Below are 70,009 nucleotides of genomic sequence, written 5' to 3'. Positions count from 1 at the left end.
GGAACTCCTCCCCACCCCCAGCCCAGCAGTACTGAGGATCCCTGTCCCACGTGTCAACAGAGGCCAATGATGGACTGGGACTTCCAACACCAACGTATAGTCATAAGGCAGTGTCCCCGCAACCCTTTCCACCAGAGCAGTGTCAGAGGAAGGCTGCCCAGACAGAAGCTCCAAACAGAGTCAGAGCCTCGTAATACTCAAAATGTCCAGATTTCAATGGAAAATCACTCATCACACAAAGAACCAGGAAAATCTCAACCTGAGTGAAATGATCCACAGATGCCAACACTGACATGGCACAGATGTGTGAATTACTTGACAAGGATTTTAAAACAGTCATTATAACAATGCCTCGGTGAGCAATTACAAACACACTTGACACAAATTTAAAAAATAGAAGTCTCAGCAGAGAAATAGAATAGAGAATCAAATGCAAGTGAAAAATACAATAACTGACGTAAAACCCAATAATGAGCTCAAATAGTAGAATGGAAGGGACAGAGGAACCAGTGAACTTGAAGACAGAACAATAGAAAATACCCAATCTGAAAAACAAAGAGAAAATTGCTATGGACTGAAATGTGTCCCCCAAATTTATATGTTGAAGCCCTAACCCCCAATATAACTGTATTTAGAGATGGGGCTTTTAGAAGGTAATTAGGTTAAATGAGGTTATAAATATGGGGTCTTAATGTGATAAGACTAGTAGACTTCTAAGAAAAGGGAGAAAGAATTCTCTCTCTCCACACCCATGCACTGAGCGAAGGCCGTGAGAACACAGCAGGAAGGTGGCCACCTGCAAGCCAGGAAGAGAGCTCCTACCAGAAACCAAATCAGCTGGCCCCTTGAAACCAAATCATCTTGGCCTTCCCAGCTCCAGAGCTGTGAGAATTAAATCTCTGTTGTTTGAGCCACCCAGCCTATGGTACAGGCACACCTCAGAGATATTGTGGGTTCAGTTCCAGAAAGCCACAATAAAGTGAATATCGCAACAGTGAGTCACATACTGTTTTTGGTTTCCCAGTGCATATAAAAGTTATCTTTATACTGTAGTCTATTGAGTGTGCAATGGTATTATGTCTAAAAAACAAGTACGTACTTTAATTTAAAAATACTTTATTGCTAAAAGATGCTAACTTTCAGCGAGTCATACTGGTAACATCAAAGACCACTGTTCACAGATCACCATAACACATATAATAATAATGAAAAAGTTTGAAATATTGAGAGAATTACCAAAATATGACACAGAGACACGAACTGAGCAAATGCTGTTGGAAAAATGGCGCCAATAGAGTTGCTCAACACTGGGTTGCCACAAACCTTAAATTTGTAAAACAAAAAACAAAAAACAATCCCACAATAACTGCAAAGTGCAATAAAATGAAAAACAATAAAACGAGGTCTGCCTGTATTTTGTTTTGGAACCCAAACAGATTAAGACAGGTTTTGGTACCTAGAAGAGAGATGCTGCTCTAACAAATACCTAAGAATGTGGAAGTAGCTTTGAAACTGGGTTACGGATAGAGGCTGGAAGAGTTTTGAGGTGCCTCCTAGAAATATGGGTACTAAAGGCCATTCTGGTGAGGTCTCAGACCTCAGAAATGAGGAACACATCGTTGGAAATGGGAAGAAAGGCAATCCTTGTTGTAAAGTGGCAAAGAACTTCACTGCACTGTGTTCCAGTGTTCTGTGGAATGTAGAACGTGTGAGCAATGAAACTGGATGTTAAACAGAGGAGCTTTCCAAGCAAAGTATTGAAGGCACAGCTTGGGTCCTCCTTACTGATTAGAGCAAAATTCGAGAGGAGAGGGACTTTCCTGGTGGCGCAGTGGTTAAGAATCTGCCTGTCAATGCAGGGGACACTGGTTTGAGCCCTGGTCCAGGAAGATCCCACATGCCGCAGAGCAACTAAGGCCGTGTGCCACAACTACTGAGCCCGCACGCCACAACTACTGAAGCCCACGCGTCTAGAGCCCACTCTCAGCAACAAGAGAAGCCACCACAATGAGTAGCCTGTGCACCGCAACGAAGAATAGCCCCCACTCGCCACAACTAGAGAAAGCCTGTGCGCAGCAACAAAGACCCAACCCAGCCAAGAAAAAAAAAATTCGAGAGGAGAGAGATGAATGAAAAAGGAATTGTTAACCCAAAAGGAACTAGAACTTGGAGGTTTGGTAAATTCTATCCATGTTGCAAAACAGGAGAAAACTTGTTCTGAAGAGAACACTAAGGGCGAGGCTGAGCAACCATTTGATAAAGAGATCATGGGTGTGACTCATAGATTTAATCAGCCATCTCAGCAGAAGCCAGGGACAGAAATGGGACTATACCAGCAGAAACACAGCCAGCTGGGACTAAAGGGGATAGAAAAACCAGACAAATGAAGGAAGGCTGTTGGACTTCTTAGATCCTATAGGGTCAGACAATAGAGCTTATTCAGCTGCAAACGTGCGCCATGCTTCAAGAAAGGGAAGAATGACTCTGAAGTCGACTCAGAGACCTTGAGGCTGCCTCCTCAGTTTCAAAGGGTGGGGACATCACCTTGGTTTCAACAGGCCAGACAGCCTCCAGCCACAGTTTGGAGGCAGGGCTGCCCAGCAGAGCTTGGCAGCAGGATGGCTGCACGAGCAGGTCTGGAAGGTGGGACACAAAGCCAGAAAGGTTTATCCTCACCTGAAGATCTCATGGAGTTTGCTTTGCTAGGTTTTGGGCTTGCTTAGGATCCATCACCCCTTCCCTTCCTTCTTTCCTATTTCTCCCTTTTGGAGTGAGAATGTCTACCTTATGCTGTCCCACAATCGAATTTTGGAAGCACATCACCTATCTGGTGTCACAGGTTCACAGTTGGACATAAATTTTGCCTCAGGATGAATGATACTTCAAGTCTCACCTATATCTCATTTATGTGATATTTAGATGAGACTTTGAACTTGACTTTAGAGTTGATGCTGCAATAAGTTAAGACTTCGGAGGTTGTTGGGAGGGAGTGGATGTATTTTGCGCGTGAGAACATGAATTTGGGGGTCAGGGACTGAAATGCTATGGACTGAATTGTATCCCACCAAAATTCATATGTTGAAGTGCTAACTTCCAATGAGACTGTATTTGGAGATAGGGTTTTTCAGAGTAAATTAAGGCTACATGAGGTCATAAGGCTGGATTCCTAAGCGGATAGGACTGGTGGTTTTACAAGAGGAAGAGAGCAAGCGCTTTCTTTCTCTCTTTCCATGCTCAGGCCCCAAGAAAAGGCCATGTGAGGACACAGCAAGAAGGCAGCCATCTGCAAGCCAGGAAGAGAGCCCTTATCAGAGACCAAGGCCGACACCTTTATCTTGGACTTCCAGCCTCCAAAACTGTGAGAAATTAATCTCTGTTGTTTGAGTACCCAAGCTATGGCATTTTGCTATGGCAACCCATGCAGACTAAGATAAAAACGTACCGAAAAGTAAGTAAACAGAGTCTCAGGAACCTGTGAGACTAAAGATCTAACATTTGTTAGAAGGGGCGGGGGTGGGGGCTGAAAATGTATTCAAAGAAATGGTGGCTGAGAATCCCCCAAATCTGGCAAAAGACACACACCTACAGCCTCAAGAAGCACAGAAAGCAGGATAAACTGAAAGAAATGCACACTAAGACATCACAGTCAAACCTGTAACCACTAAAAACACAGTACTCAAAATGTTCGCAAAAATAATCTTCAAAGTTTCAGTGAAAAAAAACCAAATATAAAGATGTCACCTGCCTCTATTCAAGAGTAAAATGATGAAAGGTAAGTATTTCTAGTTTTTTCAAGTTGTTTACAACCTAATATGCAGCGTCAGTTCAGGTATACGGCTAAATTAAACGACGGTATGAAAAAGCCTAGGGTACAAACTACATACAACTGAGGCAAATTTTTATAAATATGCACATTCTCAGGTAACTCAGCTTAAAACAGGTTGAAAGCATCAGAGGTCCCTTCTGTAGTCTCCCTTTCTAGGTTGTCAGTCTTGACCGTTGGAGTTAATGTGATTCTTAGTAGGTAACTTCTCAATGAACATGGTCTAAAAGACCAAAAGTGCAGAAGTGGACTTGCCAGGCCAACATTCCTTGGCTCCAAGGTGGAAACTTTGTGACCAACTAAGAAGCCTGACTGATATTTTTCCTGGTTCTTGGTACTCATTTGAGTAGTTATCTCAATCAACATTTCTTGAGTTCATCCCCCAGCTCTTTTTGTCTATTCTTTCTATCCACCTCCTAAGTGCTCTGGTATTTAAGACCACGGACAACGTCCCTTCCACCACCACTCTCAACCCTGTACAGGTTCATTGTGAATTGCCAACCTCTTATTTCCACCCTTGCAATTTGCCTAAAAGGACCATTTATCCCTTCAAAACTTCATCTCCTTAGCATTATGAGACCACCTACCCCAGCCAAGATGGCTTCTTTCCATCATGGCACACCCTATTTCTCTTGCAAGGATTTGGTAGCTTACATACACATTAGGGTGTTGGAAATAATTTTCCCCTCTCCCCAGGGAAATACACAACGTCCTCTGTTACTTTAAAAAATGTAAAACCCTTCTTTCACACTCTAAATAAGCTATGTCCCATATCAACAATGACTTCTCAATTAAATCTTTTTTTGTAACACAGTCTTAAATTCCTTTGAAGCCCTCACAGCATGTATAGTAATTGTTCAATAAATGTGTTCTGAACATACTACATGTACATGACCTTTATCCAGTATGAATTCTCTTTTGCTGGCCAAAGGCTGAATGCTCACTAAAGGCTTTTCCATATTCCTTGGTTTTCCCTCCAGAATGAGTTTTCTGATGTTGAGAAAGGGATGAACTCTGGCTGAAAGCTTTTCCACATTCCTTACACTTATAAGGTTTTTCTCCAGTGTGAGTTTTCTGATGCTTTGTAAGAGATGAGCTCTGGCTGAAAGCTTTTCCACAATCCTTACACTTGTAAGGTTTCTCTCCAGTGTGTGTTCTCTGATGACGAATAAGGGCTGAGCGGTCACTGAAAGCTTTGGCACAATCATTGCATTTGTAGGGTTTCTCCCCAGTGTGAGTTCTCTGGTGTTGAGTCAGGGCTGAACAGTAGCCAAAGGCTTTCCCACATTCATTACACTCATAAGGCCTCTCCCCAGTATGAGTTCTCTGGTGCTGAATAAGGCCTGAACGATCACTAAAAGCTTTCCTGCATTCATTACACTTATAGGGTTTTTCTCCAGTGTGAATGACCTGATGCTGGGTAAGGAATGTGCTTTGGCTGAAGGCCTTCCCACATTCATTACACTCATAAGGTTTCTCTCCAGTATGAATTCGCTGATGTTGAGTGAGGTATGAACTCTGATTAAAGGCCTTCCCACATGCATTGCATTCATAGGGTTTCTCCCCAGTATGGATTATATGATGCCGAATAAGGGCTGAGCGGTGACTGAAGGCTTTCCCACATTCGTGACATTTGTAAGGTTTCTCTCCCGTATGAATTCTCTGGTGTAGAGTAAGGTGTATGCTCTGACTAAAGGCTTTACCACATTCATTACATTCATAGGGTTTTTCTCCTGTGTGAATTCTCTGATGTAAGACAAAAGCTGAGTAGTAACTAAAGGCCTTTTCACACTCATTACACTTCCAAGGCTTCTTTTCTGCACAAATTTTCTCATGTTTCATTAGATCTGAATTTTGTTTCAAGTTCTTTTTAAATGAATCACAATTGTGTCGTCGCTCTCCTTGCTGCTGAACAAGTAATGTCCTCCGACTAAAATTTCTTCCAAATCCATCACACTGGTAACTTCTCTCCCCAGAAGGTTTCTTCTGAGGGACAACCTCTTGTATTAAATGTTTCTCATGGTTTTCCTGCTGACTCTCTAAAGAATCCTCACATTCACTGGAACTTTCCTTTGGACATCTCTCTATTAACACCCCGGTGTTAACAGGGGCTGATTCTTCTTCAGAAATGTCCTGCTCTGGAGTTAGCTCCTTGCATTCTGGTCCTGTATCCCAGTCTCAAAGAAACAAAAATACAATGTATCATTTCCTACACTGACAGAAAAATAATTGCTGTGGTAGGAAAATAACGAAACAAACAAAAAATGCTTACAGGGGACAGAGGAACTTGTAAGTTCTCAAAAATAGCCCTGCAACCTTGAGAGAGCATGAGAAAAGAAAGATGACTGGGCAAAGCAGTGCTCAACATTCCTGTATCCAGCAGGGGGGGAAATGAGAAAGAATAACAGAAAAAGACTAAACAGAGGTGATGGGGGAAATAGCAGATAAGAAACAGGGTCTGGTGGAGACTGGACTGGGATCTGAAAACGATGGTCTCCCATGGATTGCCCACTGTCACCATCTCACCAGAGCATCATGCCCTGAGAATGTCCATCATTAGCTGATCTTACCACCAATCTTTTCTTGTTCCAATATGTGCCAATCACTGCTAGCAGACTAACCTTTTAAAAGCCTACCTCTTACACAAAAATCTCTGTTGGTTCCACTGTCTCAAGGTGAGACACAAATCCTAGAAGCTAGCATTCAAGGTAGTCCAGATCTACAAATTCAATTAGTAATGAAAAAGCAACTGATCATCTCTGATCGCGCCACACTGAACAACTTGGAAACAGCAAAACAGAACCAACCTTTACAAAAAAATAAGTAGTGTGTGGGGAGGGGGAGGTCAAATCCCCACATGCTCAGATTAGTCCCCAACCTGTCCCCAACCTGGGGGGGAATTAGCCCCCCAAATTCCAGGCTTCTTAGGAAGAGTTTGGGGGAAAAACCTGCATGCTAGAAATGTTTAAATATTCTAGGCTTAAATGGTCATTAATATCCATTCCAACCATGACTCTACATGAAATAAATCAATACAATATAACATTCTCAATTACGTATCATAATCAAGGAAGTGGCTAGGATTTTAAGGATAAATAGGTAGAAACAGCTTAAAGGCAAATGGACTTTTAGCTAAGGGGAGTGGAAGAATTGAAGCCCCAAACATTTGCAGAAAACACATGGTTAGTGGAGGATAGTCAGAGACTTGCCTGTCTCGTGTTAAGGGTTCAAGTTGAACAGAGAAGATAAAATGACTAGGCAGGTAGGTCTTGAAGGCAGGTAGAGGAATACAGAACAGGCAGAGTAAACAACTCACTGTGGGAAATCTGGCAGTATTATGCTGCTTAATTAGACAAGGATAAGAAAGTATAATTAAAAGCTAAAGAAAGTATAATTAGCTGGTAGTCTACTGCAGTATCCAGTTTGACAGAAGTGATAGGCTCAAATCCATGACATCTTTCAAAAGAAAAGTTAGCAGGACTTAATCATTAGCTATCATTTGCTTAGCATATAGCCAGGTACTGTTCTAAGCATTCCCTTGGATTATTTCATTTGATCCTCACAACAACCGTATGAGTTAAGTGCTATCATTACCCGCATTTTACAGTTGGGGAATTTGAGTCACAGAAAGAATAATTAATCTGTTAAAGCTCACAGAGCTAGTAAGTAGTTCAGATTGGCTTTGAACCCAGGAAGAGTGGTTCCAAAGTCTGCATTCTTAACCACTATGCTATGCTACCTCCACTTAGAGAAGAAGGCAAGGGACGACTCAGAGATCAATTTATAGTCATTGTTCTGAGACAAAAAGTCACGTTATCCTGCAGAGATAAAATAACATATATGAAAAAACCTGTTTAGAGCCTTGCACCCAAACAAATTATTAACAAACATTAAAATGTTGATTTCATTTCACCTTATTTGGGAAAAAGAATTGGTTTGAAAGGGTGGAAAGTACCGACTTTCTAAAAAATAAAATTATGACTCTATAACAGATCAGCATCCACAGAGCTGGAGTATGGCCCAGGAAAAAGGCACTTCACTTCAACCTTTCCATGAGTCTAGCGAAATCTGGAAAGGCTCCTCCACAAGTATTGCAAAGATGCTTTTCCCACTGACCATCTAGGTTTTACGTTCACTGTTTCCAAAAATCACTCACCTGGACTAGTTGCTTTTGAGACTTCTCTCTCCAGCTCCTCCCCACACTCCAACCGAGAGATTACATCAGGCTTGGAAATTGGAAGCCCTGTTCGTGGGGAAAGAAAAAGGAGTCTGGTAAAGAGCTCAGTGTTAGCTCCTTGGTCGTTAGAAAAGACAGTCAGTATAAGAGAGAGAAAGGTCGGTTCTGGATTTCTCCCTCAACAGCGCTCAGAAGAAGGTAGGAAGATTGATATGGGGTCTATTTGAGTTCAGAATAATTGAATCACTTGTTTTTACCTCTCCCTATTAAAAGAATAAGCACCCATCTCTTAAGAGGTGTTTTTATTAGAACTTTGTCTCAACATCCTTGGTCAGGGAGTAGGGAAGAAGGACGCTACTGCCTAGGCAATTACGATATAAAGGTGTCCACTTCTAACTCTAGAAAGTTTAAACTTATATACAGAAACAAAAAGAAGAAATTGCCTGCATCAGGCCTTACATAGGGATTAAGAATCTTTGAATCTAAGAACCTCAGAGCTCCTAGGAACTGAGGAAGCAAAGGTACCACACTGGGTAAATTCCCACACTGGGTGTGGGCCGGGGTGATGCTTACCCAGCAAGACCAGATTCCTATGCTTCTCAGGCACATCTCCTTGAGGAGCGTTCAGCTGCCCCCACTGGGTGACAGCCTCAGCCATATCCCTGATCATCGACTCCTGAAAAACCGAACACATCAAGTGCTCACCAAGGGACGTCTTTCCAGAAGCCTCTGGGAAGGACTCAAACAGACGGCATAAGAGGAGAAAGACAGGAAGGACAGGAAGGTTAGACAAAATGACCTCTACCATCCCTTCCAATACTAAGATTCTGTGGTGTATTTGGAGTCACAGACTCGCTCCTTACCTCCACGCATCAGAATCGCATGTAACCTGCAAGTGGGAAGGAACACCTGCAGGGTAAAATCTGAAGGTACCAAGTTCCTAGTTTATGTGGTGGAAAGTTAAATTATAGAACTACAGAAATCCTTACTATTTGGCAATAGTGGAGATATGGGAAAGTGGAGATATGGGATATCTCCCAATATGGGATATGGGAAAGTGGAGAAAATATAATTATGAATGAAGTATTTTCTTTATGGTATGGTTTTAGGATACAAGAGATTCAAGAAATATGAATTATTTTTCTCTCTCGTTTTTCTTTGAGAATAAAATCAGTCCAATATATTTTCTAAAAATTAAGATGTTTGCTACACATGTCACAGTATATAGATTTGTAAAACAGTATTTCAGGCCCAAATTATCAGAGTTCCGAAAGTGTTCTTGCCATTTCTCCCCAGTCAGTCTGACCACTCTCCCACCCGCCTCCACCATCTACTCTCTACCCCATCATACACTTCTCCTCCTGCATTCTCTGTGCTCCAGCTGCCGGCTGCCCTTTGGCTGCTTGAAATGTATGTCATACTCCCTCCCTTCTGCCCCTTTACACACATTGCTTCCTGTCCCTGAATGTTCTCCCCTTGCCCCATCCTTTCAGCTATTTTAATCCTACTCACACTTCGGATCTCAGCTCAGGGGTTACCTCCTCAGGGAAGCCTTCCCTGACTCTCTGGGTGGTAGCACCATGTTCCTTCCCTCCTCTTGGGTTATGCACACATCAAGGGAACTTTGTGATTAACGTCTGTCTGTCCCATTAGACGCTAACCTCCAAGAGAGTAGAGGCCAGGTTTAATTTTGCTCAGTGAAGCAGCCCTAGTCTCTGGCACAGAGCAGGAACACTGTGAATATTTGTCAAAGAATTAAAAGAAGGTGAAACACTTGAACAAGAATTAAGTTTAAATGGGGTGTTCTATAAAAGTGTGCCTGGGGACAGAGGTGGGAGGGGAAGAGAAGTGTATCAAACATTGAAAACATTACAGGAGTGTTTACTTTACCTTACCTTGACCTAGATGACAGGCACAAAGTTTAGATCGTCTACTAAAATGTAGGGAGAGTGAGCAGGGTGGGTCATGCTCCTTTGAATCTAGAGCTGAATCGGTTTACTGCTGATAAAACAAATGTCTAATAATTGTTCTAACTCTATTAAAAATTTTTTCTATACAACTTCAATGTAATGGAGTCACATTGAAACAGACCAGTCCCTGGGATGTTAGCAAATGAACCAGTCATGGCTTTCTTTGAAACACCACTTTTGCCATAGCCCCTGAATATATATGTATATACATATATACATGTATATATGTATACACACACACGTATATATATATACATATCCTCCAAAACCAACTGGTAAAATAATTCACATAATGACATAAAATTAAGAGAACTACCTACTTTGAAAATCCCCTGCTCAAAATAATTTAAATCTTTTTCTAATACTTGAACTATGAAATCACTTCCCTTTTTATTTAAGTTATGGTCCCTTAAGGCCACATGCCTCAGGAGTGCTCAACACAAGCCATGTAATTTGTACAGTCTCTTTTCTTTACAAACAATGCAGCAGTAACAGACTACCTAGCAGTTCCTTTCAGACTTTAGTTCTGAGAAAACCTCAGCAATCATACTCATTTAAGGAGCTGCTGCTCAGTGTGAGTATGTGGGGGGCTTGAGGGCACAGGCAGACCAATCACACACTGTCCAGCAGATGCTACTGCCTCTCTCTCCTCTTCCCTCTGAAAGAGATCTACCAATTCAGATCAGAATCAGTACTGGTGTTTCTTCCTAGCGTTTTGCATGGATTGTCAGCACCTGGATGCTGTGAGGCAGGTCTGAGGTTGACAGGCAGTCCCAATGCCTTTACCACGGGGTCTGCCATTCTGCCAGTATCCTAGGCCAGATCCTACAGAAGCATCTTGACTAATCTTCTCTCTCCAATCATTCACAGCATGTTTCGTCTTGCTGGGCCTCTAAAAACTTTCATGGGGCCTCATCTGCCTTTAGAATAAGATCCTGTGTGGATTTTTCCTGTGGTCTGGCTACAACACACCTACACTTCCCTCATCACACTCCAGCTCACTCCACAGTGACACACATTCTCCCTGAAGACCTCTGACTCTCTCATCACTTGGAGACTTTTTGCCAAAGCTGTTCTCCCTCTTGGAATATTCCTATATTCTATTTTCCAATTACCTACTCTCTCTTGTCTTCCAAAATGCAGCTTTTATCCCAGCATTTTACCCCCGAATACTCTAGAGGATGGAAAACCTTTTCTAAGGTCTTTTATGACTTGTCTGTACTAGTAATTTCTCTACTAAAAAAAAAATATATATATATATATATTTCTTCTTGCTGTTTAACTATTTTACTTATCTATATCATTTCCTCAGTAAACTTCACAAGGCAGAGGCAACTGGCTTTTATTCCTTTGCATCTCGCCAGGAGGCCAATTACAGCACTGAAGAGCTTTTAAGTGTGCATCTAGCACTAAGCGGATAGAGAAGTGATGCCAGGAAGGAAAGTTCTGTCTATGTGAGGAGCATTTACTATCAGGTTCACTGCTCATCATTTTATTAGGATGAAGCCAGTGGTCTAGGAACCACGGCTGAGCAAGTCCATAACAATGCTAGAAACCATATTCACGTTCTGAGAACAGAAAAAAAAAAAGAAGAAATTTAAACCCACCTGAGATGCAGGGGTCAGCAGCACAGTGGTCAGGCCATTTTCTTTTGGGTTTCCAGCATGGGGAAGGTCTGAATTCTCAGAAAGTGACCCTACAAGTGGAAATAGGAGCCACAGTGATTACGCTTGCTTGCAGTACACTCACAGAAACTGCCACACACAACTACTTGTCACCTAAGAAGAGTCAACACAGGGAACCAAGGGACAATCCCACAACATCTCTTATACAAGACAGTCATGACCATGGCTGCCTCAGGTTCCTCCTATGCGCCTCTGCCCTTAAACTCCAGTAGAACTCTGCTACGAGATCCTGGACACTTAAATACATATTTCCATTTCTCATCTGCTGAGTGTAGTCAAAATAATCTCAAAGTCTCGGTGTGTCAATCCGTGCCTCAATGAGTCATTCCTGTTCTATTCCAGGCTCACAGGATGAAAGACTAGTTAAATTCTTTTTGAACATTGGCTTTTCAGATACAAAACTGGCTTTCTCAGAAAAGCAATGGGCCTGTGGGGAAAAAAATCCAAGTACTCTAAACAAATCCTGTGACTTCTCGAATCCTCACTTTCCCCATCTGCCAAATGGGTCTATTTGATAGTCTCCTTCCTCCATAACCGCCTTACGAGGTTCCTGTGAGAACAAAAGAAAGTCATTATCAAAAGCCAAATTGTCAGATCTGGTGATTTGGGGGTGCAAAAGAGGCATACGTCATCCTAAAGACCAGCAGGGCAATGTAGGTAGCGGGCTCCCCTTAAACCCCAACGTGAAACCAACTGGTAGGAATGGGCTCTCTCCCAGAGAAGACGTGATGCTTGTCCTTCCAGAGCTTGCCCCAGCCAGAGGGCAGCCTTTCTCCTTTTTTCTCTCCAGCAGGCGGCATCCCTCTGAAATTCTCACCTCTGCCCTTAGGCTCCATGGCGACTTCCTCCCCGCCGGCGCAAGTGACGACCGTGGGAGAATGGCGCGACGAACGCACTAGGGGCCGGGGGTCCACAGCTCTAGTCCACCCCGAGGCCCGGGAACACGCGCGCGCGACCCTATAGCTGGGCAGCCCGGTGTCCTCCACCCGGGGGCCCTCCACCGCCCTCCTTCCGGCCACTCAGACTCAGAAGGACACGCGCTCAGCCCTCCTGGAGCCCAGGCTCGACCTCGCGAACAACACTGTGGAGGCCCGGCTAGCGACAAAGGCATCTAGGAGCCGGCCGGGCCGAGTCGCGCCGGCCCGAACTCGCTAATGAACTACAACTCCCAGAATCCTCCGCAGGGCGCGGCGCGCGTCACCGGAGGACGCTTCCCAGAGGACCCCGCGGGGCCGCCTCTGCCTCCGGCCCTGCGTCTCTGCGATGGCGGGCGGCCGTGCTGGGTCTTTAGGAGGGCTCGGCTCCTCGGAGAGCTCTTTCCTGGACGCTCCAGGGGCCGCCCCTTCCTCAGTGTGTACTCTGGGCTCCGACACCGGAGGACGTGTTCGGCTGCGCCAAACCCAGCCTCGAGAGGGAAACTCACTCCCCGCAACTGTAACTGGCAGAGGGCGGCGCCCCCCTACCCACCCAGGATTCCTCCCTGGCTGCTGTGCTCCCTCGGAGGGGAGGCGCCCGTGTTCCAAGGATGTTCACCCCACCACGTCGCTTCCCCTGTACTGCGCCTCCACGACCCATTGTCGGGGGGCAGAGATTACCTCAAGTAACCAGAGATGTTTATTCCATGCTGCACCTCGAAATAATGAAAGCAGAATCTCAGTCCCGGAAAGCACCTCAGTCCGGTCCCCAAGAAGCTATTAGTTAATAGTTGGTACCGCTGACCTTAAGGTGCCTGGAACATGAAAGTCTTTCAAACTCCCAAGGAGCTCTAGGAAACGTCAGCTGGGAGTGGGGTTATCATCAGGCTGGTGCATGTTCTCACCTTCCTTCCCACAATAAAGTGGCCAATTTGGTATCCAAGAAAGTTCCCAAGAAAGAAAATCAAAGTACCTAACTGTCCCTGCTTGGGTATAAGCCACAACGTCTGTTTGTCCTTTCTCTAATAGAATCCCCAACTTTTAGCTAGGCTTAAGGCTGCCTGGAGTAAAAATGACATCTCTCATCGTCCCTACCTCTTGCCAGGGGGATGAGAGCCAAGTGATTCTTAAAGGGAAGAAGAAACTCCTCCATGCTGGCTGGAACGCAGGCTAGTCATTGTGGATGGTGTGGACAAGGTTAATACCCTAGGAACGGCAAACCAATAAGACAGAAGGAACTGAGCCCCTAACATTTTGGTGGAACAGAGCTTGGGCTTTAATGTGGGAGAGATGTAAACTTCTGTTTTGTAGAAGCCACTATTATACTGGGTTTCTGCTATACAGATAATTATGCTTATCTCCTAATTCATCTCTAGATTGGCTGATTTTGGTCCAATCAGCTAGGGCTGGGAGGAGAGGGTGCATGTGATAGAGAACACAGCCCTGCCAGCTCAAGCTGGAGGGAACCAACACCCCCCTCTCCACCGCCCGCCCCCCACCAGCAGGAGATATGGAGTGGGCAGTTTCTTTCAAAAAATAGTGTGTGAAGGGTACCACCAGTTGACATATCTGGAACAGCTGGGAATACCTTTCTTCCTTTTGTTAACTATCACCATGAAATTCCCTTTAGTTACCAGATCAATGGGCAGTTCTCAGTCCTCTCACTTTACCTATGAACAGTAGTTGATAAAACTGACTAGTCCCTCCTGGAAACACTCTGGTTTTCCTCCTTGACTGGCCACTCCTTCTCAGTCTCCTTAAGTAGTTCTTCCTCCTCTTCTCCCTAGCCTCTAAACCATGGCCCGGGTCTGTGCGGTGCAGCCAGAAAAAAAAAAGTCTGTATTACCCACACCCACTAACTCTCTGATCTCATCTTCGACTACTTTCCCCTCCTTTGTTCTGCTGCAGCGACACTGGCCTCTTTGTCACTTGTCAGTCAAGTGAACATGCTTCCACTACGGAACCTTTGTGCTTGTTCCCCTGTCTGGATATCCTTCCCCAGATGCCCACATGGCTTGCTCTCTCACCTCCTCCCAGCCTTTGTTCATCTTCCCTGTGAAGCCTTCTCTGACCACACTATTTTTTTTCCCATAGCACTTATCGCTTGCTAACATATGATTATTAATTTTGTTTACTAGGTGTCTCCAACACACATGCACCACAGATTAAGCTCCATGGGGCAAGGAGTATCACTAGAGTATTAACTGGTACTTAGATGATCAACAGCTGAATGAGAGTATGCTCTGTACTTGTAGAGAAGGAATAAATGTCTGCAACTAATATGGCCCTCGTTGCTTTTCTTGGCTCTCATTTGTGTGCTGTTGGAAAACCTGGACTTCCTTTATAACTCTGCTTTTATTTGCACAGGCCCAACGTTTGAACGGACACTACCAGCTGGCCCAAGTGCATAAATTGGTGTCACAAAGCAGCGCAGAGGAGTTGAAACCCCTTGGGATTAAAAACCCATTGGTCCCCAGTGAGTCCCCATTGTCTCTTAAGGGTGGATTGACCTTGAGCTTTCCTAAATTTATTAAAGTTCCTAAGTTTAAATTTGAGAGTCACTGTTTCCTTCTAGTCTGTCTTTGTGTTTGCCAAAACAACCTGCCAGGAAGGCATCCTTGCCTTCCTCAAGAAGCTACGGTGCCATCAAAGGCCATGAACTTTGACGTGAAAGTTGACGTAAAGAGAGGTAAACAAGGAATCCGTTAATAACCATGGAAGAGGGAAAAACCGAAAAGTAAAGAAAGGGTTTGGGTGGCAAACAGGTGGAGGTTTGAGGGACATGAGATTCAAGAGAAGAGAGAGGTGCTAAAGGTCTCAGGCAGTCAGAGAGGAAGGCAGACTTGAGACAGGAAATCGAGCTTGGATTGAAATAGCAAAGGGAATAAATCAGGCGTGAGTCCTGTGCCTGGTCACGTTACCTCTGGGCCTCTGCACAGACCCTCAGCTCTTTGCTCCATCTCAGCTGCCAGAGCCTGGAAGCGCGCTCAGCCTTGTGACTGCACCACCTGCAGCGGGACAGTTATTGGCCTGGGCAGGCCAGTCTCTCCCCTTGCTTGCCACAGGCCAAATAACTGCACACTGCAGGTTCCTGGCTTCTGGTACCACGCCCAGACTTGTTGATGTGCCACACGATGGGTTGTGGGATCTGGCTATGATGCAACCTGAAAATGCGAGGAAGATGGGAGGGATCTGATCAGATAAAATCCTTCTGCTTCTCTGCCCATCACCTGCTCCAAGGCATGGTTTCTCCACGTAGACTGTCTGGAGAATTCTTTTTTTTTTTTTTTTAATTTTTAAATTTAATTTTATTTATTTTTTTATACAGCAGGTTCTTATTAGTTATCTATTTTATACATATTAGTGTATACATGTCAATCCCAATCTCCCAGTTCATCCCACTACCACCACCCCTCCCCGCCACTTTCCCCCTTTGGTGTCCATACATTTGTTCTCTACAAATGTGTCTCTATTTCTGCCCTGCAAACTGGTTCATCTGTACCATTTTTCTAGGTTCCACATATATGCGTTAATATACGATATTTGTTTTTCTCTTTCTGGCTTACTTCACTCTGTATGACAGTCTCTAGATCCATCCACGTCTCTACAAATGACCCAATTTCATTCCTTTTATGGCTGAGTAATATTCCGTTGTATATGTGTACCACATCTTCATCCATTCGTCTGTCGATGGGCATTTTGGTTGCTTCCATGTCCTGGCTATTGTAAATAGTGCTGCAATGAACATTGTGGTACATGACTCTTTTTGAATTATGGTTTTCTCAGGGTATATGCCCAGTAGTGGGATTGCTGAGTCGTATGGTAGTTCTATTTGTAGTTTTTTAAGGAAGCTCCATACTGTTCTCCATAGTGGCTGTATCCATTTACATTCCCACCAACAGTGCGAGAGGGTTCCCTTTCCTCCACACCCTCTTGTCTGGAGAATTCCTGCAGAGCCAAGCAGATGCACTTGCTGAATAACCTACCATCTCTCTCCTCAGCCCATTGTGAGGCAGTGGCCAATGGGGAATAGATTGCCTTGCTTTTCTTCCCATCCCTCCCTGTTTCACATCCTTTTCTTCACTCTTGCTGCCCTAGGTTTGTACCTCACAAAGCACCAGCTCTTAATTCTTGCCTCAAGCTCTGCTTCCTAGGAAATTTGGGCGAAGACTGGGAACGTGGTCTCTGACTCCCCCATCCCTCTAATGGCCTCATTGTTTCAGGGGAGCACTGGGGGGGCATGAGCGGTGTGATTCATGCTGGAAGTAGGAGCAGTTGTTAGGACCAGCTGAGTAAGGCTGAGGCCCAGGCTGAGACTCAGCTCAACTAAGGAGGAGCTGGAGACATTGGGAGAGAATGATAGAGGATCTCTAGTCCTAGCACCAGGAGTTTCAAGGAAGCAAATACCTTAGTGTCAGCGGCCAGATGCTTAAGGAATGTATATTCTCTAATATGAAGTAGCAGAATTTGCACATAAAATTTCTGACCATTCACCAGAATGAAGGAGTCACACTGATGGGAGAGGAGAAGTTGCAAACAGCAGTCCAGCAAAGAGCCACAGAAGGAAGCCAAGGTGGCTGGTGACTTCACAAGCAACAACCAGGAGAGACTTCTGGAACCTGACAAATGCTGATTAGGCATTTAATCTGGAATTTGGGAGGGGCAATCCTGAAGACTGAAGAACTTGAAGGTGTCTGAGACTTGGAGGTCTATCTAGGCAGTTTACATCAAACCAAGTGATACAGTGGCTTGCACCAACTTTGTCCAGACAGGATATTCAGGGCTGGTTTCAGCCCATCCTTGGTTTGTTTGCTGGTATATGTTTGCTTTGTTCACCCACAACAAATAAATAATAATAACAGTATTATGGATTCTTTGAAACTCATCAAGTTACTTATTCAATTGAAGGAGGTCTTACTCCATCTTACCCTTCTATCAGATAGACTTACCAATGAGGCTTTTCAAGGGAGTTAGGGAAAATTCCCGTTTCCTAGCAGGGTGGCTGCTGGGGGGTTAATGGGAAAGAAATAGTGGGAAAGGGCATTTGCATGGTGAGAGAAACCAACAGACCTTTAGATGAGAAACAGCTTTCAGCCAACTCCACGTCATCCTTTTGCACCAAGACACACCATGTCCCTCCCTTTCACACACCCCCCAAACAGAAAGAGACAAGCAGTAGACCTGGAGGATCATTAGGTCCTCGCCACAACCAGGTTCAATAACAGCCAAGAGCTACATATGGAACCGACTCTTGGCAACAAGTTAGCCAACTTCGAAGAGTGTGATTGTATGTTTTTAATTTATAATTCATTCTCTGTGTACTTAAAAAAGATAGTTGTATATGGATAAATTGTTTGTTTGTTTAAGTAAGTGGCAGAGAATTAGCCTGAAGAAAAACAGCCCTGCAAAAGGATATTTGAAGGATTCTAGGGTTGAATTGCCAGATCCTTATGAAGGATTTGCAAAGAATTATGCTGGGCTACAGGGACAGGAAAGATGTACCTCTTTCTCTGTTACCACTACTTTGCTACAATTAGCAAAACCCTGGAGGCATCAGCGCTCCAGAGCTGATTATAAAAGATGTGGTCTGTTACAATTCTGAGGTCAGGCCAGCCTCACAGTGAGGTACACTGCCTCCCCTCTGGTCCTGGTCTGAGGTGGTATTCTCTCTGGGTGGAAGAGTTAGTTCCTTTTCTGTTGACTCTATGTACTGCTTTGAAAAGTTTAATAGAAATTTCCTGGGGCTTCCCTGGTGGCGCAGTGGTTGAGAATCTGCCTGCCAATGCAGGGGACACGGGTTCGAGCCCTGGTTTGGGAAGATCCCACATGCCGTGGAGCAACTGGGCCCGTGAGCCACAACTACTGAGCCTGCGCGTCTGGAGCCTGTGCTCCGCAACGAGAGGCCGCGACAGTGAGAGGCCCGCGCACTGCGATGAAGAGCGGCCCCCGCTCGCCGCAACTAGAGAAAGCCCTCGCACAGAAACGAAGACCCAACACAGCCAAAAATAAATAAATAAATAAATAAATTAATTAATTAATTAAAAAAAAAAAAGAGAAATTTCCTTTGGCTGTGAATATAGTGGTTAAATACATAAGGCTTTAATCTCTCTCATTCAAGATCAGAAGTAGGCAGTCCAGGGCTGGTATGGAGGCTCCATAAGATCATCGAGGAATCAGATGTCTTCTGTTTGTTTCCTCTCCCATTCTTCAGGCATGGCTTATATCCTCAAAGTCACAGATGGCTGCTGGAATTCCAGCCATTAAGTCCACATTTCAGGTAGAAAGAAGGGAAGGACAAGGGCAAAAGGGAGTTTCCTAGCTGTCCCTCTCTTTTTTTTTTTTTTTTTTTTTTGATGTGGACCATCTTTTAAAGTCTTTATTGAATTTGTTACAGTATTTCTTCTGTTTTACGTGTTGTTTTTTTGGCTGCGAGGCATGTGGGATCTTAGCTCCCCAACCAGGGATCGAACCTGCACCCCCTGCACTGGAAGGTGAAGTCTTAACCACTGGACCACCAGGGAAGTCCCTGTCCCTCTCTCTTAAGGTGCCTTTCCTGAAGTTCTGTCCAACAAATTCCAATTATGTCAGTATACCATTGGTCTGGTAATTGGTATATCAGTATTTCATTGGCTTCATCAGCCATACCTCACTGCAAGAGAGGCTGAGAAATACAGTTGAGCACTCTGCTGCTCAGAGTACACTCAGATTTTCTATTGTTAAAGAAGACAAAAGGAATGACTACAAGTTAGGCAACTAACAGCTTCTGCCATAATAAGCATTACCCACTGCTCACTATCAATGCTTTAGCTATTGCAAGTTACTTTAGCATGAGGTTCTATAGCATGGCTCAGTAAGTTGAACTGCTGATCCTAGGGTATTTGGAATTGCTGCTTTATTACTAAGCAGGGATTCTCAGAGATGTAGGTGTAAGGAAGCCAATCTATGTCCCCACTGTGTAGGTGAAGATAGGACAGTCTTCATTTTGGTTTCACAGATACTTATGTTGAGGGCAAGAAGGACATCACGTCTAATAGGACATGGTGGCCCTGCTTTCAGTTACATCCTCATGTCAGCTGCTTTAGTCCTGAAGGATGACCCCTCGTGGGTGAGCTATGTCTGGAGTTAACTTTGGCTTTGTGGTATTCTTTGAGATTAGACGAGGCCGCATCTCCTGGTTCACTGTGGTTGACTTCTTCAGCCTGGGACCCCACCCAGCTGCCATGGCTGCAGCTGGCTGTTGCAACTGGACTTTGAACTTCTGGTATGAATGTGTTTCCCTTCAACAGCTATGAGTGAATATATGATGAGAAAGGGAAGGTATTGTGTCCAGGGTATTGATGGAATGACAGAGCCAGGCTAAGGCATCTTAAGTACCAATGAGATTAAAGATAAAAACAACCACTACCCTAGAAACAAGAGCAGTTGGGTAGAAACAAGAATAGTTGGGTGATGGGTTACTCTACCAGAGCCCAGAGGTCAGGTAAGAGGGCAAAAGAGGCAAACTCCAGGGAAACTGAAGGTCCTGAGGAGCTAAAGTGAAGAACAAGAGCATATAAACCAAATCAGAGCTCCAAGAAGCTCCAAGAAGAATGGATTAAGAGCTAATAGCACAACTACAGTGAAGGTATTTGCATTGCTAAATATATTAGCTTGATGTTTATTTTCTTACTGAAGTTTCTGGTTCTAGAAAGTGCATTGGATTTGGGACTCAAGTTTTCACGACTAGACAGGTATTCATTCATTCGGGAAATATGTAGTAAGTGTCAGGCACCACACTGGGGACACAGCAGTGCACAGATATGAAATAGTTCCTGTCTCATGGAGTAGTCAGTCTAGAAAAAATAAATGCATGCATGAATGAATAAAATATATGATGCCTATCTTAGAGTCCCCTTCAGACACTTACAGAGCATATTGATTGGAGAGGTTATGACCAATTTGGGGATCCTCAGAGTATGATCTTAAATTTGAAGCATCCTAGGGGAAGTCTATGGCACAGTCCATTGAGGCTATTTATTGAGACCGTGGTACCAAATGGAGGCATGAGAATAAGCAGTAGTCAGAAGTGCTCAGACATAAATCTTTGTTATTTTGAATAAGAGCATCCTAAGTCTCTACGGGGGTCCCATGTCTGGCAGAAGCACCTCTATGATATTCTGAAGCCTGTTTGGTATAACGTCGCTAATGCTGGATGATAGATGATTTGCAACTGAACACTTTCCCACACACACCGCATTCGTAGGGCTTCTCCCCAGTGTGCACCCTCTGATGTTGAATGAGTCGTCTTTTCTGGAGAAAGGCTTTCCCACATTCAGTGCATTTATAGGGCTTGTCTCTATTATGAATATTCTGATGCTGATTAAGGGATGAGTGGTCAAAGAAAATTTTTTCACACTCACAACATCCAAAAGGAGTCCCTCCAGTGTGGGCTCTCCTGTGGCGGAGGAGCGAGGAGCGGTCAGAGCTTTGTCGCACCCCTTGCACCCACAGGGCTGCTCTCCGCTGTGAGTGAGCTGGTGGCGGGCAAGGATGCTCTTCTGGCTAAAGGATGTCCCACATTCTGTACGCTCATAAGGCCTTTCTCCAATATGGGTTCTCTGATGTCGTGTAAAAGAGGATTGGACAAAAAAAGCCTTGCCAAACTTGTTACATTTAAAGGGCTTCTCTCCCGTGTGAGTTCGCCGATGTTCAGTGAGGGTTAATCGGTCATAGAAAGTTTTCCCACATTTGCTGCATTCAAAGGGGTTCTTCCCAGAGTGAGACATCAGATGTTTCTAAGACTACTCAGATAGCTGAAGGCTTTCCCGCACTCTTTACAATCATAGGGCTTCTCTCCAGTGTGAGACCTCTGATTGCAAGTGCGGGACAAGTGGTTGAATAAGGTCTTCCTACATATGCTGCAAAGCTTCTCCCTTTACTGTTGGTTTTCTTAGCAGGAGTGGATCCTTGCCTGGAGTCCTTTTCCTTGGGGGAGGATTTCTTCAAAGTCTCCCCTGAAGGATTTTCCTTCATCGTGCCCACAGGGTTTTCTGGGCCAAGTACAGGGCCCAGAGGACCATCTTCTCTGAGTTTTTCCATTAATGTCTCTCATGACTTTATTTTTTTAGAAACATCCTGCCTTTGAGTTGAGTCCTGGCTCTCAAGTCTAGCCTTCTGGTCTAAAACAAATAGAAAACAGAGATATAACTGGGTTTAGTGCAAGAGAGAAAGAAAACATTGTATATGTTAAGAAAAGAACGAATACAAAATATTGCCTGGTTTATTGGTAGCTCCTCAAGAGAAAGACATCATGGAGAGGGTGAAAAATGGCAGAAGAAAAGAGAGGAATAGAGACTGGAAGTGGAGGGTGGGCATTTAGTCCACTAAAAAAGTTTCAGTTATTCATTCATAGATATTTACTAGGTTCCTACTAAGTGCTAGGCGCTTGTAAAAGTCACTGGGATTCTAGGGGCTTCCCTAGTGGTCCAGCAGTTGAGACTCTGTGTTTCCAATGCAGGTGGCACGGGTTCGATCCCTGGTCGGGGAACAAAGATCCCACATGCCTTGGTGGCACGGCCAAATAAATAAATACATAAAAGAAGATTTTAAAAAAAGTCACTGGGATTCTAATAAACAAGATAGACACGGTCCCTCTCCTTGTGATGCTTGTATTCTACCAGACAGAAGACAAAGAATAAACAAACAAAATAGAACAGACGGTGAAAAGCACAGTGAAGGAAATAATGAATGGGAGTTGGAGTGGGGCCTTCATTAGAGGGACCCTTAAGAATGGTCATCTAGAAGCGACATTTAAGCTGAGATCTGAAAGACAAGGTAACCATATGAACAGCCAAAAGAAGAGCATTTCAGAGGGAGATACAGATGCAGAAAAATAGGAGAGACACAAAGAAGCACAGAAATGACCGGGCAGTTTGTTATGTGTCCGTGAGTGTAAACAGCAGAGAGTAAGTGGGGAGACAGGCTAGCACCTGAGCAAGGGAACTGTCAGTGACTATGAACGGTGTTTTAGAGGAAGAGGAGGGAGATATGGTAAAGGGTAAGCAGGAAAGATAAGAAATGTTAGCAGAGCTGAGATAAAGATAGGTCTCGGAACTTCCCTGGTGGTCCCGTGGTTGGGACTTCACCTTCCGGTGCAGCGGTGTGGGTTTGATCCCTGGTCAAGGAGCTGGGATCCTGCCTGCCTCATGGCCAAAAAGCCAGGGTATGGAACAGAAGCAGTGTTGTAATAGGTTCCAATAAAGACTTTAAAAATGGTCCACATCAAAAAAAAAAAAAAAATCTTAAAAAAAAAAAAAAGATAGGTCTCAACCCACCCTCAGAAAAAAACCAAGAGAAAGGGCCTTGTTATGCACAGCTCCACTAATTCATTCCTCTGACAAGTATCTGAGTGTGTGCTACATACCAGGTACTGTTCAAAACACTGGGGATACAGTAATGAACAATATAAAACAAGAATCTCTCATGGAGTTTACATTTTAATCGGAGAGTAGGTGTGGACAGACAATAAACAAAATAAAGAAGTAAAGATATAGTATGTTAGGAAGACAGCTGGGAAAAGAGCTAGGTCGTGCAGGGGCTGGAGACGGGAAAAGGATGGAGAGAGTTCACTTTTAGTTAGGCTGGTCAGGGCAGGCCTGACTGAGAAGGTGGCACATTTGAGCAAGAACTTGAGAAAGGTGACAAGAAAGCCATGTTTCGATCTGGGGGACAGGTTTTCCAGGCCAAGGCCTGGTATGGCAGGGACCATCCCCACAGGCCTATGAGACCCCAAGGAGCAGGATCTAAGTGAACTGTCCAGCACAGTCCCACCTGCCTGGCTCACACATACCTAGAGAAGTACCTCCTGGGACTTCTTTCTCTTCCGCTTCCTGAAAATCAAGTTTCCACGGCTCTTCACCTCTCTTCAACTGGAAAATCACATCAGGTTTAGGGGCTAGAAGTCCTGTTCACAAAGAACAGAATGAGAAATGGCCGTTTAGGATGGAAATTCATTCATCTCAGGGTTTAATAACAGCCCCTTACTCTCTAGAGAGGAAGATGGAACTGTCCAGAAAGCATACGTTAATTTCTAGAATAAGACACTAATTTCTATTCTCTGAAGGTAAGTCAGGACTGACTTTATAGAAAATCTGAATTAGATCTTTTGAAGTAGTTCACTTCTTTTTCCCAATAAATATCTAGGAACCTCCCCCCCTATGGAATTGGTATTCCTGGGGGTTTTGGGGAAATTATTGGCCTAGAGGAGTGGAATATGGAGAAGGTTCTGCACCTCAAGGAACTACGGTGATGAAGGCACCCCGTGTCCTTTGGTAGTTTTTTAAATAATAAATTTTATTCCCTTAATTATCCTTCTGTGCAACTGTACTGAATTTGATGAAACTACAAATCAAACTGGAAGAGTTTTAGAAATATAATTCACCTTTTGTACAGTTAATATAAAACACTCAAAACTGAAAACATCAATAAATTTTTTTTTAATTCTCAAAAGATAAATTATGATGTCTTTGGCTTTTAAAATTTTCAAGTAGTGGCATTTATAAAGCCTTGATTTTCTACATTTAGTTTTTAAATGCATGATTAAATATTTAAGACATACAAAAGGCATAAAAACTAAAACAAACACCTATGAACCCACCATCTAACTTAAGAAATAAACATTAAAGCTAAGATTGAAGACCTTCCCTCATCCCCTCCCCCCTTCCCCCCATGAGGTAAACACTACACTAAATTTGATGCTAATCACTCTATGCATTTAAAAATGTGTTTCCTCATCTTCTTTGCACTTTTAAAAATACTTTAAAATATTGTGTATTCATTGTAGATAATTGAGAAATGCAAAAAAGAGAAAAGGAAAAGCCACCCGCAAGCCTGCTAGTCAAATTAGGGGTAAAATTTTGGTGTAGATTCGTCCAGACTTTTTCTATGCATATAGATATATGTTGTAAATGTACTCAAGTTCCAATCATTTTGTATCCTGCTTGTATCACTTAACAATATATCATTACTGTTTTTCTAACCCTATAAATATCATCATTGTCAAGGCCCATATTATACTGTAGTCCATCATGGATATACAACAATTCATTTATCTAAATGCCTATTACAAAGAATGTATGTTGTTTCCATTTTTCACAATTTTAGGCAAAACTGAAATAAACATTTATCTGACTTTTCTCCCCTTAGGACAATTTCCCGAAGAGAGGGTACCCATTTTCAGTTTTATATGATATAATTTTTTTACTTAAAGCTAGGGTCTCAGTCCAACCTTCACGTATCCTATAGACTCCATCCAGATCAAAAGGAAAGTCTTGGCCTGGGGTTTCCCTCAGGCTGAATGATGAAACTTCACTGGCATGACAGCCACATCCTTGGCCAGTTTCCTGCACTTTCTTGTCCCTGGCCTTAGGAACTTCTGTGGCTTGGACTCAGCAGTCTTCCTTAATGCTGTTCAGATGTCCTGTTCTGCTTGCCATTCTTTTGGTCCATTACTGTGGTCTAGGGAGTTCTGGGATTATCTCAGGCTTTCCTCTCTCATTTTAAAAACTGTAGGTGGTTCCTTTTCCTACAAGATGCTGTATGTTTTCTCTATATCTTACCTTTCCTTTATTGTTGTTCTTTTTTTTAAATTATTGTTGTTCTTTATGACTGTATTTCAATTTCTTTTTTTTTTTTGGCTGCATTGGTCTTCATTGCTGCACGTGGGCTTTCTCTAGTTGCGGTGAGCGGGGGCTGCTCTTCGTTGCGGTGCGCGGGCTTCTCATTGCGGTGGCTTCTCTTATTGCAGAGCACGGGCTCGAGGTGTGCGGGCTTCAGTAGCTGTGGCACGCGGGCTTAGTTGCTCCGGGGCATGTGGGATCTTCCCGGACCAGGGATCGAACCTGTGTCCCCTGCATTGGCAAGAGGATTCTTAACCACTGCACCACCAGGGAAGTCCCTTTAATGTCTTTTGAGTGAGTTTTGACATCAACAGGAACCTGCTCTTTACCTCTTGGCAAGGAGGTAGGATTTCATTACTACTTTGCAATATATTTTTAAAGCAGCTCCTTGAGGCATCTACCAAATCCCAGTAGTACTAGGATGTCACTAGTTAAACACAAACAAACAACAAAAAGTATATAAACTCACAAAGCATTCTTTTATCCTTCCCGGGGATCTATTCAAAGATGTACAATTCTGTCCCAGTAAGAAAGGAAGGGCCATATTATTTACACACACACTGGATGGCAGATTCTGAGTCACTGAGGAAAGTCATGCTCACCCAAAGAAACAAAATCCTGATAGTTCTCCAGCATCACCTCCCTGTAAAGGGCTCTTTGAATAGGAATCAGCTGCTTCCACTCATCCTTTGAGAACTTCACAGCCACATCCTTAAACTTGAGTAACTTCTAAAAAGACAAACATATTCTTACTTATGTGTCTTCTTTTATGTATCACTGAGGAGGCATAAAGACCACAGCACTGGAAGATAATGGAATGGATAAGGAATGGTTTTGATGATGTCAAGGGGACTGGATATTTTAAGGAAGAGGTACAGGTCTGTGACCTGAGGCATGAAACTCTTGGTTATGGCCTCATACCATCGTATCCATGGCAGAACCTCCAAATTTCAGGGACACTGTTATGTAGCCTCAATTTTTTAAACTATAAAATGAAAGAATTAGATTAGATCATCTTAAAGTCCCTTCCAGCTCGAACATTTATGGATCCATGAGATCTGAGCCTGACCAACTGGTTCTCAAGTCAAGGGAAGACCCATGATGGGTGTACCCTCAGTTGAGGATACTTTAAAGCAGGGGTCCCCAACCCCCAGGCCGCAGACCGGTACCAGTCCATTGCCTGTTAGGAACCGGGCCGCACCGCAGGAGGTGAGCGGCAGGTGAGTGAGCAAAGCTTCATCTGTATTTACAGCCGCTCCCCATTGCTCTCATTACCGCCTGAACTACACCCCCGCTCCCGCCCCCGGTCTGTGGAAAAAGTGTCTTCCACGAAATCGTTCTCTGGAGCCAGAAAGGTTGGGGACTGCTGCTCTAAAGAACCGAAACTAGAGAAATGGCATCAAAGACACAGCGCCTCTTTGAAAGGCAAGATAACATCCTGTCCAGACTAGAAGATTCAGATTATTTATATTCTCATGAAAGAGAGCCCGTGGACCACCAGACTCATTGCCATGGACAGAGCTGCCTCAACCCACTGCTCCCCAATGATGATCAACTCATGAGGGGGCCGGTTGCCAAGGCTTTATGAAGCGTGACTCAGAAGGAAGGTCTCTGCAGCTGTGTTGTATGGTTTGAGAGGAGAGAATCTGGAGCCAGACAGGGTACTAGTGAGTATTCTCTACAGAGCCCACCTTTACCAGAACGGGACCAGTCTCCAAGGCATTCACTCTCTGGCTGGCAAGGAAGCTTCAGACTGAAGGAGGTCCAACTCACCTGCCATCTGGCTGTTAGCGGCACAGCTGCCATTCTCTCCTCTTCTGTGTTCTCTTGGAAAAGGACCAGTCCAGGGATGGCAGAGCTATGGACAAGGAAACATGGAGAACAATCCCATTTTGCAGTTGTCAGACCCAGGCTAGAAAATCTCTACCTACCAGTGAGGTGTGAAAGGGCCTTTACTCCCAATACCCTACCAAGAGCAAAGCAAACCCAGAAATAAACTCACCCTTTCCCAGGGGGTGTATATTATGGATATTGCCACAACTTTGTTCTGGAGTTGGCAGATTCCTGGGAACAGAACTCTATTCCCACATCGGAAAACTATTAAAAATCAAATAGTTTACACTGAGGTTAATTTTTACCCCATTTAACATATCTACAATCAGCATTGTGCTCTGTAGTATTTTGACATAAATAAACATTTAATAAATAACTCAATTGGACTTTTCAGTTATGACCCGGAGGATGCTTCTACTAATATTTTCTTTAAAGCTAATGCCTGTATGGTCAAGAATAAAAAAAAGTAAAAGCAAATAGACGACAGTGTATTAGTCAAGTTTTGTTTAGTTCTAAGGACCAGAAATATATTCAAGCCAGTTCAGGCAAGTGAGGTGTTATTTTTAGGGTACAGTGGGCATTATAAGGACACTATAATCAAACTGTATCCAGGCCTCCTGAAAGTTGTAGCCCCTACTGGGGTTTAAAGAGCATTGGCCTCCTGTCCTAATTCCTTTGATTGCCAGGGGTCTCAAGTACAGGTTTAGGAAACTGACTGGGTCCCATCCAGCCAAGAGAAAGGGAATCAGGGACTTCCCTGGCGGTCCAGTGGTTAAGACTCTGCGCTTCCACTGCAGGGGGCGCGGGTTGTATCCCTAGTTGGGGAATTAAGATCCTGCATGCTGTGCCATGTGGCCAAAAAAAAAAAAAAGAAAAAAAAACAAGAAAAGAAAGGGAATCAGAAGGCAGATGCTAGAAATTCCAGCCAGTTTCTTTGTTAGGGTCATTTTTAAAGTTCTCACAGAACTAGGAGGCTGTACTCAAAATAATACTACTCAATGGTCAGTCCAAGACAATATAATTGCTTCTCCAGCAACAGACAAAGGGCAGCAGAACCAAGCAAGATGGACAGACTGACCAGAGCCCTGCAGCATTGGCTGTTATCACAGAGGACCATGGGAGATAACATATTAGCCAGAGAGCTAGGGACTGTTATAGTCACCTGCAGAGGCAGGTGGACCCCACCCAAACTTTGGTGCCAATGTTGAGACTGATGATGCTACACCCACACACACCAAGAGTATGAAAAAGATTATTACTTATTTAATTGAGGTCTCTGGGGAGAGCAGGACAGGCCTCTCAAGCAGGTTCAAAATGGCTTGGGAGAGCAAGAAGACTGGCTTGGGTTTTTATCATGGTTAGGAGATGGGGCCAAGGTGAGGGTTCCCACATGCCCATAGAAATGGACTTGTGTGGTTTGAATCTCCTGCTGATGTCAAAGGAGAGAACATTCAGGCTTCCTCATCAGCTTGTTCAGGTGTGGGGCGTAAGGGGAAAAGGGAGAGGTGAGGCTTTAAAAAGCTGTCAGCAGTCAAATATCAAAAAATGGAGGCAGGCTACACAGAGTAACGATACATCCAGGGAAGGAGGGAGAATCTATATCCCCTTCTCTCCAGTCCTTCTTAACCTTATGACATTACAGCACCTGGAAGACATAAGAGGTAATAATATTCTCAAGGGAAAGATTCGTTCATCTGTCAGAAGTTTTAAAATGAAAATCTGAAAGACTCCTCGAGGAGTAGAGCCAAGAATAATGGTCTCCCCAAGCTAGTCCACAAAGAATGCCAGAAAAATATTCTCCTGGGCTTTCATCACAAATGCTATTGCAAGATGTAGTCAGTAGGCAGTAGAGAGGGCAGAAGGGTAGAAAGAGGAAAAGGAATAAGGGGTAAAGGCACCCATCAGTACCCACCTGAGGCTGACTCCATGTGATACACTGCTATACAATCCAACGGGATAAGTCACATTTGGCACCATCTTCTGGATTCCAACTATGGTTATGACCCACTACCAATCAGATTTTATTTCTATTTTTTAAAATTTCTTTTGTTAGTAGACTTGTGTGCCTGCTGGATATGGAAGAAACAATGATGGTGCTATACATCTTTATCTCTTGCTCCTTGAGATCTCTAGACAGAGAACCCGGATATACCATTTTGAACCTTTAGAGTGGCCAATAGCAAGATTACATTTATACTTTCTGTGTGTGCAGGGCATCTGACACGTGCCTGGAGGTGACTGCAAATGAGAATGGTGCTGGAACAAAGGCTGCTCTCTAAAGCCATCAGGGAACATGAGTCTTGTGTCTTTTCATCCCTCAAGAGAACGTTCTCAAAATTCTCCTCTGTACAGACAAGTCCTCCTGGACTTATTGATGTAATACCCACAATTAACTGGCCCTGGTCTCTGTGTCTCCTACTTGAAATTTTTGAGACACTATTGATTGTTGGCCATTGAGAGCCTAATGACCTTAAATCATGTTTCCACTTCTTGCCCAATCAGCTGTGGCCAAGGAGCGAGGTTGGGGGGGTGAGGAGTTCTTGGAGAAAGGGATTACAGCCAGGCCTGGCCAGGCTTACTATTCTATATAAAGTAGCTTTCTTAGTAGCAGTATTTCAAGGTGAGTGACAGGCAGCTATTGTTCTGTCTCTTGAGATCTGCCAACAACACTTCACACTTTTTAAGGAAAATCTTTACCCACAACTGAACATTTATAAAAAATGACTTCACTTCCTGGCCAAAGCTGATTGGCATCTGAACCAATGAGAGTCTTTCCCCTGGAATTTTGGAAGTGGAACCAAGAAGAGGTCAGTCTCTTCTCATGAGGTTCCACTTGAGGGAATGAAAACTTGGGAGCCCTTGACAGTCACATTTTGTCACGCCATCCGAGAGCAGAAAAAGCTAGTCAGCAGTGACAAGAAAATATGAAACTTAAGTATATACAGAAGTAGAGGCGAGGGGTTACAAGAGGGCCCTGAATTTGTTCCGGCCCCTGATTCCAGTTTACAGGCACACCTGCAGTCTTCTCCTTGGGTTCCGTGACCTATCAAGTATTCTCAAAATGAATCCCCTTTATACTAGTTTGAACTGAGTTTCTGCAATTTTCAACCCAAAGAGACCTAAGACAAGGAGCAAAACCTCCCAGTTCCCTCACCTGAGGTTTCATTGTTCGTGTTCTGCTACCAAGACCTCTCTTCTTAGAGCTCTTCGGGGTCCTGAGGATACAGAGAAGACACAGCGTCCAACGTGGCTCACAAAATCAATCGTAAGATGCCCACCAGTGCCATGAAAAGAAACTATGCAAGTTTCCAGCCAAGCCTATAAACTCGTTTCCAATCTACTCCCAGGTGAATCCTCATCAAGAAATAAAGGGTCAGGATCATTTATCTTCTTTGAACTCTCAGATTTCTGTCTCAATCACCTAATATATCCTATCTTATACTATAGTTATTTGTATTTTTGTTTTATCTTTCTAAGTAGATGATGAATCTTGGGAGCCAAATCTTGCTTTCCTCAAAGAAAAACTACTTCCACATATTTGGTACTCAAGAAATCTTTGCGGACTAACTGAAATGCCAAGTTTTGCAAGAAAGCCTGACCAACACCAATGTTGGAAAGCGGCACGGAGGATGAGACGAGGGAGAGCCTCTGGGCAGCTGCAAGAGGCCGGGTGTAAGGGGTTGAAACCCTGGACCACGTCCAGGGAACCCAGAGAAATGACCCATCAGGTGCTTTCCGGGAAAGTTGGATCAGCAGGATTCAGCGGAGCCAGTTCAATCCAGGTGTACTGGGCCCCCAGGACGGGTAAGCAGGGGGACTGCACGGCGAGTTTCGGTCTGGAAGGCTAGGGGAGGGAATGTGCCGTCCCACCCGGCGGACAGCACTGCTGACCGTGGCCCTGCGCACCCCCAAACACGACATCTATCACTCGGGGGCCAGGCTATCGTGACCTCGCTTCACCTTCACCCTGAGTCGTGCTGGGCCCGCAGCTAGCGCTTGCTCCCCTGCCCCGCCGCGGGCCGGTTCAAGGTCAGCCGGGGAAGCGGCGGCCAAGGATAGTTCGAAAACACCCCATTTCGGTTCCACCCTCAGGTCATGGCGCTACGCATCCCTCCCTACCTCCCGGCCCCTTCCTCAACACATCCCTCCCCGGCCGCCTCTCCCACCACACCCAATCCTAAGTCCTCACCCTGGTGGCCAACCCGCTCGCGACGCCGCGTGAGGCGCAAAGAGCGCAAAGCGCCTGCGCAAAATGCGCTCGGAAAACTACGATTCCCCAGAAGGCCTCCGGCGTAGCGGGGATACTAGGCCACGCCCACTGAAGACGCCCCGCCCCCTAAGGTAGCAACGGGGTATTCGTGTCCATCACTTAAAAGGTGCAACCTCGCCGTTTTTAGTAAATATGGAGGAAAGCCGATGAGTAAAGAGCCAAAGCGGTCTCATAGCCCTGTTCGCTTGCCCCAGCTTGGCCCGTCACCCTACCGCGGATGGCTCTGTTTCCTAGGCAGCTTGCTATCCAATTCTCCAGAAGGATATTTTAAAACATTTTCTACCCTTCTCAGGCACCTGCTACTTCATCGTCTCCCTCACTTCGGGAGGGTGTGGGTGGGGAAGACGCCTCAGAGAGTTTCCATACTTGCCCGTAATCAAATCTACAAATTTGCCTTTCTTCACCTCCATTCTTTCTGCCTTCTGTAATTGTAACAATAAACAGAGCTACACCCGGGGTTCGCAATTGTAAAAGTCAATAAAACACCTTCAGGCTTAAGCAAGTTGGGGAAGCATTTTCTGTCTCCTATACCTAAAGCATCCTGATAAATGTTCACATCTCTAACATTTTAAAAGAAATCTTCCCTCAGTGTCACATCCGCCTCCAACTACCATCCTCTCTCCTTCTTATCAAAGCCAAACTATTCAGCATTGCGGATACTTGCTATTTTTACCATACACATCCCACTCATTCCTCAACCAAGTTTATTCCAATATGACTTTGGCGCAACCATTTAAGTTACCGACAAATGCCAATAGACTCTTTGTCCCTTTTGACCTCTTGGCAACATTGAATGCTTTTTTTGGCAACATTGAATTTTTTTTGGCAACATTGAATGCTTTTTGACTATTCCCTTTCTTGAGAGTCTTTTCTCTTGAATTCTGTGACACTGCTCTCACCTGGTGTTCCTCTTACCTCTTCTATTCACTCTGCTTTAAGGGCTCTTCCTCTCTTCATGCCCCTTAAATGTTGGTGTTCCCCAAGGACCTGTCCTAGACCCTGGTCTCTTCCTACACTACACCTTCATGAGCAATTTCCCTCCACTCACATAGTTCCAGATATCACCTATATGTCTGGGATCACTCTTTTCCATTTCAGTCTGCCTATAGAACATTCCCATATATGTTTGGATATTTCACAAGCATCTCAAACTCAATATATTCAAATGAAATCACTCTCTACCCTCATGTGGAACACTTTGGGTGCACCACCTTATTCCTTGGCCCAAATTTTACCCCAGCCATGCTATAGCAATCACTTTTGCACAGATATAATCAGATAACACCTCATCTTGGTTGTATCCCATACTTCTCACTTTCCTCTTGGAGCTTCTCTGACTCTGCAACCAGGGAAGACTACAGAAATCCCTGGTGTTCGTTCAGCAGCACTTAACCAATTGGGTGTGGGAGCTGGTAGTTAAACACTCTCCACTTCCATATCAAGGGCTGACAGTTCTGAGGCTCACTCACCATGACTCCTTAGGTCCCAGCAGGATCGAGCCTCAGTTGCCCACAGCAGTGACCAACGTGATCATATACTTTTGTATTGGCTTTTTCTTCTTTTTTTGTAGGTACTTGTTATTAATAATGTAATGAGTAACTTCAGTATTTTAATATTCAAATCTTGCTTTATCATATTATATAATGCAAAAAAATTAAATATCTCAGTGACAGGACAATAAAAGCAAATTGCTAGTGTGTTAAGTGAAGTTACATTTATGCTGCTATTAGTGGATCAGCTACTGGGTATAGACAAGAATGTGTTAGCTAGATCCATGGCTGCATATCAGTCAAGGGGTGACTTGCAACTATCTTCTGATACAGAAACAAGATGAAGCAGAGAACTAGCTGCAGGTGGCTCCACTTCATTAACTTTACTGTGATAACTGTAGTAGTTAACTTCCAGGATCTAGCTTTTTAACCAGCCAAACCAAGGAATCAGAAAGGAAACAGTGGGGCAAATCCTTCCACTTTATCATCATGGCTATAATTTTCCTCACTGTTTTATATTTACAGTTTTGGAGCGTCCATTGCCAGCACCCATTCATGCTTTGCCCATTCTAATAGAGCTTCCTCCTCCCTCCAGAATCATAATAAACAGATTCTAATATCCTGCTCAGAAAGAGATAAAATACATGATCACATGAAGTATCTTTTAACTTTCCCTAACTAGCAACCTTGGATACTTCCTCCTCCATATCCTCATTGGGTTGTTAGAGGTTCATCAGGTAACATCTTTTCCCCACTTGAGTTCTGATCGAACTCAGAACAAAGGAGGCAGGCACATAGAGATCAGAACAGCTGTTTTGAGAGCTGTTGAAAAATGTGTCTGAGGGACAGTGACAACAGGTTTCCCCAGCCTGGACCCCACCCAGATATTTGTCCTACTGGAAGCAGAAGACTGCCTTCTGCAGGTACACAGTGCTTGCCACGTGGCCAGGAGCAAGCATCCCTCTAACGTCTCCAATGATCAAAATAATCCCTTACCTTTTACGTCTAACAGCCCCTGATGATTTTGCAAAACTGTGCTATACAATACAATAGCAGCTAGCCCAGGGTGGCTACTGAGCACTTGAAATGTGGCTAGTCCAAATTTGAGATGTGCTGTAAGAATAAAGTATTTGAAGACTTAGTTTTTAAAAAATGTAGTATCTATCTCAATGCTTTTTATATTGACTATATTTTGAAGTTTCTAAAATATTTGAATGAAATTCAAATATTGATTGAAATGAAATATTAAAATTAGCTTTTGCTGTTTCATTTTAACCTTTAAAATATGGCATTATATTCCTGTTGGGCAGCACTGATCTAAAATGCCTGGACTAAGGTATAGGGCTTAGAGTCTCTTCAAGTTGATTTCATATTTAATGGTCCTGGAGGGGAAAGGTACTGCAGTTTTCCAGGGCCAGATCTGGGTCCTTTTCTCCCACATTGGTGCCATATGATCTTCACGCTTCTACTATCAATATAAGCTGAGACATACATTTCCCCTGTACATTCAGGCTCTTGTTAATGCATAGTCAAGGAAGACTCTCACCAGGATCCCCATCACCCCAACATGGGTACTTCAACTACTTTCTGCCTTTTTACCGCAGAAGTCCCACCTCAATAAGAGAGACCACTTAGGAACTTGACATCCACAGCCAGCTTTCTCTTGGACTTTCTGAGGAATCACGATTCTGGCTTTATCAATATGTTATCTAGGGACTTCCCTGGTGGTCCAGTGGCTAAGATTCTGCGCTCCCAATGCAGGGGGCCCGGGTTCAATCCCTGGTCGGGAAACTAGAACCCGCACGCATGGCGCAACTAAGAGTTCGCATGTCGCAACGAAGATCCCGCGTGCCGCAACGAAGACCCGGCGCAGCCAAAATTAAAAAAAAAAAAAAAAAAGTTATCTACTGACCGGCACCCAGTAGCCTTGCTCCCCATCTCCTCCTCACCTCTGTCTTATTTATGTGAGACTTGGGGGTTATTTATTCTTATAAGCACAGGCTTGGGGGTGAGATAAATTTGTGGGATTAGTAGTCCCACCAATTCTCTGTCCCAGGCTTCAGTGCACCGGTTTTCTCTATTTACCATATTGTCTTCATCTCAAAGTTCCCTAGCATTGCTTACCCTTTTCTTTAAAGCGTTGATTCATGGTGTGCTTCTATTGATTTGTGTGGTAAGTGTTCAATTCTCTTAAACTTAGATAGGACTTATTTAAACACCAGAGAGATTATTTCATTTTTTTGAAACCCCTTTTAAAGTATTTTGCCTTGTATCTTAAGAATGTTGGCATAGGGACTTCCCTGGTGGTCCAGTGGGTAAGACTCTGCGCTCCCAATGCAGGGGCCCAGGTTCCATCCCTGGTCAGGGAACTAGATCCCGAGTGCCGCAGCCAAAAAAAAAGATAGATAAATAGATTAAAAAAAAGAATGCTGGCATACTTCCAGTTTGTCCAATTTCTGATTCGAAGATTTCACCCTACTAATGGCCATTCAGTGAAGCTAAAACCTCAAAATTTAAGACCTCCACTACTCCATACCCTATTGAGAGGTAAAATGGCCCTTTCCTCAGAATTTTTAGCAGGAGATGGAACAGTACTCCACCTTTTAAAAATGCTCTGCAGATCACCAAATTTTAGAAGGGAACAAAGGGAGAACTGCTGACTTTATGTCCCCACTCTGTTTCGATTACCACTTTACTCAAAAGTCCATTCTAGTCTCATCTTGCTGACAATGGCAGAGTATCTTAGGGGAATACCTGACCTTCAATTTACTTTTTTTTTTTTTAAAAGAAGATAACATATTTTACCAGTTTCTTTTTTTAAAATTATTTATTTATTTATGGCTGTGTTGGGTCTTCGTTTCCGTGCGAGGGCTTTCTCTAGTTGCAGCAAGTGGGGGCCATTCTTCATCGCGGTGCGCGGGCCTCTCACTATCGCGGCCTCTCTTGTTGCGGAGCACAGGCTCCAGACGCGCAGGCTCAGTAGCTGTGGCTCACGGGCCTAGTTGCTCCGCGGCATGTGGGATCTTCCCATACCAGGGCTCGAACCCGTGTCCCCTGCATTGGCAGGCAGATTCTCAACCACTGCGCCACCAGGGAAGCCCTCAATTTACTTTTAACAAGGCAATAAATTAAAGATTCAGAACTCTTAGAGACAGTCATCAGCCAAAAGTTTGTCAGTAGTTTCTTTTATTTTGTACTTGACATTATTAAATAATATTATCCATTTCAGTAGATTCTGCACTCTGTTTTTCCTCAAGTTACTTTGAAAGTCCACATGTGAAAAGTCTTCCTGCCGCTCATCTGCTTTAAGAAAGGTGGACCAATAGGGTTGTGAGTAAATTAGGGAAGGGTCTGTTTGGAATTCCAGCTTCTTGAATCAGACTTTTACTCCCAGGGAGAAATGCATGTTGGTCCACTGGGATTCATGCAGGGCGAGGTAAGTTCCAGACAGCCTTTCAGAATCAAGTCCTCTTCTGGGTTTCACCTTAAGCAAATAGAAAGGGAATGCAGATGCCTAGAGTCAAAGTTGCCTGGAGGCTGACTGTCAATAAAGTAAAAATATAGGACTGGGCCCAGGGAATAGAAGGGTTTTGGGAGTCGACATTTCAAGTTTAGCAATGTGGGATCACCTCATGGCAGACCTTTAATATTCAGAGACGTTTTCATTAAACAGGGAGCTATTTTAGGTCTTGAGTAAGGCAATGATGGGCAGGAAGGGATCATTTGGAAAGACTGGCCTAACAGTAATATGGAAAATGTAACTTGTGACAGAGGCTGTTTATATTAACCAAATGCTGAGGTGCCTGTTGACTTTCCTAGTCTCTTGGTGCTGGGTTCTGGTTTATGAGATATAAACAGAAGTGATGGCCCTTAAAAATATCCCAGCATACCCCCCAGCTTTCTCTTCCATAATGACCTTTGAGGCAACATGTTCTAAATGATGAGGATGAAGGAAGACAGACTCACATCTGAGTTTATGTGAGAAATGAATCTTTGTTTTCTTGGGGTTTACTTATTGCCCCATAGCTTAACATCCCCCTCCTCAATAATGAAGAGGAAAGAATTCGAATCAAGGAGTGTCTACTGCAGTAATGGGAGCCTGAGATGATAAAGCCTGAGATGATAAAGGCTAGACTGTGAAATTCAGAGAAAGGATGTGAATCTAAGAGGTGTTTTAAATAGAACTTGGTAAGTCAAAGAGTCATTAATTCAGATAAATATTTATTGAGCACCTATTATTTGCAAGGCACTGTGTGAGATACAAAGACATGTAAGTCACAACTCGGAGTGCTTACAATCTGGTTGAGGAGATAATACATATACATAAATTATAAAACAAACCTTATAGCATTATGGTAAAGAGAACAGACTTCGAAGGGAGACCTGTATTCAAGACCTGGCTTCACCTTTTACTAGCTGTCACATTGGGCAAGTTATTTAATCCCTCTAAACTTCAGTTTGCTCATCTGTAATATGTGGGTAGTAACAGTACCTACTTCAGAGGGTTAGTGAGAGGAGCAAATAATCTACTCCTTGCAAAACTCTCAGCTGAGTGCTTGCCCCATAATAAGCGCTCAATAAGTGCTAGCTACTAGTAGTAGTATTAAGAGATCTAGAAGCTGGGACACAACAGAACAAGGTCAGTGCCCAAAAAATCTCCAAGAGAGAGGGACTAACGGCTATAAAGAAAGAACTGTTCTGGAAACAACAGTATTGCTCTGACATTAGTGTGCCTTCCCCTCCTGCTGTGGCCTCCAGTTATTTAAAGTGTAGTGATACCTGGGGCCCAGGACGAGAGGTGTGTCTGAGGATCGCCTCCTAACGTTTGTCCCTATCGTCTGACAAACCTCTGCAAAATGTTGACTCTAAAGAGTCACATCCTAATTTCTGGCATCCCACATCAGCTCTATAACACAGTGGGTAGAGAGTGTTCCTTCAAACACTGTGGTAACAGAGGCAGGTAAGGACAGTAGTAGCCAGAATAGGTGCAATGACCGGGAGATGGGTTTAAGATGGGGAAGACCTATCTTGAGTTTGCATGGAGGTCCTTTAACTAAAGCTTTTGCTCAACTCAGTCTATTCCCTGTTTGGCATAACGCCTTTGATGTTGAATAACTGATGATTTGGAACTGAAAACCTTCCCACACACGCTGCATTCAAAGGGCTTCTCTCCTGTATGAACCCTCTGGTGTCGCGTAAGCCGGCACCTCTGGCTAAAGGCTTTCCCACATTCGCTGCATTCATATGGCTTGTCTCCAGTGTGAATCTTCTGATGTTGAGTAAGGGAGGAGCGGTCAAAGAAAGCTTTCCCGCACTCACTGCACTGATAGCGAGGCTCTCCAGCGTGGGCTTTCTGATGTCTATTCAGTGATGAGACACCATAGAAGGCTTTCCCACACTCGTTACATTCATACGGCTTCCTGCCCGTATGGATTAGCTGATGTCGAGTAAGAATACTTTTCTGGCTAAAGGCTTTCCCACATTGATTACATTCATAAGGACTTTCTCCAGTATGAATTCTCTGGTGTCGAGTAAGGGACGAACGGTCAAAGAAGGCTTTTCCACACTCGTTGCATTTAAAGGGCTTCTCTCCAGTATGAATTCGCTGATGTACAGTTAGGGATGAACGGTCGAAAAAGGCTTTCCCACAGGCATTGCACTCGTAGGGGCTCTCCCCAGTGTGCGACATCAGATGTCTACTGAGACTGCTCCTGTGACTGAAGGCTTTCCCGCACTCAGGACAGTCATAGGGCTTCTCTCCAGTGTGTGTCCTCTGATGGCGGATAAGGGAGGAGTGGTCAAAAAAGGTCTTCCCACAGTCACTGCATTCCTGGTCTCTCTCTTTAGTGAGAATTTTCTTGGGAGGGGTTGCCCCATGCTGCAACCTTTCCTCCTGAGAAAGGAATTTCTTGCAGGCGTCCACTGCAGGGCTTTCCTTCTCTGTTCCCAACCCACCATCCACTGCATGAACTTCAAATTTAGGAGATGGAGGACCTTTCATTCCAAGCTTTTCCCTCAATGTTCTTTCTGATTTTTCTTCTTCTGAAGCACCTTGAATCTCAGGCTTAGTCTCCCAGTCTGGAATGGACAGAAAACACAGATGCATGTTTCTTTCTTGGGCTAGGAAATGTTACAGCAGAGAGGAGAGATGCTATGATAAATCTGAAAAGTCATGTACAGTCACCGCATTGCTTGCTCCCAGAAATAGTGTTACACTCTAGGGAGAAACCAACACTTGGGACTGAAACGGGGAATAAAACTGATAGTGGAAATCTCAGAAAAGAGGAGAATTTCCATTGGGAGCATGGCCAGGTTAATTAGGAGAGCTGGCTAAGTGGAGGGGATGGTGAGGAATAGGAATATCAAAGCGTGAATGGGTAATGTGACAGGTCTGAGAAAGTAAACATTTGGTGAATAATAGTGAACAGAACTTTAAGGTGTAGAGAAAAAGAAGAAAAAAAAAAACCCTGGTGGGGGACAGAGAATAAAAAATAAAGCAGAAGATTTGAATTTGAGAAAAAGGTGATACCCAATACTCCCTCCCACATACACCTAAATAACAACCACAAAACAAAACAAAACTCTGCCCTGCCTGGTTCATACTCAATTACCTTGAGAGACATTCTCTGCACATTCTTTCCCCTCAGATCCATGAAGCTCCACTATCCAAGGCTCATCCCCTCTCTTCAACTGAAAAATCACATCAGGTCCAGGAACTGGAAGTCCTGCTCATGGAGACAGAAACAAGCCAGGTGGTCATGGGTGATTAAATACACAATGATTCCAAAGCTAATCCCAACCTCTAAGTCTTGCAGAGAGCAAATGCAAAAGGCAGAAAGTGCACACCAGGAATACAGAGTATGAAGTCATGCTAGGAATTCAGGAAACTCTGAATGGAAGTCAACACTGAGGTTCTAAAAAGGAACAAATAGCATTTGGTCAGAGAGTTGATAGACTCCATTTGAATTAATGTGTTTATTCTTCCCCACGAAGTGAATGGGATGATCCTAGCTTTAGCACTGGTAGGATGGGGGGAAGAGTCCTTAACTCAGAGAAGATGAGAATGAAGAAAGGTCACCTTGAATAAGAATGTGTAATGTGGGGGCTTCCCTGGTGGTGCAGTGGTTAAGAATCCGCCTTCCAATGCAGGGGACACGGGTTCGAGCCCTGGTCCGGGAAGATCCCACATGCCGCGGAGCAACTAAGCCGGTGCGCCACAGCTACTGAGCCTGCGCTCTAGAGCCTTCGAGCCACAGCTGCTGAAGCCCGCGCACCTAGAGCCCATGCTCCGCAACAAAGAGAAGCCACCGCAATGAGAAGCCCACGCACCGCAACGAAGAGTAGCCCCCACTTGCCGCAACTAGAGAAAGCCAGCACACAGCAACGAAGACCCAACGCAGCCAAAAATAAATACATTTATTAAAAAAAAAAAAAGAATGTGTAATGTGTATAATGTAGGTGCCCATTTCTGTTCGTTTATTTACCCTTTACTATTGTGATTTTATTTAAACAAGTGGATCATGTTCATTGCAGGAAATCTAGAGGCATGTACAAGTAATAAGAAAAATCACCTTTTGTACTTTGTATTCATTTCTTTCTTTCTATTCACTTTGATACTGAAAGATACCTATAGATACATTTTGTTAAAAACTGGATAATGACAATTATATCTCAATTTTTGAAAATAAAAAAAACTACTGGAGAGTGATTTTGGAAAATAACTAAGACTACCCCAACTAAAATCATTCCTATCTGATTTATTTTGACATCTACAAGTAGATAATTTCTAAATCCATCACAATTCACTATATATAACATATGTCACTCCAGGCACTTTTACATGTAAAACATCATTTTGGGCAGAAGACTCTCAACTAAAAAAAAACAAACAAAAAACAAACAAGTAAAAACCCCAAATAACTGGATAATGAAATAATGCTAAATTTTAAACTTGATTTTTTCACATATTAACAAATTTAAAATATTATTTTAATTAGCACAGCTCTACCTCACCATTTTAATGGCTACATGGTATTACATTGTATGGAATAACATCATTTATTTAATTAATCTCTTGCTGACAGACATTCCAGACTGTTTTCAATGTTTTGCTAAAACAAACAATGGTATGATGAATATCTGTGTACACCACAGGCTGCTAATCTTATTATTTCCTTAGGACAAATTTCTAGAGGTGAATCTGTCCATCTTTGGTTACATTTAAAAAACAGATCCCCTCCTAGAAATAGTCTTGAGGTCTAAACTTCCCCTGCATTGGGACCCCTGACTTGGGCAAGAGAGGTACTTTCTTCTTGGGCCCAAGGATCATCGATCTGGTTGTATGCTGACTCTCTGCTGAGAACGGTCACATCCATCACCTGCCCATGGCTTCCTGTCTCTATCCTTAGATTTCTATTTTTCCCACCAAAGTCTGTGACAAAGGCGCAGCAGTCTCCCTTAATGCTCCCTAAACATTCTCTTCTATTTCCAGATTTGGCCTGTTTAAGCTAATCCAGGGTGTTGTGCTTGCTTTTTTGACCTGCCTTGAATGAAATCTGCGATGTGACTCCTTTTACTGCCACCTGCTGCTGATTTTAAGTCTATTCTAAATCTGTACACACTCAGCCTCTTATTCTGGAAGCTCCTGAGAGGTTCTCCTTACAGGAGCCCAACTTTACTCTCACGAATACCTCACATCAGCAGTAGCTCTTAATTTTCCTTTTGTCACACAAGTCTCTATCATTGCAAAGTGCCTTCTGCAGGCATCTCTCTAAGATGTCCTTAAGACAAATATTCAAAATCAAACACATTTCTAGTGACCTACCTCCTGACCAGGGATCAAACCCACGCCCCCTGCAGTGGAAGCGCAGAGTCTTAACCACTGGACTGCTAGGGAAGTCCCCCTCTTTTTTTTTTTTAATTGAAGAATAGCTGATTTACAACGTTGTGTTAATTTCTGCTGTACAGCAAAGTGACTCAGCTATATATATATATATATATATATATATATATATATATATACACATTCTTTTTCATCAATAGATTCTTTTCCATTATGGTTTATCCCAGGACATTGAATATTGTTCCCTGTGCTAAAGAGTAGGACCCTGTTGTCCATCTGCCCTTTTTTTTTTAAACAAAACACTTCTTTCCCCCTCCTCTGCTTCTCTGAGGAAAAATCTTCCCTCAACGAGAATGCCCCTTGCACTCCCCCTTAGTACTCTGGATGGAGCTGAGTGAGTTACTGCTGAGCTGGGGGAAGACCTGGGCGTAGGTAACTCGGCCTCTTCTGCTGGCCCCAACCCTCTGGAGAGCAGCTCCCTGCAGCAGGCTCTCACATGCCCTGCTCCTCCTGGCCCTGGCCCTGGCCCTCCGTGTTGCAGGGCCAGGCTTCTCAGCAAGGGCCCCTTGGTTGTCCAGTCTGCTTACAGCTCAGGGAGCAAGCCTGTCCCAGGCTGGGGTTCAGGATTAAGAAATCCACTCTTGCTGTACACCTAAGCCACATCCCTCTGCTCTTCGATCTTGTCTCTCAGGGGTTCTGACTTGGGTGGGAGGAGAAGAGGTGTCAATTTATTAGCCTCTCAAGTCCACATCAACACAGTACAGAGTCTACTCCTGGTGGGAAGCTCTCCTTACCCAACGAGACAATGCTCTTATAGTTCTCCAGCATCACCTCCTTGTAGAGGTCCCTCTGAGTAGGGACCAGACGCTTCCACTCTTCATCTGTGAAAACCACCGCCACGTCCTCGAATGTCACTGGGTCCTGGAAACACAATGACGTTCTCCTTATTCATAACCCTTCTCTTTACATGGACCAGACAAAACTGTCATGATGATGACAGCCTGGAGGATGCAGAGGGAGTGGAAAGAAAACGGTTCTGACAAAGTAGGGCTTCGAAGCATTTGGGGAAAGTGCTATAATCCCCCGAGGCATGAAGTTCTTGGTCACAACCCCAGACTTCCTTCCTAGCCGAGCCTCTGAATATCAGGGACTCTTTTTTCAGACTTACAGAAAATGTGCAAGAATAGAACAAAGAATTCCCGTGTACCCTTCTCCCAGCTTCCCCAAATTAACATTTTCCACACTGGCTTTATCTTTCTGTCTCTCTCAGTACATGCACATTCACCTATCTTCTTCCTGAACTTCTTTAGAGTAACTTGCAAACATGATGTCTCTTTACTCATAAATGTTTCAATGTGTATTTTGTAAGAACAAGGATATCGTCTTGTATAATCACAGTATGATTGTAAAAATCAGGATAGCAGTGATATTATATAATTATCTAACCTACAACCTTAGTCAAATTTCACCAATTGTGTGTGCGTGTGTGTGTGTGTGTGTGTGTGTGTGTTTTAACAAATCCTTCAAATAATGGTGTAGATTAGATCATCTTTAAGATCTCTCTCATTTCACTCTGTTGTTCTGTGATTCTGTAAGGTTGCATCTTTACCCCCAATCCTGAAACCCAGATGAGTCTCCACAGTGTCTGGAGAAGTTCTAAGCCAGAGCATGGAATTCAAGACTCTCTGCCCTTGGGCAGGGAGGGGGTAAACCACATGTCTCTACCCACATAAAACTCTCTTCAGGACTCTTTCAACCTCACTGAGGTGCTTTACAGTATGTGTCACGTTCTCCGCCTAACCCAACACCCCCTGGGATATGGGGGCCTACTTTCAGTCCATACATAGTGGATGTACTAAAGGGAAGTCAGAACTAGGAACAGCCCGCTGTTCCCCAAACCTTCCAATCAGACCCGTACCATTGGTTTTTAGGCAAAATTGCTCAGGGTGAAGGCCACAGGGGCTGTGTGCCTGGTGACAGGCTAGTGGGCACATGTTCAAGGCAAGGAAGCATCACTGAAAGATATCACAAATCAAATGGGAAGGACACACTCCCTAAGGAGTCCTTCCTCCACTTGGTTGGGTTTGATCAAAGAAGCTCCAAGATAGAGAAAGAAAAGTGGTTACATTCTGGAGCCTGATAGAGTATTTCAGAAACACAAAAGTCCACCTCACCTGGAATCTGGCAGTTGGAGACACAGCAGCCATTCCTTCCCGAGTGCTCTCCTTGCAGAGAAGTGCCGAGTCCTAATGAGGCAGAGGTATGGGATGAGAAAGAGGGTATAAGACCAGTCTTGTTTTGTAGTTTTGTGACCCATGAAGCAAGAAATCTCCACACACCAGTGAGTTATGTACTCACCTTCATTCTCAATACCCTACAAAAAGGGAAGGCAAAGTAAAGCAAGGCCAAGAGCAAGTCCACCCCATCCCAGAATTAGAGCGAAAGGCCATGGATATTGCTATGCAGAACACAATGTGGTGCTTGTTTTACCATAATCTTAGAGGCAAATTTCTGTTCCTGGCAGTCAAGAATATATCAAGGCTCATACCGTCTTTATAAATTCACATTCAACATTGCTCATAATGATTACTAGACAAAAAGCATAAGAAATTTTATGAATGGCTATACGGACAAGTCCTGTCAAGGAAATACCCATAGCCTCTTCAAAGGAAAAATGCCCCATTCACAGCAATACCTGATGCTAAAGGAGCAGCCCTTGGGCAGCCACAGTTTGTTCCACGTGACCCTGTGTCTCACTCCTGGAGCCACACTGATTAGGCCACAGGTGGGCAATGCACAGGCTGACCAGTGGACTGACGTATGGTCTGGCTTGAAAAGATGACATCCATCCTCAGGATCGTGAACTAAGAAATGTCAGGACAACAAGTGGGTGATGAGCTGAAAGGATACCATGAGGGGCAGAAGTAGCCACGCGGGTCAGAGCAGCCAAAGGTACCAGGAAGCAGAACCCATGAGCATGTGGGAGGCATGAGGTAGAGGACAGGCTGTAACAGACTAAACACAGGCAGGCACGTTGGTGGTGAAGCACTGAAGCAAAGACCCTAGAATTCCTGGCTTCAAAGGCCCTAATGCACCTAGCACCACCCCAGACCGCAATTTGCATGCAGACCAGCCTTATTTATTCTTAGATTTCCATAAGACTCGAACCCTCTTAGGCTTTGTGTGAATCTTTATCACCAAACTTTACTTGCATTAACTGAGTACATCTCAGTTTCTCACAATCAAGAGTCTAATTAAGACATGGTCAAATCAAGCATTTTGGGGATTCATGAGTGGGGTGTGGGGAGAGTGTGGTCCTGAGAAGGAGAAGGAAAGGGTGTGTATGTGGCTCAATGACTACTGTCCTGCAGCCAAGGGAATGTATTCATTGATCCTTGTTATTCGTTCATCCATCTATCCAACCAACATTTATTCAGCACCAACTATTTATACCAAAGCAAAAGAAGTATGACACTGTCCTTGTCTTCCAAAAGCTTATGGACTACTATGCAGGACAAACAAGTAATCAAGTTAATATTTCACTACAGGATGAATAGATGCTCTAAAGGGATGTGCACAGGTAACTATGAGACAGCACATCAGAGGCTCGCCTAACCCAGACGGGAGGCAGGGAGGAACACTGCCGGTTTCTTGGCAGACGTGGGACCTAAGATAAGTTTTGATTTGGGGGAGGCATTAGAACATTCTAGGCACAAAAAAAAATCAAGTTTTCCAAAAACAAGGAGGCAGGTCTTTACAGGGAAAGGATTAACAACTGTAATGAGTTTAGAATGGCAATGTCTAGGTTGGGGCAGTGCTGGGGGGGAAGATTGGGTTGGAGAAGCAGGCAGAGACCAGCTAGATCAAGGAGAGCTCTGCGTGGTCCTACTCCCACTGGCATGGGGATCACAGAAGGATTTAAGAATGGAAGGGTCACCACCAGATTTGTGTTTTAGAAAGATCTTTGCAATTTGTATCAAGGGCCTTAAAATAACATATCTTTGACCCAGCAATTTTCTCCTCGGAGTTTTTCCTAAGGAAATAAGTAAGAACACATGCAAAGCTTTTTATTAATCATCACTAACACTAACCTTTACTGAGTGCCATGTGAGGCAACCTCCTAAACACTCTACATGTGTCATCTCATTTAATCCTTACAGTACAGCAAAAATTTGAAATAGCCTGTTTCTAAAATAGGAGGTTTGAGGGCTTCCCTGGTGGCACAGTGGTTAAGAATCCCCCTGCTAATGCAGGGGACACGGGTTCGAGCCCTGGTTCGGGAAGGTCCCACATGCCGCAGAGCAACTAAGCCCGTGTGCCAATAGGATAAACTGTGATTTTATATGTGTATGTGTGTGTGAATATTATACATTGATTAAGATGAATGAACTAGAACCTCATGTTAGTAATATAAATTTCAGAAATATAATTACTGAGCAAAAATAAAGTTATAGAATGACTTACTATGTAATAGTTATATAAAATTTTAAAACAGGTAAATGGTATCTACAAAAATCTATATGGGACAATAAGCAACAGGTTGTGAGTATCTCTGGGAAAGAAGGGAAATAGGATTGGGGAGGGATACCTAGGAGACCTCAACTTTGTAATGTTTTGTTTAAAAAAAATCTAAAGGGAAAAAAACCCAAAGAAATTCACACAATATTAAGTGAAGAATGCACACTTTTAAAATTACATAATTGAGCATGCACACATGTACAGAAAAAAGACTGGAAGAATATATATTAAAATGTAAATGGAATTTGAGTGGTGGCATTACAAGTGATTTTTATTTTATTTCTTACAATTCCTTGTATTCTGATTTTTTTTTTTTAACAAGAGTTATGTGTTTACTTTGGTGTACAGGAAAAATAACAGGAAGGAAGGAAAGGAGGTGTGCAGAAAGTTATAGCAGACCTGAGACTGCCATTCTTGGGAACATCTACTTGCAAGGTTGGCCCTTGGCTGGGGTCTGGGAACTTCAATTTTAAGAGGGTTTCCTAAGAGGTAGGGTGGGCCATTATGCCTAAACTATTTGTGCAAACAATATGGTTTCTGCTGAACACCTGCTGTCCTGCTAGAGGGCCTGGAATTTTGGTATATGTTAGGCAGGAGGTGCCTACGTGACTAGCCCTCACTAAAAAGCTTGGGCTCTGAGTCTAAAGAATTTATTTGGGCTGACACATCACACACATGTTGCTGCATTTTCATCGTCGGAGGAGGAAGTGCTCTGTGTGACCCCTCATGGGAGGGAGAGAGCATGAGGAAGACTTCCCATGGATTTCTCCAGACTCTGACTATCTGTCCCCCTTACGACCTGGCTGTGTATCCTTGCGAGATCACTGTCATCATCTTAGCCATGAGTTCAACTATGGGCTGAGTCCTGAGTCCTTCTAACAAATGCCTGAACGAGGGGTGATCTTGGGCCCCCCCGACACAGGCGGCCACACCACTCTGGGTAGCTGTGGCAGAATGGGAGCAGAGGAGGTGAGTAGACCAGTGAGGAGACTATTACAATTAACTAAGCAAGAAATGATGAAGAACTGAACAGCAGACATAGAGAGAAGGGGAATTACTGTTGATATTAAGAACAGACCATTGATTGGAAGCGGAGGCTGAAGGTGATGGGAGAGGCAAGGATGACTCCAGGTCACAGATCTGAGTAACGTGTGAATAATGGCACCATTCATAGAGATGAGCGACAGAAAAGTAGTTTTGGAGGGAAAGCTAAGAAGTACAGTTTTGGGCATTTAGAATTTGAGCTGTTCCCACATCTTTGGATAGGAAAAAAATCAGATGACTCTGGCTCCCACTGACCAAGTTGTAAAAATTATTACTTGAATTTTGAAAAACTGTGAGTTTCATTCAAAATGGAAAAGTTAATATAAAGTATTTTAAAAATGGTTATAATACAAAGAAGGCAATGTTCAAGCCTTTAGTTATATATAACAGTACTTTGTTTTTTTCTATTATTTATATGACTATTCATAAAGTATAGACGTATCCTTGAGATATATAGTTGTATTCATTCATATAAGCATGAAAAAAGAAACCTAGGAAAAGGGGATAAGCAAAGTAATCCCAGAAATAGGAATTCCACACCCAAAACAGGAAGGACTAACCAGCAATGGGACCAGGTAGAAAGAACATGGGCTCCTCACAATGAACCAACCTCAGATTCTAAAGAGGCAAAGTAACTGCAGACTTAATCCTTCTTCCCTTAGGAGATGAGCCCTCCAGCTGGTCTTATTAATTATAAGATACTAATAAGGTAAGTTACGTTTTCAAAAATGCCAAAAGACTAGATCAATATATACTTACTAGACAATGGGTTAACACCGGCCAAGCAAACTTTAAAAGAATATTGCCTTGAGGGTGAACACCAGTTTGCAAAAACTAAAACCTATGTGAAAGGCAAAAACTTAAAAAAAAAACTTACTGGAAAAACAAGTTTGGTGTAACTATAAAAAAGAATCTCAACCTGAGGAGAGATTGGGGTTTGAATCTTGCTAGGAGGCCAAGCGGATACCTGTACAAATGGAAACAAATATACAACATCAGTTGGCAACCAGAGCCTCCAACTTGTGTTGTCTGCGGCAGTATGTATTCTTATCCCTGTTGGTCTGTCAAGATTCCTCCATCCCCAGGAGGGTCTCAAAATATTACCCTTGGGTCCTATGGAGATGTCAAAATTAGCATTTAGACATACAGGAGAGTATAGGAGTAAAGGCTCTGGCAGACTGCTTGAAATCAAAGTCCAGCTCTGCCTCTTCCTACCTGTGTGACCTTAGGTAAGTTTCTTAACCTCTCAGTTTGCCCATCTGTAAAATTGGGATAGTGAAAGTACATATCTCATAAAGTTATTGTGATGCTTAAATAGGATAATATGTGTAAGGCATTTAGAATAATATGCTAAGTAAGTGTTAGGAGTCCTAGGAAGGTAGAAATAATGAAAATATTAATTACACTGTGTTGCTGCTGTTTTAGAGTAGGTTTAAGTGTAAGTGTAGCTACAATATTGGGATCAAAGTATTTGTATATGTTGTCTAAAGCATTAGAACTTTTTGAACAAATCAGTTGAACGACATCTGAAATTGTGGTTGAAACTGCTCAATGTTTAAATGCTTAAAGACAATTTTCAAAGTTTCATTTATTAGATTATAACTTTAATACACTGAGCATTAACCAAATTACAAACGGAGGTGAGCATAAAAGCTCCCCAGCCATTAAACGACCAGCTAATATTCCCAAGGTGCTCATCGTCCGTGGGCTCCCTGCCAGGCCAACTTCACTCCCCATCAGGTCTAGACTCCACCAGCAGTCACTTCGGTAAGCTCTCAATGGTACTCAGGACTCCTCAAATCCACCAAATTCACATGGACTCACTGCCAGCAAAGGGTCACCTCTGTTTTTCCTTTCCCTATTTCTGGATCTCAGAGTATTTCTGGAGAAAATGCTCTTCAAATTCTTATTCTATACCTTCAAAGAGTGCTCGCCTAGAAAGCTTTTACTATTCCCATCTTAGCTACACAGCTATTCCAAACCTCCATGGCTACGCTTCAATTTCAGGGAACACTGTCTTTCACTACACTGAAGCTTCACATGAGTGAGTTCTGAGCGAGGCAGGACTGTGGTAGAAAGCATTCCACAGGCCTGGATTGCTGACTGTGAAGACTTGGGCAAGTTACTTAAGCTAACTGTTGACCCCCCATCTCCTGTTTTTTAATACCTATTTCACAGGGCAGTTATAAAAGTAAATGAGACAATTAATGTAAAGCATTTATCTTACAGTCTGTTCAATAAATGAAAGCTTCTTTCCTTTCTACTGCCCAACACCAACCCATTCAACCAATATTTCCAAGTACCTGTTATGTGCTAGGCAGCCTGGGTGTGAGGCCAGCAAAATGGAAATGTCTCTTCTCCAGGACTTTACCTTAGTGTCCTACATCTGTGTCCTACTTTCTTTTCCACCATTGTTTCCTCTCAGAATCTGCTTCCTGCATGACCCACTCTTCCTTTCTCCAGCATCTCCCATCGCTTCAGTAGCTTCTTCACATATCTTCAAACAGATAAAATCCTCCTCGATGTGAAATTATCTTCACTGAATCCCACGGCCTCCCTCTGGCAAAACAGTTCTCATTTAGATTTTCCCTTCATGATCAAACTTCTTCTACATACCTACTGACTCCACATCATCACCACCTACTCTTCTCAAAGCCATTTTTCTGCTCCTGCCACCCCTCACACACCTGAAACCGCATGCTTGAAAACTGCCAATGCATTTCTGAGCTCTAATTCCGACAGTCCTTTTCTCCTTATTTTTCTGCAGCTTTCTGACTGTTTGGACAAGTTTCTGATGCTGCCCAAGGCTCAGACTGTGGACAGTGTTCTTCTCGCTATCTTGCAGAAAGTCCATCCACACCTGGTGCTCCATTCCCACCTCTACAGAAATGCTTATCGAGTCTAGTCCCAATCCCTCTTCCAAACTCAGCCTGCATTTCCAAATGACTAAGAATTGTGAATTAGGCATTTTGTCGGCATCTTAAAACCACCTTCCCCTATGCAATTCCCCACATGAGCTCCTCTCCCTGTCCTTACATTTCTAGCAGATGTTCTATTATTCTCCCAGGTGCCCCAAATTCAAACTCTTACCTAGCTCTCTTTCCTCCCAAATCTAGTTAGTCACCAGATCCTTCTGAGTCTTCTTTTGCAATGTCATTTGTATCCTTCCCCACCACTGACACCATCATAATTCAGGTCCACAACAGCTTGCTTCAGGACTACCACCACTACCAAGGATTCCTAACTGCTTCCCTCACTAGTCCCTTCCCCTCTCTAGTCCTGGATGGAACCTCTAAAATAACTGTACCAAAACAGTTTTAGTCCTGTCAGTCCCCGATCCGTCCCATACAATCCACCCTGCTGGCCGTGTCTTGTCCTGATCCTCTATGCTCTGACCCCGTTGTGCTTTTCCCCACCCTTGTGTCCCACTATTCCTCGATACTTCACTCTTATACATAGCATTTTCTTCTCAAATCTGCCTAATGCATCGCTACTTCTTTCCTATTTTTTTTCACATCAAATTCTACCTCCTCCATGAAGGTCCCCTGATCTAGAGCGGAGGCCTATGGTAGGGAGCTAAACGAGACAATCTGATGCGCTTTCTGGGAAAGACGGAGGGACTGGAGTGGGCGGCACCCTAGATTTAGTGTCAATTCCACCCACGTTTATTAAGCACCTATTACGGGAAGAAGGTACGGGAGGAGCGGAGGAAGGCTCCAAACTTCCCACGGAACACATGCACACACGGGGGCTGGGGGACAACTTTCTGTCCGCACCTGTCCGAGCCGGGACGTCGAGACACACACACACACACACACACACACACACACACGCACACACTCACGTACACACTCAGACGTTCTGCAGGTTGGCTCCGCCCGCGTCACCTGTTCTACTCCCACAGCACCTCCCCCAAGTTCTCAGTGTCCCCTTCTCTCGGCCGCTGCGCTCACTCGGCTCCGCCAAGACACACACCCACAGCCCTCACCTCCGGCACAGACTGCTCGCGACCCAGGAAGACGGCGCCTTTTCAGGTCGGGAAAGCAGTGCGCCGGCGCAGAGAGTTCTGACGTCCGCGCTCCCCACCAATGCTCGGCCTTCGCAGACTCCATTTCCCAGAAGTCTCAGCGGTTGGCGAGCTTTAATATGATGTCTAACTATCTGCGCAAGCGTACCCTTCTAATGAAGGGGTGGGCGGTGCCGAACCGGATGGCGCGCAGCGCGGCAGCCTGAGCGCGGAGAGGGAACCGTCGTGGATGCTAGGGAGGCTTGTGGTCAGCCTGGAAGTACTGTCTATGTGTGATGTCACGTCCCTCCAGTCCTCCGATGGGAGGGCCGTCCTAAGGAAATGTGTCTCTTTTAGCTTCGGGGTCCCGTCCCTACTGGGAACGACTTCGAGTCTTCTGGCCCTCGGAAGGGGCTTGTTTCTGCTTCAGCTTGTTCACTTTAAGGAATTTGGTTGTAAAATTTGGGCAGGAGTGACGCAGAGTTTGGTTCTGAGGATGGGGCTGGGTATGTGCACATTTTTGTGCAGAAAAGAGAAGAGCCCAGGAGTAGGGCAGGTAGCCCGACTCCCGACATTTTGAGCGCACACCAGCCTGTCTTCCTTGGTGCTACTGGAAGGACCCTCGTTGGAGTCTCGCAGGGCTTCCCAACCTTGGCTGCACACCGGAATCACTGAAGAGCTTTGATATATTGATTCCCGGGGCCCACTATGAGGAGTGAGAGTTTGAAAAGATCTGCAGGTGATCCTAATGTGCAGCTAAAGCTAAGAATCACTGCTCTATAGCTTCAGGGAAGACTTGAGATTATACAAAGAATGTGATGAAATTCTACAGTCAGGAACAAGTCTACATTGGCACTCAGAAAACCTAAATTGCCTGCCATAGGCAAAGCATTGTTACAAATACAAATAAGACACAGTTACTGCCCCAAAGGAACTCATGTTCCAGTGGACAAATCAGAATGTGAAATTGCTACAACACAAAGCAGTGTGTTCTACAATTATGTCACTATTGGGAGACACTATTGGGAGTACAACTGAGGAAGCAATTAACTATGGCCGAGAAAGTTGGAAAAAGCTTCCTATAACTGGTATACTTGAAGAAGAGTAATTAGAAAAAACGCAGAGAGAATAGCATCTGCAAAGGTATAGGCTAGAGGATCAAAGTGCAAAGAATTAGTAGCAAGATGGGTTGCTGGTGGATAAGGTTTAGGGGCTGATAACCATAACTTGGAGCCAGATGGAGGACGATTTTGTGCTATAGTAAGGGGTTTGGACCTTCCAAGAAGATTAGGACTTGGAAAAGTTATGCTGTCCAAGACATATTTTCTTGCTGTTCCCTTCTGTGGGTGGTTTTTATTATTCGTTTAGCCTTATGCTGAGAGTGGAAATTTGGGGGTCCTAGGTGAGTTTCTTAGAGTTCCCCACCCTTGGGCAGGCCTTAGGGTTTCATCGCTACCTTAACTCACCAGGTTGCTGTCAGAGTGGGAGCTTAAGTTCTCCAGGGTTTAGCAGGGTAAGAGTTGGGTTTGCTGCTCACTCACCTCTCAGGGCTCTAGCTCGCACTCCCTTATTTTTTAAAATTGAGGTATAGTTGATTTACAATATTATATTAGTCTCGGGTGTACAACATAGTGATTCACAATTTTAAAAGATTATACTCCATTTATAGTTATTATAAAATATTGGCTATATTCCCTGTGCTGTACAATATATCCTTGTTGCTTATTTATTTTTTACATAGTAGTTTGTACCTCTTAATCCCCGATCCCTATCTTGCCCCTCTCCACTTCCCTCTCCCCACTGGTAACCACTAGTTTGTTCTCTATATCTGTGAGTCTGTTTCCGTTTTGTTATATTCACTAGTTTGTTGTAGTTTTTAGATTCTGCATATAAGTGGTATCGTAAAGTGTTTGTCTTTGTCTGACTTACTTCACTAAGCATAATACCCTCTAAGTCCATCCATGTTGTTGCAGGTGGCAAAATCTCATTCTTTTTTATGGCTGAGTAGTATTCCATTTGTGTGTGTGTGTGTGTGTGTGTGTGTGTGTACACACACAAGTCCACTGTCCTCCTTGGCAGCAGATGCCCATTGAAGGAGACCCAGCCCAACCTACCCCCATTTTTTGCTGGAATATTTTTTACCACATCTTATTCATCTGTTACTGGACACAGGTTGCTTCCATATCTTGGCTATTGTAAATAATGCTGCTGTGAACATTGGGGTGCGTGTATCTTTTTGTTTTGGTTCATTTTTTTTTTTTAACTTTGCAAATTCCTTACTTTCATGCCTGTGTGTTTAGAGAGATGATTTATAAGTTTTCAGCATTTTTAGTTTTTTAGTTTTTTTCAATTAGGGTTGTTCAGGGAACCCAATCTGCCATGTTGCTGGAAAGATTAAGAGAATTTTAGCCAGTTTTCTTAGAAGAGTTAGGAAGGGCATATGGATGCTGAACAGCCAAGAAACAACCTTGTTTAGAATAAAACAAGGCCTGCCAGCTGGGGGCTCTGCCAAATTGCAAGATGTTATGGCTATCTGCTGCTGTGTAACAAATCACTTCAAACTCAGTGTCTTAAAACAACGTTTATTATGCCAACAATAACTTCTGTGGGTCAGGGACTTGGACGGGGCACAGCAAGGGTGGCTTGTCACTGCTTCACACTGACTCCGTGGGGAAGACTCAAGTGTCTTCATCACTTGTGTGTCTGGTACACGGACTGGCATCCGTGGCTGGGCTCCCCAAGACTGTGGACCAAAGTCCCTACACGTAGCCTCTCTTTGTACTCGGACCTCCTCACAGCGTGGTGGTCTCAGGGTGGTCAGACTTCTTACATGGCAACTCAGGGCTCCAAGAGAGAGAGTCCCAGTGAACAAGACAGAAGCTGCATGGCCTTTTATGACCTAGGCTCGAAAATCAGTTGTCACTTCTGCTTTACACTGTTGGCTGAAGCAGTCACAAGCTTGCCCAGATTCAAGGGTAGGGCATTACAGCCCACCTCTCAAAGGGAGGCGTGTCAAAGAAACGATGGTTGTTTAAAAAAAAATCTGCCACATAGGATTTTAGCCTTCCCCTTTCATGGGTGTTTCTCTATGAGACAGGTGGGGCGGGGGTGGAGTGTGGCCTTGCAGTGTCCCTATTTCAGTGGACAGTTTTGCTGTGTCTCGTTGTTTTGCTCAGCTGTGTTGCTGTCTCCTGAACTGCTGCAGGTTGCTTCTAACAGCAGCCCCTGCTCCTCCCAGGCCCCCTCTTGCAGTTCTAAGATCCCTCTTCTTGGACACCCTTTGACCTTATTTCTCTGAGCGTCTCTTCTCTTTGCTGCTACTACCTGGTACTCTGTATCCAGATCTACATCTCTCCAAACTCTCTGTCAAAAGAAAACATCATTCTTTTATATCATGTGGCCTTTTAAGAGGTGTTATCTTAGCAGAAGAGCATGGGCCCTCAGTGATAAGTGTTTTCAGTTTTACCACTCAGTCTATGGGGTAGAGGATGGTTTATCCCCTAGCAAAGGGATTTGGCTACTTAGCAGTAATATTCTTTATTTTCTACTACCACCTCTCTTTTCCTGGGGTGCATGTGTATCATCAGAAGCTGGGTAGATTAGGTGGAAGAGAAATATTCAGGCACAATTTTACACTATACCTGAAAAGCATTGCTTCTTCTGATGCCTAGGTCTGATTCCAGGTCAGATTGGTAATTTACTTCTATACCTTTGTTTGTTTAATATATTTTTTTCAAAATAGACACCATTGGGTTTTTAGTCCACCCTAAATGATTGTATATGCCTGAACCCTAATTGTGAACAGGTTCCTGTTTTCACCGTGGGACTCCTTACCCAGGTAAGTCAGATGGTGGTGCTCTAACATCCCACATTAGTTAAGGAGGCTGTGTCTGCCAGAGCACACGTTGGACCTGCAGAAATCTCTGTGCTTCAGTTCTGCCTTTCAAAAGCACCAGCCAGTCTTTTACATTTTTGTTTCTTTTAATTAGTTCTTAAAATTCCTTTAGCTCTTTAAACTAGAGTAAGCCATCTCCTTCAGGCTAATGTGAGTTAGAGAGATGCTCTTGCTATCTGATTTTCCTCTGGATAAACTACAGTTTAGCAATATTGTTCTTAAAATCTGATATTTCCCATTATTTTTCTGTGGTAATAGAATTTTAGCCAGGCACAAGAATAAAGACTACATTTCCTGGTAGCTAGGTGTGGTCATGTGTTCTGGTAAATAGGATGTAAGTGGATGTGTTGTACAGCACCTTCTGACAACCTTCCGTAAAGGAGAGCTGGACTCAGAATAAAAAGGAATGAACTACTGATACACATGACAACATGGCTGGATCTCAAGGACTCTATGCTGAGTGAAAGAAGCCACTCTCAGAAGGTAACATACTGTATAATCTTGTTTATAAGGTATTCTGGAAAAGGAAAACTACAGCACAGAATAGAGCAGTGATCACAAAGGGTTGGGATGGGAGAAGGGTTTGAGTACAAAGGAGCAGCAAAAGGGAATGTTAGGGGTAATGGGGAAACCTATCAGGCTGCTGGGGACCAGGGCTCCCCTGACTGCACTTGGCGTCAAATGGCACACCAGAGCACTCTGAGTCGGGGAAGAGACATCACTGTTAAGCTATTGATTAACTCTCCCGGGTAACAAATGTGCATTGTAACAAGGGCCTCTAGCTCAAGGTCTGTTCCAAAGGACGGAATTTAAGAGTGGGGAATGTCAGGCACTGTAGCAGGCCAATGCCTAAAGGAAAAGGTACCAGGGGCAGGCAGCGCCCCCCAAGTTCATCTGAAGCAGTTCCATTTCTAGTTATGTCAGCCACCAATGAGATGACGCTCTTTTCTCATGTGTCCATACCCTCCCCTTTTTGGTTCCAGAGCACAGAAGAGAACAGAAACTCCTGTGCCAGCCATGGTTCCCAGGCAGCCCCCCCTTCCCACACCTCCTCGGCTTGGGAGAAAGAGGGCTTACTTGCCGGGCACTTGCTGTGCCATCCTGGCCATCTGTGCCACCGGAAGTGCTGGCAGAAAAGTGAAACAGATTGAAAGAACAAGAAAGGAGAATGGGGACTTCCCTGGTGGTGCAGTGGTTAAGAATCCGCCTGCCAATGCAGGGGACATGGATTCTAGCCCTGGTCTGGGACGATCCCACATGCCGCGGAGCAACTAAGCCCATGCGCCAAGACTACTGAGCCTGTGCTCTAGAGCCACAACCACTGAGCCCGCATGCCACAACTACTGAAGCCTGTGCACTCTAGGGCCCGTGCTCTGCAACAAGAGAAGCCACCGCAATGAGAAGCCCGTGCACCACAACAAAGAGTAGCCCCCGCTCGCTGCAACTAGAGAAAGCCCATGTGCAGCAATGAAGACCCAACGCAGCCAAAAATAAATTTATTAAAAAAAAAAAAAAAGGAGAGTGGACTTTTTGCCCTGATTTAATAGGTTATTCTTCCTTGAACCCCTAATTAGGGTCTATAAATCAACCTCTCAGTCCTCACAAATCCCCTCTCTGATTGAGGAGTGCCTCCAGAGAACCACTATTTTAATATCCAGACCGTTTCTCCATTTCTTTTAGGTCCTAGATGATATGCGTTTCCAGAAGAGGAGGGAGTCCAAAGCCCTCCCTTATTTGAGTTCACCCTTCGCTGAATCCAAAACCGGGGGGCAGTGGGAGAAAGACAGGCATGTTAACAGCCTGTAGAATAGCAGTTAGTAACCTGCAATTGATCTCAGGTGGCCTCGGCCTGCAGCGGCTTGAAGCAGGATTTCGGTTCGTAGCCAGAGATTGAAGTCAGGCCGTGGCAGTGAGAGTGCTGAATCCTAGCCTCAGACCACCAGGGACCAGTGGCCAGTGACAAGGCCCTGGCCCATCAGCTGTGTAGAAATGAATTTCCACAGAGTCAGAAAGTAGTGAAACAAAGTATTTATTAGGAGGAAAAAGGGTATGTGTGGATTGGCACACAGGTGGTCTCAAAGAGAGGGTCCTGCCCCTGTGGTAGTTTGAATCACTTTTATGGGGCATTTCTTCCACGTTTCCTTTGGCCGATCATCTTGCTTTGCCTGGTTCTGAGTTCGTATTTGGTATATCTCAGGGTCCTCTCATGTGTGTGCATGCACCTCTTAGCCAAGATGGATTCTAGAGAAGAGGCCTATGGGTAGGTTGACATCACCTACTATGTGGTGGCGGTCCCTCCCTTTTTGACCTTCAAGGAGCCTTTCTGCGCATGTGTAGTGAGGAAGGTCTGCTTGAACTCGAGATGAGAAATAAGTGGTCTCCTATCTGGGCAGGGCTTAGCTTCTCCTCCTTCCTGCTATTTTGGCCCCTTCCAGCCTGGGACCCATCTATCTCCTGCCTCACCATGGGCCATCAGATCTCCTGGGCACTTTATAAGAAATACACATGTCTGGAGAGCCTCCTAGAAATTCTTATTTGGCAGATTAAGGGTAGGGCCCAGGCTTCTCTTTTTAACAAACCTCCAGTGACTTCTGTTGAGCAGCCCCAAGCTCCGGCCCAGGTACTAAAGGCACTCCCAATATGGGGGTTGCTTCCGGTTCCCTGCCCGTGGCTGGGAGCAGGGTGAAACCTCCATCCACGTAGCTGATGCCCACTTTCCCCACCCGCAGCTGCGGGAGCACAGCACCCAAGAGTCCCCAGTTGCCAGGGCGCAGGCGCTGCTGGGTCCCGCCCAGCAGCCCCGCCCCCCCGCCCCCCGCGTGGCGGCCGGTCTGCGCAGGCTCAGGACGGGTCTCGGGAGGTGGGGCTGGGGCTGGAACTCGGGCGTCCCTTGGATCTTTGTGGGTTTAGCGACTCCTGGCGCGCAGGCCTGCCCTGGGCACCGCGCCCCGAGCCCGTGACACAGAGGGGAGTGTCCCTTCGTCTGCCCCCCTGCGAGGGGCTGAGGAGGCCTGGAGCTGGACGCAGAGTTGCGGGGCCGGTCGTTTCCCTGTGAGGCTCTCCCCAGAATCCCTGCTGCCTCCGGGCAGTGGAGGAGCGGGCACGGAGGTCGCAGGTGTGGCTGTGGCCGTTTTTCCTGGTGCTCTGCGTGAGAGCTGGGTTCCAGAGCCTGGTCCCTAGGAGGAGAGCGGCGGAGCGGAGCCCGTGGGCGGAGGCCGGGCGCGTGAGGGGTCTGGGAGTGGGAGCGGGAGAAGAGCGTCGCCCCCGCAGCCATGCTGCGCGCCGCTGGGAAGTGGACCCGGGTTTGACAGCCCTGCTCTGGGAGCTGCGGGTTGGCTGGGCGTGGCTGCCGGAGTGGGAATGCCTGGTGTCACCCAGCTTGCTCCCCGCTCCCTGAACCCCGGGAGAACCGCAGGGACCCGGCCGAAGGACAGAGATTTGGACCTAGTGAAAGGACATCGCCCCTTAGCACCAGCTATGGACTCCACAGCATCAGGTTTGGCTCTCGAGGGTGCCGCGGGCCAGAACTCTCCTGGGGGGTTAGTGCTGGGTCGAGGAGGAGGGCCCTAGGAAAGGGCCGGGGAATCCCACTGGAGAGGCAGAGCCTGCAACCTCCTTCCCTGTGGCGGTGCCTTCCAGGCTAAGGAGCGTGAAGTCCCAGCATCCAGAGACCATGGAGGGCATGGCCATGGGAGACTTATCCCAAAGGCCAGCGGACAGAGGGGAGAGCAGGAGGGGATCTCTTCCTGCTGTGGCAGGGAGACGGCAATAAATCTGTGAGGGAGTGGCCCTTGGCCAGGGATCAGAGGACAGTGGGCCATTTGGAGCCTTGCCACCCACTTCCTTTATTACTTCATTAAGTAATAATGTTCTTCCAGATCATCTGGGTACAAGGTCAGCAGGGTACAAGGTCAGCAATGTACACGGTGGGCACCTCCTGTGACCACCGTCCCCCCCAGTGTTAGGGAGAGCGCAATCCAGGTGACCCAGGAGATTTTAAGCCATTCCTTTCTTAGTTTAGAATCTCTTTTCCTTCACCAAGTGGGCATTTTATTTTATTTTATTTTATTTTTGCTGCATTGGGTCTTCGTTGCTGCACGCAGGCTTTCTCTAGTTGCGGCGAGCAGGGGCTACTCTTTGTTGTGGTGCATGGGCTTCTCACTGCGGTGGCTTCTCTTGTTGCGGAGCACGGGCTCTAGGTGCGTGGGCTCAGTAGTTGTGGCTCGCAGCCTCAGTAGTTGTGGTGCACAGGCTTAGTTGCTCTGTGGCATGTGGGATCTTCCCAGACCAGGGCTCAAACCCATGTCCCCTGCATTGGCAGGGGGATTCTTAACCACTGCACCACCAGGGAAGTCCCGGGTGGGCATTTAATTCTTCAGTGCACATGCTCAGGGTCATAAAACTGGCCAATGACAGAACTGGGCTAAATCTCTGGGACTCTCACCCCCTCTTTTTTCCTATATGCCTTGTGGTCTGTAGACCAGCAGCACAGGCTTCTCCTGCAAGCTCTCTAGAAATGCAGACTCTCACGCTCTACCACACACCCCCTGAACCAGTCTGTTTAGCAAGATCCTCAGGAATCCATATGCACATTAAAGTTTGAAAAGTGCTGACCTGTGCTATACCACGCTGCCTGCCTACCTCCCTGCTTTTGTTGGTGGTGGCCTTAACCACTTCTCTGGCATGGTTCGGGTTAGTTTTTTGTTTGTTTGAAGACTTTAAAAACAATATGATACAAAGGCCTATAATAGAGGGGCTCTCAAAATACACTCTAGAGACCTAACGGTGCTTAAGAACATAGAGTACAGCTTCTCAGGAAGAGCTGGCCTCTGCGTTGCTTCCCAGGGATAAGGGGAGAGGTGTAACTTCTTCCCCAAAGTCCTATATCCCTATGTGGCCTCGTCCTAGGCCTTATTTTGTATTGTTAACCTGTCTTATACCCTCAGGTTACATTAAAATTCCTTGAAGTTCTTACCCACGTTTATATTTTCAAAAGGCCTAGTAAATGACCTGCATATTGGAGGCCCAGTAAATAACTCTCCGATAGAGCGGCCAGACTGTGGTCACACTTCAGCTACCTACAGCTTGCTGTGGCCTATGGACAGGTGGGGACCTCATGCAGCTGTGTACAAGGGCAGCCTGTAGCCCGTCCGTCAGCTCCCTTTGGCCCACCCTTGTCCCCAGAACCATGGAAGTGACACACTGACTTGGGGAGTCTGGGAGCTGTAAATCTCATGAGGGTTAGCCTTCCTTATGGCTCCTTTTACCTTCCTAGTTCTCCCTTCTCAGGACCCTGCCCTTCCTCCAGAGAGATGCCCAGGAGAAAAGGGAACAGCCAGCTTATTCCTGAAAGCCAGGCCCCAGGTGAGTTGGGGTTCTCTTAATTTTTCCTCAATTGCCTGAACTATGGATAGTTTTGCCTCCTTTTCTCTGGAGCCTCCTCGTTTGCCAAAGGGAACTGACCCCAATTCCTGCTCTGCAGGAGGCTGAGCCCATCAAGGCTTTTGCTGGCCTCCTTGCCCCTTGCCCAGGGCCCTCTCCTCTCCGCTCAGTGTGCACTCACTCAGATCCTTTGGTTTATTTCTGTAACGGGCGCTGTGGTGAGTACCAAGTAATGTGAGAGCACCCTGGCCCTGAAGGAGATGTCACAGCCACAGAGGGGAGAGGACTCTCGCACCAGGATGCAGCCCCAATCACAGTAAGGATGTGCGTGGTTTGATGGCAGATGGAATGGCACAGACAGGCCTTTCCATCAGAGTTGGGGAAAAGGAGAATCAGCCTGTGCTGGAGAGGTTGGGGAAGGTGCATGGAGAAGTGGGGACAAGGAGGTTCTGAGGGTTCAGACAGGTGAGGAGGTCATTTGAGGCTGGACCCCTGTGCAGATGTTATCTTCCAGGATTAGTGTGGCAACACACTTAACTTCACTGCTTCTGGCTGCGTGACCTTGGATGAATCACCTAAACTCTCAATGCCCTGGTTTTGCCAACTGTAAAATGAGGATGATAATCATGTTGATGATAATGATGAAAATAATAAAAGCTGTTATTTGCTGAAAACCAAACAGGTATCAGGAACTATTCTACACAATTTATTTATACTAATTAATTTCATCTTTAAAACAGTCCCATTTTGAAGAATGGCAACTGAGGCACAGAGAGGTAACCTGAGGAAACCAAGGCACAGAGGGATAAAGTAACGTGGTCCTGGTTATCTAGCTAATGAGGGAGGGAGCCAGTTTCAGATCTGGGTTGTCTGGCTCGACTCAACCACTCAGTAATACAGCCACCTCATGTAGTTGTTGGAGTCTTCCGGCAAATGGAGTTGCCTAGTCCTTGTCAGCTTCAGTTGCGATGGCGATGAAGGGGTTAATGGTGACTGACTGTAGAGGTGGATTCAGGTTTGGCTGTAGGAGGCAGGATGTGGAGGGAGAACCAAGTGGAGGGCTGTGAACGCCAGCCTGCATCGTTTCCTAGCATCCAAGATGGTGGTTTAGTGGGATTCTGGCTTGATAATAGACATTTATAATTAGTTTTCTAGTCAATAGGGGAAACTCTCACCAATAAGGAATTCTCTCAAGTAATTAGTAGAGTAATAAAGAGCTTAAACCTCTTTGGCCCTGATGTACACCATTCAGAGGTGTATCAGAGAGCTTCGTCTAGTTATGCTGTGGTAGCAACAGCCCCCAGCTCTCGCTGGCTCACAGTAATGAAGTGTGTTTCTTCTATACGTTACCTATCATTAGTGGGCTGGCTGTGACTGCTCCACACCCTCCTCACTCTGGGATTCAGGCTGAAGGGTCAGCCCTCCTCTGGGATGTGCCGTTCTTGTGGCTGGGGGACGGTGCAGTGTGAGACTCAGGGGATGGCTCTCCAGGCTTCTGCTGAGAACTGGCATGTGCTGCTTCTGCGCACAGCCCATTGGCCAGAGCAGGTCACGTGGCCATGCCTAATGTCCGTGAGGTGGGAAGGATAAGCCTCCCATAGTAAGGGGCCCAGAGGGAGGGGCAGTAAACATTCTGAACAAACAATTACACTGTCTGTCTTCTTGCTCACAGATGTTCACTTCCCTCCCTCCTGCACACAAAATTTCTCCCCAGGGGAGATAACCCAAAAGCCCCATCCCGTCAGAGCATCAGGATTGAAGTCCTGGATGGTGTGATATTTTGGACATCAGGTCTGGGTATTTCTCCTCTGGATATGGAGATCTATGAAAAAGACAGGCTGCCTGAATCCATATATCCCACATACAGTGGAACAATGGGGCTGGATAACCACAATAAACACCCCTGTTCAGAAAGGGGAACCATGGGAGGAGCCCAGCAGTCCCTGGTCTGTAACAGTTATGAAATTCCACTGGGCAGAGTATGCATATGGCTGATTCACTTTGTTGTGCAACAGAAACTAACACAGAATTGTGAAGCAGTTATACTCCAATAAAGATCTATTAAAAAAAAAAAAAATTCCACTGGGCAGACTTGGTGAGGACCTTGGCCTTGGGAGTGGGGAAGTCTTTTGGTTCTATGCAGTGGTTCTGCTCCCTGGGTACAGCTCCCCAGTCCAGTGTTCTCCTTGGCTCTTGGCTCTGCCCTCCAGAAGTTCCTTCCTTTTGCAGTATCCCCCTTGGTCACATATGAAGATGATGTTGGAGAATAAACTCTCTTGAGGGCTAAGCAGCTTTTTCATTCTGCCTGAGTAGGTTGATGGCCCAAGGACTGTTTCAAGTCATGAACATTCAGTGTAACTCTCAAAAACTTGACCAGCTTTTTGTGTACTTCCATTAGCTCCCTGTGTCAATAGCTTTTCCCACAGTTCTTGTTGAAATATGCCCCTCTCTTTAGACTTAATTGTGGAGCTTTTGGGGTTTCCTTGGGAAAACCATACTTTTAGTCACTGTGAACAATTTGGTCCCACTGAAAGGATTTACTGGGAGCCATCTGAAATTAATAAGAGGTTTAAACAAAAGGTTTGACAATCACACCCATGATTTGGTCCTTGCCATTAGGCTGAGTTTTAATTGTCCTTTGTCATGCAAAAGCTATATTTATTTTGTCTTTGACCAGCTGGAAATGAGAATTGGTTAAATCTCCAACCCTGCAAGTCCTGGAATTTCTGGACACTTTCTTTGGCCTTCCATTTTTATTTTGCAAATCAGCAAACTCTTGAGCTCATTTTTTTTTTTTTCCTGTAATACTGTCAAATGACATGCCAATGACAACCAACTCACACTACTGAAATTATGTTTCCCTCCTCTTTTCATAACATCACAAGCTCATGCTTGCATTGTTCGTCTTTCAAGTTACTGCAGCAACAGCTTTACCCCACAGTTCACCACCAAATTACATGGGTTGCCATCTTGCCAATAAGTTTCCTCACTGCCTGGCCCTGAAGACAGTGTCATGTATTTTAGGCTTTTTGTCATGGCAGAACCCTACTTGGAGTACCAGCTTTTTTAATGAGTCAGTTTAGGCTAGTTATGCTGTGATAACAGCAAACCCTGAGACTTACACCAACAATGGTTCATTTCTTGTCCACATTACACACAAGCTGTGGTTTTGCCCCACATCTTCACTCTGGGATCATTTGCCGTTCTCAAAGCAGAGGAAAAGGAAGCAATTGCAGAACCTCCACTGACTCTGAAGGCTTTTGGTCATTAAGAAGCTCATGTCACTTCCTTCACATTCCATCCGTGAAAGCAGATTATTTGGCCACACCTGAGTCAGTGGGGTAGGAAGATCAATTTTGTAGGGAGGGCCAATGAATATTTTGAACAAATAGTATAATCTATCACAAGAGATTACTAAAGTAGTGAGTTTTCCACATTTGATTATTCTGGACTGCCTTTAACTTAATATAAAATTGTTACTTTGGCTTATTCTATGGAAACCTTAGTATCTAAATGGGATTTGACTTTTAAACGTTTTGGGGGAAAAGTAACAGTACTACCTTCACTTATCTGCTTTATAGTTCATAGTTTATGGATTATTGTACAATGTAAGTCAAATGAGAGTGTTGCTGTTATAGAGAGTGACAGGATAGTTCTGGTTGGGACCCACAGAATGGTTGCACCTTGTGGGCACCTGAGATCCAGGGTCTCACTCTCAACTTTGCACATTCAGGAACTGAAAAATGATTAGGCTTTGGGGGAGAGGATTTATGTTAATCAAACTTGCAAAAGACTTACTGATTCACCATAAGGCCACTTGATATACTTTCACTGAACCGTGTGGTGGCAGGCTGTTTTGGGGATAAATTATTCTAAGCCCCAAATGATTTTATTTGGCCTTAGCAACAGTTGTCATTGAAATCCTAGGTCACAAGTTTCAAAAATACTTAATTAGAAAACTACTGATACCAGTGCATTTCAGAATGCAGAGCATATGAGTTTGTTACTTCTAATTGATTCTATTTAAATGTCACTAAATTGAGAGTGAAACCTTTTGAAAACTGAGGAAATGGATTGTATTTCTCTCTCCCATATAAGCAGAGTGTCTCTGTAGGCCTGATTCTCCTGAGACCCTGATTACATTTCTAAGCAGCTTGATGTTGACATATGTGGGCACTGGGTGGGATACCAAGTAGTAAGGATGACACAATCCCTGGAGCAGCTTAAAATATTTTTGAGATGATAAAACCCAGAACAGGGGCATTGCGATAGCTAGGAAATCTCGGAATCCCTTCCTGTACAGCCTGAGGTTCTACTCAGACACCAGTCTACTCTTCTCCCCAGGGCCATGAGTGTGCTCCCCGAGGGTGCAAGAGTGTCTTCTGTGTTTCAGGACCTGATGACATTTGAGGATGTGACTGTGGAATTCACCCGGTGGGAGTGGGGGCAGCTGGACCCTACTCAGAAGGACCTGTACCGGGAAGTGATGCTGGAGAATTTCAAGAACCTGGCCTCCCTGGGTGAGCTCAGCTCCTCCAAAGCCCAGAGCCTGCCCATCAGGCCATCTTTATTTCCTTGGTGTTTAAAAGCTAGGGGTGTCTGGGCCTGTTGGCTGATTTTTGCCCTGGGATTCTGGAATTAGACATCTATGTTCTCTTTGGGGCCCAGAGATACAGTATTTCTACTCCTTGTTCCTAGGAAAAGTCCCACTCCATATGAACTCAGAGTAAGAAGTTTCATGACTCTGCTCCTGATACTTCACAATGCTTATTCTTTGGAGGCTGTCTACAAGCCTTGACCTCTGACATACACAGTCATGATCCTTTTCCTTTCCCACCAGGGTTTCCAATGTCCAAACCGTATGTCATCTGCCGGTTGGAGGAAGGGGAAGAGCCCTGTATTTTGGAGAGAGAAATCTCAACAGGTGCCCACGCAGGTGAGTGAGTTGGACCAAAGCAGATAATAAGGCCCAGCTGAGAGTGGGAAGTTCCCCTGAGCCCTTGGTCAGGGGGCTTTTCTTTGAAAAGGTGAGGTCACTTGCCAGGAACCCTCAACACCAGTATTTTGAATACTTGTAGGCTTTTGTAATGTTTTCTGGTGGGAAAAGAAGAGATGTTCATTTTCTTCTCTAGTGTTTATATTTCCCTTGTTACCTATCTCTGCCCACCTTTCAGGGTTCTTGGGGCTGTGCATCATCACTAGATGTCACACGGTCAGTATTAGATGGAATCTAAGGATCAACAGATGTAAGTGCCCAGCAATCCTATATCAGCAGGGCTAAGAGAGTTAGCAAGGGACCAGACTGAACAGTTAAGTAGCCCAGAAATTAAAGGGTTACTGGCAAGGACATTCTGATGGATAAAGTTAGGAAGATCAAGGTGAGGACACTTCAAGCTTGGTTAAGCTAAGCTGCAACAGAGGTGATTCCAGGAACAAAGACTACTCCTTACTAGCTGTTGATGGAATCTCTTTGAAACTGTTTATTCCTAGGTGATTTGAGAGTACCCCGTAGGCTCCACCCCTTGGGGTAGAATTCTGGACACAAAGCTCTCCTGACTCCCATGTGTAGCCCAAGCATATTGGAGATGACAGTCTGTGTCAGTGTCCATCTCTGAGGCAGAATCAGCCTCAGGCCAGAGCTAACGCTCCTGAAAGCAGGGCTCAAATCCTGACAGCACAGGCTGGGCCTCGTCATGGGAACGAAGGAGAGAGGAGAGAGAGGGAAGATGCTGATCTCCTCTGTATTTAGTACTCTCTTGATCTTCCAGAATGAGGGCAAGGGTCTGACGTCTGGATCTAGTCTCATCATCAATATCTGTCTGTTTACAATGTTCTGCAAACATGGCTGTGTTTCAGAATCTCTCGGGGAGCTTGTTAAACATTCATATCCCCAGGAGCCACACAAGACCTACTGGCTCAGAATCTGGCCTCTGGGAGCCCTGGTTAGGCATTGCCAGTCATTTTCCTCTTCAGAAGGGTCACTATTATTGTATTAGCTTTCTGTTGTTGCTGAAACAAACTGTCACAAACTTAGCGGCTTTAAGCAACATGTTTATTATCTCACAGTTCATAGGTCAGAATCAAGCATGGGTCTCACAGTGTTAAAACCAAGGTATCAGCAGGGCCGAGTTCCTTTCTGGAGTGTCTAGGGAAGAATCTGTTTCCTGTTCCTTTGGGTTGTTGGCAGTACCAATTCCTTGCAGTTGTAAAACTGAGCTCCTCGTTGTCTTACTGGCTGTAAGCTGAGGGGCGTTCCTAGCTTCTAGAGACTGCTACATTCCTTGGCCCATGGGGCCCTTCCTCCACCTTCAAAGCCAGAAATGGTGGATTGAGTCCTTCTCACACCACATCTCTCTGACTCAGCCAGGAAATGTTCTCTGATTTTGAGAACTCTTGTGATTAGATTGGGCCCACCTGAATGATTCAGGATAATCTCCCCATCTCAAGGTCTGTGCCCATAATCACATCTGCAAAGTCCCTTTTGCCATGTGAAGTAACATATTTATATTTTCCTGGGATTAGAGCATGGAAATCTTTGGGGGATAATTATTCTGCCTACCACAATTACATACAGTAATATAATACATGGTATACGTATATTATATAATACATAATAATGTGTGATGTGGACTGAGGTGTTGAGGGAAGACTTTGTGGAGGGCATCTTCCTAACCCTCCTCTCATCTTTACAATCTTTGGACTTATCTTGTGTTCTGGAGTCCAAACACTGTTCTCTCAGGTTTTCCTAATCTCCAGTCACCTGCTTATCTTATTCTTGACACCTCCAAAACTTTCTTCAGACATACACCATTCTTGGAAGAAACTGTACACCTCTTTTAGATATTATTTTATTTATTAAAATTTTTTTTTAAAATTTTATTTTCAGCTGCATTGGGTCTTCATTGCTGCGCGCGGGCTTTCTCTAGTTGTGGCGAGCGGGGGCTACTCTTTGTTGCGGTGTGCAGGCTTCTCATTGCGGTGGCTTCTTTTGTTGCGGAGCATTGGCTCTAGGCGTGCGGGCTTCAGTAGTTGCAGCACGTGGGCTCAGTAGTTGTGGCTCGCGGGCTCTAGAGCACAGGCTCGGTAGTTGTGGCGCACGGGCTTTGTTGCTCCATGGCATGTGGGATCTTCCCGGACCAGGGATCGAACCCGTGTCCCCTGCATTGGCAGGTGGATTCTTAACCACTGTGCCACCAGGGAAGTCCCTAGATATTATTTTAAAGGTTAATTATCTTATATCTATTATAGGACTTTACTTCCTCTTAGCACATAGAACAGGTAATAATAGACTGTCTTTTTTTTTTTTTTCCCCAGACTGGGAGAGAAGGCCTCAAGCCGAGGAATCAATGCTAAGTCAGGGAATTTCCAAAGAAGAATTATTCCAGATAACATCAGTGGAAAAACACATTAGAGATGAACTCTGGTCCTCCAAACTGAAAGCAACTTGTGGTTGTGATGACCAGTTAGAGATGCACCCAAAAAAGCAGGAGAGACATCTGAAAGAAATGTCACTCACTCACAAATCTACTACCACCCTTAGGAGAGATCATGAGTGGAGTGAATTTGGGACAAGTGTAGGTTTAAGATCAGTCCCTGTTAACCAACACAGTGTTCTCATAGGAGAAGGATACTATAAATGTGATACAGATTTCAGAGAGACTTCAGGGAGAAATAACTCTCAGAGAACCCATCCAGGGAAGAAATCTTGTAAATGCAATGAATGTGGGAAGTTGTTCCATTTCCAGTCAGAACTTAGGCGCCATCAGAGATGTCACACTGGAGAAAAGCCCTATGAGTGCAGTGAATGTGGAAGAACCTTTGGTCATATTTCATCCCTTATTAAACATCAGAGAACTCATACCGGAGAAAAGCCCTATGAATGCAGCGAATGTGGGAGAGCCTTTAGCCAGAGTTCATCTCTTGTTCTACATTATAGATTTCATACTGGAGAGAAACCCTACAAATGTAATGAATGTGGAAGGGCCTTTGGTCATACTTCATCCCTTATTAAACATCAGAGAACTCACACTGGAGAAAAGCCCTATGAATGCAGAGAATGTGGGAGAACCTTCAGCCAGAGTTCCTCTCTCATTGTACATTACAGATTTCATACAGGAGAGAAACCCTACAAATGTAACAGATGTGGGAGAGCCTTCAGCCAGAGTTCCTCTCTCACTCAACATTATAGATTTCACACCGGAGAGAAACCCTACAAATGTAATGAATGTGGAAGAGCCTTTGCTCACACTGCATCCCTTATTAAACATCAGAAAAGTCATGCTGGGAAAAAAACCCTATGAATTCAGACAATGTGGGAAGGCTTTCAGCTGGAGTACACACACCACTAAACCTCAGAGAATATATATATATATATTATATGAGTGTAATGTATGTGGGAAGACTTCTGGTCGGAGGACCTGTCTTGTTCAACATCAGACAGGACATACTAAACTGAAGCTCTATTAATATCAAGAGAGGGAGTGGGCTTTTGTCACAACTCCTCCCTTATCAAACACCAGAGAATTCAAACTAGTAAACTATGTGAACGTAATGGATTTGGAAAGGCTTTAGTTAGTGGACACACATTATTCAACATCAGACAATTTATACTGGGGAGAAGCCTTATCTGTGTAATGAGTATAGCACAGCCTTCAGTCACATATTATTCCAAAAAAAAAAAAAAAAAACCAGATAACCATACTGGAGAGAAACTCCTCAAGTACAGTAAAAGCAGTCAGTAATACTTCTCTTCTTGCCTTACTAAGCATCAGGAATACACACTAAAGAGAATCGCTGAGAAAGCAGTAAATGTGGGAAGGCCTTCAATCACAGCACATCCCTTATTAAGCATCAGAGAATTCGTTCTTGAGAAAAACGCTGTGGATATGGTGAATGTGGGAGAGCCTTCAGCCAAACCTCTTCCCCTTATAAACATCAGCAAGCTCACCCCACTGGTTAGAAACCCTGGGGATGTAATGCATGTGGGAAAGGCTTTGGTGGATGTTCTGCCCTTTTTGCACATCATAGAATTTGTACTAGAGTGACTCTTTGAATTTAGTGAAACTGGGAAAGCCCACTAGCCAGAAGTCAGAACTACACATATTGTACAGTTCCCTTTATATGAACTCCACTAGTAATAATGTGTGTACTCTAACTAAAGCCTTTCCAAATCCAAAACCCTCAGCATAAATTAAGGCTTCACCCAAAAGGGAAACCTTGGGAGCTTAATGAATGTGAGGAAAGTTGATTCATAAAGCTAGAGCTGAAAGGAAGCTAAGAAACCACCTAGTCTGGTGATTTCCTACCTGCTGGGGGTTGTTTTTATAACCACTTGTGTTCTGTCTCCCGATCCTGTTACTGATGGGAGAGGGGGTGCTGTGTGGGTGAAGAGAGTGAAGGCTGACGAAGGTGGAGGCACCAGTGACCTAGCCCAGCCATATTTTACAGCTAAGGAATCTGAGGTTCGGAGAGTGCCGTGCCCTGGTCTATACACCTAACTGCTGG

The 70,009-nt window shown here is 44.6% G+C and overlaps 3 protein-coding genes and 1 long non-coding RNA gene across 18 annotated transcripts; 1 reads left to right on the top strand and 3 right to left on the bottom strand.

Annotated features, from left to right (window-relative positions):
• Positions 1–4,638: 4,638 nt before the first annotated feature.
• ZNF892 (zinc finger protein 892) lies at positions 4,639–12,729 on the bottom strand. Of its 4 annotated transcripts, XM_061210992.1 has the most exons (6): positions 12,473–12,505; positions 12,107–12,205; positions 11,578–11,666; positions 8,574–8,676; positions 7,980–8,066; positions 4,639–6,000 (listed from the first exon to the last, which is right to left on the bottom strand). In XM_061210992.1, the coding sequence occupies exons 4-6, from the start codon at positions 8,668–8,670 to the stop codon at positions 4,721–4,723; spliced, it is 1,464 nt and encodes a 487-aa protein (XP_061066975.1). In that variant the 5' UTR covers positions 8,671–8,676; positions 11,578–11,666; positions 12,107–12,205; positions 12,473–12,505; the 3' UTR covers positions 4,639–4,720. The 4 variants fall into 4 exon arrangements, with proteins under 4 accessions (XP_061066975.1, XP_061066974.1, XP_061066976.1 ...); XM_061210991.1 differs by lacking the exon at positions 12,107–12,205 and having other exon boundaries at positions 12,473–12,729; XM_061210993.1 differs by lacking the exon at positions 12,473–12,505 and having other exon boundaries at positions 12,141–12,295.
• Positions 12,730–19,887: 7,158 nt separating this feature from the next.
• Positions 19,888–31,303, bottom strand: LOC133105145 (uncharacterized). Of its 4 annotated transcripts, none has more exons than XR_009703809.1 (8): positions 31,248–31,303; positions 30,213–30,273; positions 28,971–29,127; positions 26,999–27,083; positions 25,828–25,954; positions 25,166–25,456; positions 23,398–23,511; positions 19,888–21,727 (listed from the first exon to the last, which is right to left on the bottom strand). It is a non-coding gene; the product is annotated as an uncharacterized LOC133105145 (long non-coding RNA). The 4 variants fall into 4 exon arrangements; XR_009703812.1 differs by having other exon boundaries at positions 28,971–29,124; XR_009703811.1 differs by lacking the exon at positions 28,971–29,127 and having other exon boundaries at positions 19,889–21,727.
• A 5,719-nt stretch (positions 31,304–37,022) lies between these two features.
• Positions 37,023–51,254, bottom strand: ZNF2 (zinc finger protein 2). Of its 9 annotated transcripts, none has more exons than XM_061210978.1 (7): positions 51,211–51,254; positions 49,526–49,781; positions 44,356–44,524; positions 43,835–43,906; positions 42,455–42,581; positions 39,430–39,543; positions 37,023–38,896 (listed from the first exon to the last, which is right to left on the bottom strand). In XM_061210978.1, the coding sequence occupies exons 4-7, from the start codon at positions 43,865–43,867 to the stop codon at positions 37,890–37,892; spliced, it is 1,281 nt and encodes a 426-aa protein (XP_061066961.1). In that variant the 5' UTR covers positions 43,868–43,906; positions 44,356–44,524; positions 49,526–49,781; positions 51,211–51,254; the 3' UTR covers positions 37,023–37,889. The 9 variants fall into 9 exon arrangements, with proteins under 9 accessions (XP_061066961.1, XP_061066959.1, XP_061066960.1 ...); XM_061210976.1 differs by having other exon boundaries at positions 49,594–49,781; XM_061210977.1 differs by lacking the exon at positions 44,356–44,524.
• A 6,729-nt stretch (positions 51,255–57,983) lies between these two features.
• ZNF514 (zinc finger protein 514) lies at positions 57,984–68,873 on the top strand. The gene is made up of 5 exons (XM_061210703.1): positions 57,984–58,619; positions 60,399–60,487; positions 64,899–65,025; positions 65,346–65,441; positions 67,820–68,873. Exons 1-5 carry the CDS (start codon positions 58,484–58,486, stop codon positions 68,803–68,805), a joined length of 1,434 nt encoding a protein of 477 aa, XP_061066686.1. The 5' UTR covers positions 57,984–58,483; the 3' UTR covers positions 68,806–68,873.
• The last annotated feature ends 1,136 nt before the right edge of the window (positions 68,874–70,009 follow it).

Source organism: Eubalaena glacialis, chromosome 14, assembly GCF_028564815.1.
Source record: "Eubalaena glacialis isolate mEubGla1 chromosome 14, mEubGla1.1.hap2.+ XY, whole genome shotgun sequence".
In the NCBI taxonomy this organism is placed as follows: Eukaryota; Metazoa; Chordata; class Mammalia; order Artiodactyla; family Balaenidae; genus Eubalaena; species Eubalaena glacialis.
Note: the sequence above shows the minus strand (reverse complement) of the source record. Positions and strands in the feature narration are given on the sequence as shown.

What these genes read in the sequence shown, in the direction of transcription:
- ZNF514 (XM_061210703.1), top strand. Translation starts at nt 58,484, where the DNA reads ATGCCTGGTGTCACCCAGCTTGCTCCCCGCTCCCTGAACCCCGGGAGA. An exon ending in TATGGACTCCACAGCATCAG is followed by an intron (nt 58,620 to 60,398) that starts GTTTGGCTCTCG and finishes TTACCTTCCTAG; the next exon opens with TTCTCCCTTCTCAGGACCCT. An exon ending in CTCAACAGGTGCCCACGCAG is followed by an intron (nt 65,442 to 67,819) that starts GTGAGTGAGTTG and finishes TTTTTTCCCCAG; the next exon opens with ACTGGGAGAGAAGGCCTCAA.
- ZNF892 (XM_061210991.1), bottom strand. An exon ending in TGCTGACCCCTGCATCTCAG is followed by an intron (nt 8,677 to 11,577) that starts GTGGGTTTAAAT and finishes TCGGTTTTTCAG; the next exon opens with GAGTCGATGATCAGGGATAT. An exon ending in TAGGAATCTGGTCTTGCTGG is followed by an intron (nt 8,067 to 8,573) that starts GTAAGCATCACC and finishes CCCCACGAACAG; the next exon opens with GGCTTCCAATTTCCAAGCCT.
- ZNF2 (XM_061210978.1), bottom strand. Translation starts at nt 43,867, where the DNA reads ATGGCTGCTGTGTCTCCAACTGCCAGATTCCAG. An exon ending in TAAGAGCATTGTCTCGTTGG is followed by an intron (nt 39,544 to 42,454) that starts GTAAGGAGAGCT and finishes CTCCATGAGCAG; the next exon opens with GACTTCCAGTTCCTGGACCT. An exon ending in TGCAGAGAATGTCTCTCAAG is followed by an intron (nt 38,897 to 39,429) that starts GTAATTGAGTAT and finishes TGTCCATTCCAG; the next exon opens with ACTGGGAGACTAAGCCTGAG.